General features: G+C 36.0%; 4 protein-coding genes across 4 annotated transcripts; all 4 read right to left on the minus strand.

The window, feature by feature from the left end:
* Nucleotides 1-1,142: 1,142 nt before the first annotated feature.
* LOC100617233 (olfactory receptor 1038-like) lies at nt 1,143-2,102 on the minus strand. The gene has a single exon (XM_016422865.2). The coding sequence runs from the start codon at nt 2,100-2,102 to the stop codon at nt 1,143-1,145; it is 960 nt and encodes a 319-aa protein (XP_016278351.2).
* A 20,551-nt stretch (nt 2,103-22,653) lies between these two features.
* Nucleotides 22,654-23,613, minus strand: LOC100617117 (olfactory receptor 1038). The gene has a single exon (XM_003341524.3). The coding sequence runs from the start codon at nt 23,611-23,613 to the stop codon at nt 22,654-22,656; it is 960 nt and encodes a 319-aa protein (XP_003341572.3).
* Nucleotides 23,614-27,954: 4,341 nt separating this feature from the next.
* On the minus strand, nt 27,955-31,457 carry LOC100023908 (olfactory receptor 1038-like). The gene is made up of 2 exons (XM_001375286.3): nt 30,532-31,457; nt 27,955-28,003 (listed from the first exon to the last, which is right to left on the minus strand). Exons 1-2 carry the CDS (start codon nt 31,455-31,457, stop codon nt 27,955-27,957), a joined length of 975 nt encoding a protein of 324 aa, XP_001375323.3.
* Nucleotides 31,458-48,587: 17,130 nt separating this feature from the next.
* LOC100023882 (olfactory receptor 1038-like) lies at nt 48,588-49,547 on the minus strand. Its single transcript, XM_001375269.3, has one exon. It carries the CDS (start codon nt 49,545-49,547, stop codon nt 48,588-48,590), a length of 960 nt encoding a protein of 319 aa, XP_001375306.3.
* Nucleotides 49,548-56,283: the final 6,736 nt, after the last annotated feature.

Genomic DNA, 56,283 nt, shown 5'->3' on the forward strand with positions numbered 1-56,283 from the left:
GCAAAGCTGAATTGCACTGGATTTTACAAGTGTCATTAATCAAGGTTTATTTCCATATTATTGATATTTTCCCTAAGGTGATCATTTAGAGTCTACATTCCCAATCATATCCCCATTGAACCATGTGATCAAGCAGTTGATTTTATTCTGTGTTTCTACTTCCACAGTTCTTCCTCAGAATGTGGATAGTGTTCTTTCTCATAAGTCATAGCAATATACATAGTTTAACTGGTAAGACTTTTCAGAATGTTCTATAGCTTAGTGATGATCTTAAACTATGGCATCTGAAACCACACACACAGAAACATGCATAGAAATGCATTCATTCCTAGTAGCTAATTAGATATCTATATACATGCCTATTGATTGATCTAGATCTTTATATCTAAATTTACTTATCCATTTTTATGTGCACATTTTATAAGTGAAACTTTATCTCAGATGAACCAACAAAATCTTATCTCATGATAAAAGTATTCACATCTTTAAAGGTGTCCTAGGAAAGGTTAAGCTTTTGACACATTTTCCAGTGCCAGAATTATTTCAAGAATTAATTCTATTACTACACTTGGTATTTTCTCTATCTGAAAATCATTCTAGCTCAATCCAATCCTAAAGACTTTAGATTTAAAGCAGAGCCAGAGGGGTCTCCAGAGGCCAATTGTATAATTTCCTTATTTTACAAATGGGGAAGCAAAGGTCTAGCAAGCTCCAGGGGCTTTCGCAGGTCAGTCAAACAAAAATACCATAAGAAATGGGATTGTAGCTTGGTCATTTGATTCTAGAGTCTCCTCTTTTGATTGTAACACCAAGTGGCTTACAGAGTGGCGGCTTTTCTTTAGCCATAGTATCTCTAAGTTAACATTTCCTTTAAGTTTTAAAGGATTGAATGTTCACCACAATATCATGGCTCCTTATTCATTGAATTGGCTGATAATGAGGTCAAGAGTGACCTGATTGGCACCTCTGAACTATCACAACATCCTCTCGAGTACATTATTAATTTCTATGAATATGAAGGCTTGAGATGACTTAATGAACTTAATGAATAAATGAATGAATGAGACACAGAACTCAACTTAATGAAGGCAACTGAAATGAATGGAAAATGTATCTTTCTCTCAACTGCTTTTTAAACACCTTCACATTCTAGATTGAAACATTTTTAGTGTTTTGCATCCTTTAATTAGAACCTTCTTTAGGGCCTCTTTCACATCTTTGTTCCTTAAACTGTATATTAAAGGATTCAACATGGGAATGACCACTGTGTAAATCACAGCTGATATTTTGTCTGTTTCTAGGGAGTCTTTTGATTTTGGTTGTAGGTACATAAAGATCAATGTACCGTATAATACGGTGATAGTCACCATATGAGAGCCACAGGTAGAGAAAGCTTTGAACCTGCCCTCTGCAGAACGAATCCTCAAGATGGCAGCAATGATAAAACTATAGGAGATGAGGATAATCGATAAAGAACTAATAGTGTTAAACCCAGCAAAAACAAAAATAAGCATATGTTTTGTGTGAGTATTTGAGCATGACAGAGGCAAGAGAGCAACATCATCACAATAAAAATGATTGATGACATTGCTGCCACAGTAAGATAAATGGAAAGTGAGAATAGTGTTAGGCAGTGCAACCAAAAAACTGTATACATAAGGTATAACAACTAAGAGCAAACAGAGTTTTGGAGACATAATGACTGAGTAAAGCAGTGGATTACAAATAGCTACATAACGATCATAAGCCATGGAAGCTAAAATATAAAACTCTGTTATTACAAACGTAACAAAACATCCTACTTGGGCTGCACATGCATTGAATGAAATGGTATTTTTCTTCACTACAAAATGTACTACCATCTTTGGTGTGATTGCTGAGGAATAGCAGAAGTCAACAAAAGCTAAATGACTAAGGAAGAAGTACATAGGTGTATGAAGTCGAGAGTCCATCCTGATTAATATAATTAGTCCAAGATTCCCTACTACTGTGACTGTGTAGATGGCTAAGAAAATTATGAAGAGTGGTGCCTGGAGCTCTGGACGGTCTGTAATCCCTTTGAGAATAAATTCTGTTGCTTGAGTAAAGTTGAAATTTGCCATGTATTCCATGGGTATGATCTGTGTGGAAAGAAGAATTGCAATGCCACATAAATGATGAGGGACTTTTGTAGATGCACAAGTCCTTTTAATGGCCATTTCACATTTAATAGATATGATTATGGGGATTTTTCTTTTGTTTTTGCTTTTTTCATTCATTTAAGCATTAAGATCATCCATTCTGTGCATACAACAGGAGTGATAACATGATAAAAAATGAGAGTATTATCTCTACTTTAGTAATTGAGACATTTAAAGCACTTCAGAAAGCCTAAAGGGCTACAAAACCAATTCATCATCATATTGTTTCTAAACAACTAATTCTAACTTGAAGTGGAGGGATGAGAAAAGACAGGTATAAAGTAAATATCTACTGTTTGCCAGGCACTGTGCCTTAAGTACTTTACAAATACCATTTAATACTCAAAACAAATCCAAAGAATGGATACTGTTATTTTCCCCATATTATTCCCAACCTGTGGCAGAAAGGGGTTAAGTAACTTGTTCTGGGTTAAATAGCCGATACATGCCTGAGGCTTGATTTTAACTCAGTTCTCACTGTCTTCAGATCCAGTACTCAACCAACTGTATTCCATATTTGCCTCTCAGGTGGGCTACATAATTATTAAAAACCAGTCTATTAAAAAATCACAAACATTTAGAGCCTGTTATATTTAAATAGCTCTGTTAAGTGTTGAAGATAAATTGAAAAACATAAAATTGCCTCTTATGTCAGGCAGCTTAGATTCCCTCATGAAAAATCAGCATGAATACACAAAAGTAAATGCAAAATACAAATCAAACAAGGTAAGTCCTTAGACTGAATGATGATATAATCAGGGAGTCTCCCTTAAGAATTTGCAATGGAATCAAGGTCTTCAAGGAATATGGAAATTCTAAGGGCAGATGAGGAGATCCATGTGGAAGGAGCATAATGAGAATTTTATACTGGCCCTACCAGAAGGGGTGGAAGGGAAAAATTTGTTCTAATGGCCACAAAGACAGCATACACACATTATGTGTAGTGCTTAGTGCTTGGTTAGGCATGGAAGAAGCCATAGTCATCCATCTTCTGCTTCCCAAGCAATGACCAGTTTTCTTGACTTTCATGTTCCCACGGGATTTTAATGACTTTGGAAGAGATGGTGAATCCTATAATTTTGTGACTCTGTCTCACTTAAATCCTATTTATGGAGAAGCCAAAAAGTACCAGAAATGATATCATTTTGGTCTTTTTCAAGCATTAAGGATAACAACCAGCCAAATAACCCACCCATTAATCAACCCAACCACCATTTTACTCTCTACATATTAAGACAACAAAGTATAACCAAACACTAAAATAAAGGAACATATTAATAAGTGTAAGAGATGTGCTTATATGCAAGTATATGTTTAATATGTATATATATATTTATGTGAATATATATGTTCATATACATAAAAAGAAGCATCTGAAATGGGATTTTAAGGAAGTTAATTCTTTAGATAGGAAAGAATGAAGAGAGATTACATTCCAGTTATATGGGACAGATTCTGCAAGGTCATAATTTGGGTAAAAAAGAAGTGGAATGTCAATGTCAGGGAATAGATTATAGATCAATTTGCCTAGAACACAGAGTATATGCAGTAAAATGGTATTTATTAACTCTCAGTGAGTTGCAAATGTTGTCTGGACTGTGAAGTCTAATTGCCTTTTACTAATTCAGATTCTTCCTTTCCTTTTCTGTCATATCTGATCTCATATGTAGGGAGATACTTATCTGAGAAATTTAGAACTTTATAGAAATGTGGTGTTAATATTATCTATTCCATTATTGTTGAACAAACTTTCTTGCTGGATACTATTTTCTTCCTGGTTTTTCACAAAATTTCTTTCTTGACATGTAGATGATAATGCTTACACTATACTATACTATACTATACTATACTATACTATACTATACTATACTATACTATACTATACTATACTTTTTAATGTGATTCCATCACATTTCAGAAGGCATAATGAACATTTGATAAAGATTTTTCTTACAATTTATATATCGTGCCTTAATTGCTACACCGAGTTGTAGTATCATATCAGAAATCAAATAGTGGACATTTTAAACTAAATATCCTAAAGGCATAATTTCAAATTCATGTGAAAAATAGAAGTCAATGTCTTCCTCCTAGTATCACATATTTTTCAAATAGCCCCATCATGAGGCAAAAGCCATACTCTCATTCACCCAAGAACAGAATCTTAACATTAACCTTGACCCTTCAATTTCTTTTATCTCATTGTATCCAATGATTTGCTACATCTTGGCATTTTTTCTGCCCCCAATATCTTTGGATATGTGCCCTTTTCTCTACTGACACAGCCTCCCCCTACTTTCATTAACTTATCACTGTTTATCTGAATTATTGCAATAGACTTCTAATTTAGCTGTCTCCAATCTAAACTATTATCTATACTCTGACTTATCTTTTAGCAAGCAGAGAGGGAGAGAGAGAGATAAATTTAGGATCTAGCATTATGAAGATAATTTTGGAAATGTCAAATTTCATATTCCTACAAATCATTTGGCATGCTTCATTGTAACTAAGATAATATAAAGAGATCTAGACACAGATCTCTAGCATCCTAATAGAGCTTCTTGGGTAGGAAGATTAGGGAGAGGACAGGAAAATTATTGTGAAATGGAACATAGGAAAAATTGACAAGCCAGGGCAACATATTTACTGAATGTGACAGGGAAGATGGGTGCAGGAGAGCAGAGATTCAGCAATGATTCCTTGATTGTGAATATGGGTGGCAGAAAAGATTGCGTTTTTCTAAGCAGAAAGAAGACCATCTGGTATAGGGATGAGTTTGGTGGTTATAAAAAGGAATTATATTTTTAACATGTTGAATTTGAGATATTTAGACCCTCATTGTTGAGGGAATGAGATCACATGCCATCATATTACTTACGATTGATAGGATCATAAGATGTAAGTGACTTGCTATCTGAACCACTCAAGATTATTCCCACATGACTTAGATCACAGATCAAATGAAGTCTTTAATAAATCTTCTTACTGAATATGTCTTTATACTCACAGGTAGATGAGTTATATGTGGTGAAGGTATCGTGTATTTTAGTTGCAAGTTTGAAAACGATGAATTATTTCTTGAAGGAAAGATTGGTAGAGAGAATGCCGATCTAAAATAATGTTACAAAAAGCAGAAAGAGAAAAAGAAAAAGAAAATAAATGGTTTTAGGAGAGATGGTATTGTTAACTATGCATTTCTACAGTGTTCTATAGTTGCCAGAGAACTTCCCTTCTATTAATGAGATCAAATAAAATAATACATGTAAAAAACACTCACACAAACACTACATTTCAAATAGGTACTTTGTAAATGTTTATGCCCTCTGTCCCCTCTTTACAAAGTATAGTATAGTATAGTATAGTATAGTATAGTATAGTATAGGATAGTATAGTATAGGATAGGATAGGATAGGATAGGATAGGATAGGATAGGATAGGATAGGATAGGATAGGATAGGATAGGATAGGATAGGATAGTGTAAGCATTATCATCTATATGTGATAGATGAAACTAAGGCTAAAAAGTGACATAACTTGGGTAGGGCAATACAAAGTTAGAAGTCAAATCCTGGACTTTGGAATATAAGTTTAATTCTTCTTCCACTCATCTGTGCCCCTGGCCAATATCCTTTTTTCCCCCTCAAGTTTGAGGATTCCATGACTGATCACTGCTCTTTCCTCAGGGCATTCTTAATCAGATACCCTGAATATATCCTTCAATTGTTATTATTTTTTCTATCATGTAGGTTATTGAAAATATTCTCTCTACTCACACCTTTCCCAAGGAAATGTAGAACAATCTAGAAGGGAGATAAAGAGGCTGGATTTACCCAGTTTACCTGTCATCTCTGTTAGAAATAAAATTATTCTACCTCTGCACAAAATTATTCTGAAAACTGAGTGATATATTTTTTTCTTTTTTCCTTTTGGGGACAAGCATAAAACCCTATGTGGATTTAAAAATAAATCACAGTTCTCAAGGGAATAAAGAACAAATCTTCCTTAATTGTATTTACATGCTTCAGAATCATTAAGGAATGGATGCCTCCAACCCATATTTGTGGGACCTAATTCCATTTGACCTTAAATTAGTCCATTTGGGATATTGTGTTTTGGCAAGAATATTGGACAGAAGGCAAGAGGCCTTGGTTGTACCTCACACTTCTATTTGTAATCATATGCATGAATTTAGTTAGACTTCCATTTTGGGAAGGGTTTACCTCACAAGATCCTTTTGAGAATTAATTGAGATCACAAAAAAATTTGATATAATTAACATATCTGTCACTGGGTGATTCATTTGTGTTTTTATTAGTGAAGTAGAGGAATTGATTAGTATCCATTCTCATGTTAAGGGTTTATTTATGTTCTAGTCACATGGCACTGGAACAAATAAAAAAGTGATCTGGAGGCTCAGCACCAGATTTTTAGGAATTTATTAATTTAGAAAGAGAGAGACAGAGACAGAGACAGAGAGAGAGAGAGAGAGAGAAAGAGAGAGAGAGAGAGAGAGACAGAGAGACAAAGAGACAGACAGAGAGAGAGAGACAGAGAGAGAGGGACAGAGAGACAGAGAGACAGAGAGAGAGAGAGATTTCAATTTAACTAAGTTAAGGGAAGATCAGATCCCAGATTTCAGCCCAACTTACTCACCTCCCACCTGTGCTACTACTTGCCAAGTGCCAGCCCAGGGAGTCAGTCTGTTAAAGGGTGGAAGTTAAAATGACCCTCTCCTTCCTGGGTCAGCCTTTGAATCACCTCTTTCTCCTCCTCTCAGGTGCTATTGCATGTTGATATTTATGTTGATGATCATAGTCAAGGCTCACAGTGACCCTGATGGTTATGCCAGGGCTAGATTTGGTAATCAGGACCAATGTCCCCTAAATAATTTACTTCACACAGAACCTAGAAAACAAAAGCTTTCCCTCCAGGAACATAAATTTTATAGGGGAAACTGATAATAAAGTTGTCCTATCTAGGGACTGAATATTGACATCATAAGGGATATATATGTGTGTACACACACACACACACACACACACACACACACACACACACACACACACACACACACATATATGTATATGATTGTGAGAAAGGACATTATTTTTGGTTTTTGTTTTTAAGCTGCTCAGCTCCCCTAGCTCAGACTAGGCCATGGGTTTGCTTACACTTAAGCATCTGGTCCAAGTCTCCTCACTAGATGTTGATATTACTCATGCTTAGGCCTTTGCTCTCTTGTTCTTTCTGGCCCAGTTTGGCTGCTTGACTCGAGTTCTGTGGCATCTATTTGCACTGTGAAGTATTACATTGGCTTGTTAAATTTTATTTTGTAGTAGATTAGTACATTGATATTTTAAAACTAAAAATACAACCGTCAGAAAATTGCATTCATTACACAAGAAAATATGGTACACCCTATACCAGTGAAGCCTTTGTACCTGTGAGGAGCCAGCACTGAAGGAGGTGCTCCATTCCCTCTCTCACTGGTGCCTGAGGACATTTTTCGCATTTCCTGCCTTGCCTCCATCCAGCAGCTCAAAGTAAGCACTTCCTCCCTCTTTTCTCCCTAGGGTAATACAGGGGGCCCATATGCACCTTGAAGTTGCCTTCTGGGCATGCAAAGTTGAAAAATCTTCCCCAATTCTGCTCTATACAATGGAATGGAGAGAAAAAATGATTTTTTTTTCTCAAAAGGAACATTGAAAATATCAATTTGGTTGAACCATCCAGTACATGAAAGAGGAAAGCATCAAGAATCTATAGTGGCAGTTTGTAATTGTTAGGATATTTTAATGCGAGTTGGTGGAAGAGTGGATAGAGTAGAGCACTTGAGATCACTATGACTAGTACTGAAATCCTCCCTTGGGAAGTTATGTAGCAGTTAGGAACACTGGGAGAAACAGAAAGCATCTTGTAGCTTTCTTGTAGCCATCAACATCACTTCCCCTACCACCTCCATCAGGAGCTTCATGACAGTCTAGGACTTAGTAACCAATGCGCAGACAGACTACTACATTTGTAGTCATTTCAGTTATAAGCATTAAAGAACCAGAAAATAATGTCCTTGCCACCAAAATCCTTGTATTGTCAAATGACTGAAATTTTGCCCCTCTTTTCACACTTCACTTAATGTGAAACAAAGGCATATAAAATTATACCTTTATGCAATTCTCTAAACATACTAAAATGTAGACACTAAATGCTACCCCAAGATAAATAGGTTCATGAAATGAAAGGTCAAGTTAATAACAAAGTGTGCATAGTATTGTAAAGTTTGCATAGGTATGCAGATTCTGTTCACTTCTCTTTTCCTTTTGATAACTTTGAGATTCAGACTTAGTACTGGTATTGTTTGATCAAAGAGAATTTACAATTTGATAGCCTTTTGGTTATAGTTCCAAATTGTTCTCCTGAATGATTGGACAATTTCACAATCCAACCAATGGTGATTTAGTATCCCAATTTTTCCACGTCATTTGTAACACTGATTATTTACCTTTTATATAATATTAGCTAATCTGATAGGTGCAAGTTAATAGCTGAGTTGCTTTACTTTGCATTCCTCTAATTTATAGTGCTTTAGACCACTTATTTTCTGAGACTATTCATAACTTTCATTATTTTTTTCTAAAAACTATTCATATTCTTTGACTATATATAAGCAGTTGGATAGTATTAAATTTTATAAACTCAAATCCATTATCTCTGTGTTGGAAAGATAAGGTATTTTTAATGGCTACAATTACATTTATTTTTAATAATATTTTATTTTTCCATTAACATGTAATACATTAAAAATAGTCATTATTTTACAGTTTTGAATTCTAAATTGTCTTCCTATCATCCTTCTTTACCTCTGTCACTCTCTCTCAATTTTTCCCTCTCCTCAATATAAGCAAGCTATTAGAAATTTTTCATGTGTAATTATATAAAACATTTTGACATATTAATCATTTTGTGTTAGAGATCTTAAAAAGAAAAACAGAAAAAAAGTGTAATATAGAATGTTTCAGTCTGTAGTCAGAGTCCATTAATTCTTTCTCAGAGGGGAGATTGCATTTTACATCATGAGTCTCTGACACTGCCTCAGTTCACTTTATTAATCAGAATTACTAAGGAATTCACAGTTGTTCCTCAAAAAATATTTCTGTCACTTTGTACAATGTTCTTCAGGTTCTCCTAATTTCACTTTTCATCAATTCACATCTTTTTTTTCAATTTTTTCTGATATCCTCCTGTTTGTCCATTCTTATAGCACAATAGTATTCCATCTTAATCATATACCACAACTGGTGAAATCATTCCCCAATTCATAGGAAACTCCCCAATTTCTAATTTTTTGCCACCACAAAAAGAGCTACAATAAATCTCTTTGTACAAATAGGTCCTTTTCTCCTTTTTTGATGTCTTTGTGATATAGAACTAGTAATGGTTTTTATGAATCAAAGGCTACAGACAGTTTTAGAGTCTTTTGAGCATAGTTCCAAACTGATTTCCATAATGTTTCCATAGACTTACAATTCTATCAACAGTGTGTTAGTGTCCCAATTTTCATGCATTTCATCCACTATTAATCATTTTCCTTTTCTGTCATATTAGCCCATCTAATAGGTGTGAGATAGTACCTCATAGTTGTCTTAATTTGCATTTTTCTAATCAAGAATGATTTAGATCATTTTTATGACTATAGATGACTTTGATTTCTTCATCTGAAAACTGTTGATATCCTTTGAAAATTTATCAACTGAATAATGGCTTATATTAAAAAAATAAATTTGACTTAGTTTTCTATCTATTTGAGGAATTATATTTGTCAGAGATTCTTGCTGTATTTTTTTTATTCAGTTTTGTTTTCCTTCGTAAATTTTTATTGTAATAAAAATATTCCAAATTACTTTTTCAAAATTACAGGATTTACATTGTCTCCCTCACTTCTTCACTCACTACTTCTGGAGGTGACAAAATTCAATTGGGGTTATACATATATTATTATTAAGGGTATTATTATTAAGGTGTGAGAAGCCAGCACTGAAGGAGTTGCTCCATTCCCTCTCTTCCTGGTGCCTAAGGACATTTTTTTTTTGCATTTCCTGCCTTGCCTCCATCCAGCAGCTCAAAGTAAGCACTTCCTCCCTCTTCCTCCCTCTGGGGTAATACAGAGGTCCCACAGGCAGCTTGAAGTGGCAGTTTGGACATGTAAAGTTGAAAATCTTCCCCAATTCTTTCTTATACAATTGAATGGTGAGAAAAAAGGAACAACAAGAACATCAATTTGGTTGAACCATCCAGTACATTAAAGAGAAAAGCTTCAAGAATCAAGAGTGACAGTATGCGATTATTAGGAAATTTTGATGCCAGTTGATGGAAGAGTTGATAGAGTAGAGCACTTGAGATCACTATGACTAGTACTGAAATCCTCCCATGGGAAGTTATATAGCAGTTAGGAACACTGGGAGAAACAGAAAGCATCCTGTACCAGGTAACCAACAACATCACTTCCACTACCGCCTCCATCAAGAGCTGCATGACAGTCTAGGACTTAGTAACCAATGCACAGACAGACTACTACATTTGTAGTCATTTCAGTTATAAGCACTAAAGAACCAGAAAATAATGTCCTTGCCACCAAAATCCTTTTATTTTAAAATGACTAAAATTTTGCCCCTCTATTTCCACTTCACTTAATGTGTAACAAAGGCATATAAAATCATATCTATATGCAATTCTCAAAATATACTAAAATGGATATATTAAATACCATCCTAAGATAGATGAATGAAATGAAAGATCAAGTTAATAACAAAGTATGCACAGTATTGCACAGTAAAGTTTACATAGGTATGCAGATTCATTGCACTTCCCTTTTCCTTTTCATAACTTTGAGATACAGACCTTGTACTGGTATTGTTGGATCAAAAGGAATTTACAATTTGATAGCTTTTTGAGTATAGTTCCAAATTGTTCTCCACAATGTTTGGACAATTTCATAATCCAACCAGTGGTGTTTTAGTATCCCAATTTTTCCACATCAGTTGTAGGCCTGGTCATTTCCCTTTTCCATAATGTTAACTAATCTGATATGTACAAGGTAAGAGCTGAGTTGCTTTACTTTGTATTTCTCTAATTTGTAGTGATTTAGACCACTTATTCCCTGTGCCTATGCATAACTGACTATTTTTTCTAAAAATTATTTATATCCTTTGACTATTTATATAAGCAAGTGAATAGCATTAAATTTTATAAATTCAACTCCTCCATTATCTCTATGTTGGAAAGATGAGTTATTTTTAATGGCTATAGTTTTTTAAAATAATATTTTATTTTTCTGATTAAGATGTAAAACATTTAAAATACTAATTATTTTAAAGTTTTGAGTTTTAAATTGTGTTCCTATTATCTTTCTCTACCTCTGTCTCTCTCACTTCTGCCCTCTCCTCAAGATGATAAACAAGCTATTAGAGATTTTTCATGTTTAATCACATAAAACATTTTGACATATTAGTCATTTTGTGTTAGAGATCTTAAAAAGAAAAAAGAAAAATAGAAAAAATTTAATATAGACTGTTTCAGTCGACATATTTGTCATTTTGTGTTAGAAATCTTAAATTAAAAAGAAAAATGAAAAATTGAAAAAAAGTGTAATATACAATGTTTCAGTCTGTAGTGTGACAAGGAAATCACTTTAAAAGACTGATATATATATATATATATATATATATATATTAATTTAAGGTTGCCAAGGAATTCAGCTATGTAATTCCTAAATGAAAACTCAAATCAGCCATCAGCCTTTTATAGAGTTTAATTACAAACAGGAGGAAGAAAGGAATTAGAGATAGAGAGAGAGAGAGAGAGAGAGAGAGCGATAGGGAAGAGAAGGGAATAGGGCTTAAATACCCCTTCTGTTTAGGCTGGGCCAAAAGGCCCAAGCCCTTAGATAGCTGGGGCAAAGAAAAGAGATCAGTCCCTATTACTCACGTGACCAAAATGGAGAAACAGTCTCAAAGGCCCCCACCTTCAGCTTCCTTCAGAGCAAGCTTCTCAGAGCACACTCCAACTACTCAGACAAACTCCTCAACCACCACCCTGAGTCTTCAGACCCCTCTATCTTTAAGGAAACCATCCAAGTTCCCTCCCCTCAGTTCTCACATCTACCAATCACTGTCCATCAATTTCCCTGTGCCAATGGAGGCTCTAGCTTAACCCTGGACTGCCCAGAGGTCTCTGGCTTTGCACATGTCTGTTGAAGGTCATATTCTCAAATAATTAAATCTTTGATCCTTTGCTACAGCCCTTCCTAAATCCTGCTAACCTGAGTAGGGTAGAGATTGGAATAATTAAATTTTGATCTATGCTGCAGCCCTTCCTCAATCCTGTTAGGACTGAGTAGGGTGGAGATTGATTCCAAGTATCTCCATTTTATCAATTCTAAAATCAATCATGACTCAAAGAAATTCCTGTTCTATGCTTAAGCATAGGTCAAAGTCCTTTCCATTGTTCAGCAAAAGGTTTCTGTCCTAAAGTAATCTTAAGAAGGGAGGAGGAGGAACCTCCCATGCCAATGGGGTTCACATTCCAATAGACTATCAGTAAGAAATTTTTCAAGTATGAAATTTCCCAATGGTGAAATTTCCAACATTTATAAGTCTAAGTAATTTTAAGGTTTACAGTAGTCAGACTCCATTAATTCTTTCTCAGAGGGTAGATGGCATTTTACATCATGAGTCCCTGGGACTGTCTCAGTTCACTGTATTAATCATAATAACTAAATCATTGACAATTGTTCCTCAAAAAATATTGCTGTCACTTTGTACAATGTTCTTCATTGTCCCCTAATTTCACTTCCTCAAAAAATATTGCTGTCACTTTGTACAATGTTCTTCACGTTCCCCTAATTTCACTTTGCATCAATTCATATCTTTGTTTTTCAATTTTTTTTTCTGATATCATCCTGTTTTTCCATTCTTATAGCACAATAGTATTCCATCCTAATCATATACCACAACAGGTGAAATCATTCCCCAATTCATAGGAAACTCCCCAATTTCTAATTTTTTGCCACCACAAAAAGAACTACAATAAATCTCTTTGTACAAATAGGTCCATTTCTCCTTTTTTTGATGTCTTTGTGATATAGAACTAGTAATGTTATTTATGAATCAAAGGCTATGGAGAGTTTTAGAGTCTTTTGAGCATAGTTCCAAACTGATTTCCAAAATGCTTGGACATACTTACAACTCTATCAACAGTGTCCCAATTTTCATGCATTTCATCCAATATTAATCATTTTCCTTTTCTGTCATATTAGCCTCTCTGATAGGTGTGAGAAAGTACATCATAGCTGTCTTAATTTTCATTTTTTCTAATCAAGAGTGATTTAGAGCATTCTTATGACTATAGATGACTGATTTCTTCATCTGAAAACTGTTGATATCCTTTGAGAATTTATCAACTGAATAATGGCTTATATTTAAAAATATATTTGACTTACTTTTCTATTTTTTGAGAAATTAGAGCTGTATAAGAGATTCTTGCTTTATTGTTTCCATTCAGCTTTGTTTTCCTTCTTATTTTTTTATTTTAATACAACACTCAAAATCCATTTTTCAAAGCTATATGATTTACATTGTCTCCCTCCCTTCTTCACTCACCACTCGTGGAGATGACAAAATTCAATTGAGGTGATACTTATATTATTATTAGCCCTAAAATAGACTTGGATTTGATGTTAGTGACAGGAGTGAATCCTACCAGACTGCCAGACTTCCTTAGTTTGAGCCTTGAGCCAAGGTCCAGTTGCAATTCTGTGGTGCTGATAAGATCTGGAGTTGTCCAACTGTCACTCTGTGTCTGGGGCTAAGCAAGGTCCTGGAGGCTGCTTTTCCTTAGTCTCTCTGGCTATTCCCTTTGAAAATCTTGGGAATACCACATTTACGGTTTGGGAAGAGAGAAGTGGCAGATTGGCAGGGGTTGGAGAAAACAAGGCTGACAGAAAAGAAGCAAGAATATCTTTTGTCTTTACCTATTTACCACAGCAGAGTGCAGACAAGTCTTTGACCCTGCAGGCTGGGAAGCCATTTCTGGTTGACCTGGCTCAAGTTTGACCAGGCTGACAGTACAGCAGTGACTGAAGAACTTGTGGAGACAGTGTTTTTAAGAAATATATATGTTTATAAGGATATTAGAAGTAGGTTATTTAGTTAGTGTTTTGGGAAATAGAGTAAGGAGATAGGAGATCTGATTTTTACTAGATAGAAGTGGTTCTTGTAAGAGATCTTGAGATGGGAGTGTTTGAGTTAGACTCCTTCTTAGACTTAGGGAACCCCTTATCTTTGAGTCCTATCAAATATCCTTTAATTCCTTTACCTTTAAAATACTAAATAGAGGTTTTGAATTTGTACAGTTGTCTCCCAGACTCTTGCTGCTAGCTAGTTTTTATTAGGCGGAGCCAGAGATGCAAAATTTTAGGGTTAGGTTTAGGGTTAAAGTTTGGTTTAGGGTTAGGGTTAGGATTAGCGATTGGGTTAGTGTTAGGGTTAGGGTCTATCAGCTGCTCATCTCATCTCACAAGACCCAATTTCAACAGACAACCAGCTGGCATTTTTACCAACAATAACTAAGAAGAAGCTTTTAGATACAGTTTCCAAAATTATCTTAACATTATCACAGAAAAATATTTTCATATTATTTATGTTTGTAACTGAATATTCTCATAGAAACAAAACCCCAAATATATAACCAAATAAATAACTGATACATCACATGTTTCTATATGCATTTCTACTGAAAAAGTTTTTTTTTTCTTGAAATATATAGCATTCTTTTTTGCAAGTCCCTAAGAATTGTCCTGGATCATTGTATGGCTGTTAATAACAAAGCTGATCATTTTTAACCCTTCAACAATATTTCAATTATGGTGTATAATGTCCTCCTAGTTCTGCTTGTTTCACTCTGCATCCATTCATGTAAGTCTTTCTAGCTCTTTCTGAAGTCATTCTGCTTATCATTCCTTATAGCACAATAGTATTCCATCAACATCATATACTATAATTTGTTCAGCCATTCCCCAATTGAAACACATCCCTTTAGTTTCCAAATTTTTGCCACCATAAAAAAGAACAGCTATAAATATTGTTGTACAAATAAGTCCTGCAAGCAGTTCAGGCTTGAACAAAGTTATATGAACTTCTGGGCTTTACTTCAGACTGGTGACATGGCCTGAGACTTCAAGGTGTTGGTCTGGTTTCTGGGGTGCCCTGTTGTTGGTGCAGTCATGGTCCTGGTCTCAAAGTCAGCCTTTGTCCTGTCTCTGAACCAGGTGCAGTAGGTGTATGTGTGGGGGAGAGTGTTTGGCCAGCACTCCTCTGTGTACAGTTTTGCTTCTGATTCCCATTTAACACATGAAAATTGACTCTGTCTACTTTCAAGTTGGATTCAGTGGGAGAATTCCCTCACACTGTCTTGGTGTTAGTTGTTAACTCTGGTATTTTGATGCACTTTTAAAAGATTAGTTTGGTAGGATTGTCAGAGTGGTTTCAGTTTTCACCGCTTTTAAGCGAACATTTTGGCTCCATCCCATTTCCTTATGTTTTAATCTCTTAATTTCTATCTTGGAATCAATACTCTATATTGGTTCCAAAGCAGAAGAATGGTAAGAGATAGGCAATGGGGGTATCAGTGAATTTCATAGGGTTACACAAGAAGTGTCTGGATGAGATTTGAACACAGGACCTCCAATCTCTGTCTCTCAATGCACTGAGTCACTTAGCTACTACTTTTACTTTTTTTCTAATCTTAGTTGCATTTATTTTGTTTATACAAATATTTTTAATTTAATATAATCATTACTATCCATATTATGTTTTATAATTCTCTCAATCTCTTCTTGGACCTTTATCCATATATATTACGGATAAACTATTCCATATCATCCTACTTTGCTTTTGGTATCATCCATTAATTTAGATAATTTACCAAAGTTGATCTTTTCTTGATATAGAATGAGAGATGTTGGTCTATTCCCAATCTCTGCCATACCATTTTTGTCCATTTCCCCAACAGTTTTTTTTTTTAATCAAATAGTGAGTACTTTTTCCAACAACTTGGATCCTTTGATTTATCAAATCCTATATTACTAACTTTTGGGTCCCTAAACTATTCTACCTATACACCATTCTATTCTGAACCAAAACCAAATTGTTTTGGTGATTACTACTTTGTAATACAGTTTGAGATATGGTTCTCCTAAGGCACATTCCTTCAGTTTTCTTCACTGATTCCCTTGATATGCTTGAGTTTTTGTTCTTCCAGACAAATTTGGTTATTATTTTTTACTAGTTCTGTATAAATTGGGGGATGTATGCTTGGTATGGCACTGATTTAGTAGATATGTCTAGGTAAATTTTTAATTTTTCTTTGGTGTACCTATAAATAATTCACATTGTTCTAATTACTTGGATCTGAATTTGTTTGAAAAGTGTTTTGTAACTAAGTTCAGAACATTGCTATGTTTCTTTTGGCAGGTAGACTCCAAAGTCTTTAATTTATATAGAATTTCTTTTTCTATCCTTTGCTGCTGAACTTTATTAGTAATATTTAAAAATGCTTGTGACTTGTGTGGTTTTATTTTATGTACTACATCTTTGTTAAAGTTGTAAATAATTTAACTAATTTTCTGTTGATTCTCTAAGATTCCCTAAGTACACCATCATATCATTTGTGGAAAGTGGTACAAAATTATATTTTATCATACTCTTTTTTGAAAAACACAAACCTTCTGGGCAGTTGCCCTATTGCTGGTAGTGGTAGTGGGGATAATAAGGGTTAGCAGTAAGAAATGGTGCTTTAAAATCTTGGAAATTATTTGAAACATTTTTTTTTGTTCTTTTAGATCTTATACTTTGCTATGTGATGAGTAAAATTTCCATATCCCATGTATTTCCCATTGAAAATTTGACAACCTTTTCTACAGAGGATGTGAGCTGAATCCATTGTACTCCTGCTTCTGATTTGATATTCTGTGATTATAGGAACTATAGGGTAAGATATAAAGTGGTTATCAAGAATTAATCTGCCTTCTTTGTTAGTGTGTGTTAGAAACAGCTTTAGCCCCTTGTAGGAGTTGATTATTAAATTTTCATTGTACGTTTTTACACCTCAGTTATTGAGAATCTTAATTTATTGTTTGGTTGATTGTCTAGACTTAAGAATTTTTAATAAGGCAGATGAAATTTAAAAATGACTGCATAGTTTTTTCAGGAGAACTAGTTACATATATATATATATATATACACATATATATTTAGTAGCACATTTCTTTATGATTGATTTATCTCACTAGAAGAATGGATACTATTCACTATTAAAAATAACAATTGTCATTTATATAGCATTTTTAAATTTGCATAGTGCTTTGGTGCATTATCACATTTAAACATAACAGCGTAACCTGATTCTTAGTCACAGAAACACAAAATCTGGAGTTGATGATGAGAAAAAAAGAAAACAAATTAACCATATTAACCATGAAATATTCAAAAAGTTCAGTTACAAGTATATAAGTTATTTATAACCTGTATTTAAAATTTCATTTAGATATTTAGGAAGAAAAATAATTTTAGAAGTTTTCTTTAATCAAAATTCAGGTATTTTAATTCTTAATGCCATTTTAAGCTATATTTTAATGCTATCAGTAAAGTTGCCAGAAGATTAGAAAAAAAATCACTTGTAAAACTGTAAGTGCTTAAGTGTCCTGAACCCCAGTTGAATTCCAGGAAGATTTTTGGTCTATTATTTTAAAAATATACATATATTTTTTAAATTTTACTTATACCTGACAATAAAATTAGCAATAGCTTAATAATAGGAAATAATAAAAATAAAAATTTATTATATTTTGAGTTTTATATTTCTTAAAATTTTAAAGTAATCTGGCATAGTTTTAAAATAAATGTCATTAATAATTCAAATTATTCATGTGTAGTTTTAAAAATTGAAAGAGGGAGTATTGGATAATAAAAGTGTTAATAATAAAGGATTTAAGAAATCTATTTCTTTCTTGAAATTGTACTACTTACTGACTGGTGATTTTTTTCAAGACTTAACCTATTGGCCTCAATTTCCTTATTTGTAAAAGAGTAATGTTAGATCGAGTGAATTTTACAGATGCAAAATTCTATGATTATACCTGAATATATCATTAAAAACAATTGACTGGATCAATATGTTATTTAATTTCCCAGATAACAATGCCTATCAGAAGACCAGTTATTTAGATCAGAATCATAACTAAGCACCATTATTCACCTAGTATTAGTACAGTGTAGTTACCAGTGAAGTACATAGGTAGTAACTGAAAGTAACTTTGGGATCTCAACTTTATATGATGATACAATTCTATAAAACGATGCAACACAATTGACTAGATTGCAAAAGAAGCACAAAAATATAGTGACTTAAACTTCTTAAAAAAGCAGAATTGGCTAAATGGAAAAAGAGTTCAAAAACTCACCAAAAAATAAATACTTAAATAATATAATATTACACTATTCAATTTCATTACAACTCACTAGCTACTTAGTCCAACTTATACATGAAAGGGAATCCTCAGTAAGCAATTTCCACAATATAATCAATATTTTGGCATATTCAGCTCCTCTTGAAAACCTTCAATGCAGAGGAACTCACTTCTTACTGAAAGCAGACTATTGCAATTTTGAACATGTTAGGAAATTGTTGTTAATTGAAAAGTAAATTCTCATTAAATATCAGTGATTATAAAGTAAGGAATCACATATCCTTTAGATAGGTAACTTCAATTAGAACTTTAGAGAATTAGACCCAGTAGTTTATGTATAATATAGCAATTATAACAATATTAATCATTGTAGTAAAAAAGACAGCTATAGTGAGAGGGATTTGATTATTCTGAAATATTTGAACATAGCTGGCAATAAAATTAAGAGCTTCTGTAACAATTTGGAATGTTAAGTGCACAGCTTGTCTTAATCCTGATTCCTGATGATAATAACAGAAAGAATCATTGAGTCAGTAGTAGAAATTAGAAATGTATTATGAGTTCCTCAGCATTAATGGCTTGGTCAGGCTTTGATTTATTTTTACGAATGAGTTAAGTCTGATTGTGTCAGGCTATTATTTCTAGCAACAATTAGAGATGCCTGAAAATTGTATCCTGATCAATTGATTCAGAAGTTTTTTGTTATTGTTAATTTCAAAATGACAGTAATGGATGGTGCTTGTGACACCACAAAGCAGACATTCTAGATGTTGAAACATTTCATAGAGGCCCTGATCTTTGTAAATCCTTCTGATGTCCAGACAAGGAGGCTTATTTGTTGCTAAATTAACAGAAGGACAAGGGAAATGGGAGCTGACTATCTTAAAACAATATTTGGAATTCATTAACTTTCTTAGCAAATGGTTCCTAAACATTAGTAACGTATTCAGTATATCTAGTTTTATTAACCGCATATGTTAACTGACTACCAAAAGCCTGTAAAACATACTGTTGTGTTTCTAGATGAGGTCTGTCATCACTGACTGGGTATGATGAGATTGCTACCTATATTTACTCATACATAAAGTCAGTTCAAGCTCATAATAATGGTGAAGATTTTCCCCCTTAATTGTAAACATTGTTCTTATTTTCCCTGATGTCAAGCCTAAACTTACTTTCTTGTAAATTCTGCCTATCAGACCTGATTCTCCCTTAGTTATCTTTTCTCTCTATTAAGCATTCTCAGTTCCTTAAATTCCTCCTAAAATGATATGGACTCACAGTCTTTATTACACACTAATAGTCCTTTTCTGAGTGCTCCAAAGTTTACTGATGACCTTAAATTATGGTCCTTGAAATTGAACATACATATACATGTGTACATACCTACTAGAATGTGTGACCATTTATTTTACATATACTATATTAATTCTTATATCAGGGCCCCGGCATAGAAATGTTCCAAATACTGTATAATAGACAGAATTACCATGTTTTCTGTGTTGTGTGACAGAAATTTACCCTCCTGCCCTTTCTGGAGTCATGCAGGTGACCTCAACCTGCCCATCATCTAAGTAGACCTGTCTACATGAGCATAAACTTGAACTTGACTCACAGGTGAAAGACAGGAGAAAGGGGAGCCAGGAGGTTAAAAGGGGTTAAGCAAGAAGTTTTCATTCTCTCTACCTCTGACATTCTGCCAAGGAACTTCCATGCTGGGATCTGATGGAGAAGTCATGTGGATAGCTAGATTAGGCCCCCTTTTTCTATCTTTCTATCTCTTTCTCTCCTATTACCTATCCCACTAATTCTAAGAAACTTCATTAAAATCTAAGAACCAGAGAAATAATTTAATTAAAACAGTGTCTTGGTCCTTAGTCAGAGATTATATCCCATCTGCTTAATTTTTGCATTTTATTTGTCCTCATGAATTCCAAATAAAGCCTTCCATCTTAATTAATTCTGTTAATAAATGAAGGAAACAGAGGTTCTTTTTCTGTGTACATATTCCTCATGACATGGGAATGGGGGTGTGGATAGTTTTGTGAACCATGTCTTAAATAGCTATTAACCAATTAGAAAAGTCTCAGGATGTTCAAAGGAGGAGCTGAACATTGAGCTCCTAAAATTTTATTTATTGATCTGTGTGACCGACCTTGAGGGTCTCTAGTCACCAAGAGGGCCAATGGCCTTTGGTTTGATTCTGGTCTAATCAATAAATGGATATATTCAATTATTCAATAAACTGATATCCTACCCTAAAAGCAATCAGTACCTCAAGATTTTAATAAGAATTGGCAAATACATAAGTTTGTATGCCTTTCTATTGATTTATGTATACATTTATATCTATATCTACCTATAATATTAGTACACATGTATACATATGTTCTCTATATATGTACATATGTATGTGCACATACTCTGTATGTGGGAGGTAAACTCAGAAGGAGTTTGGTTTAGAAAAATGTCATCTCTAAAGAAAAGTATTTACACTAAACTCTTCCCTAGCTGTCATGATAAAAATATTCCTCTGCAAAATTACAATAGATAGTATGACTCAAAATCTTACAAAAATAATATAGATATAAAATCAATCTCAAGGTACACATGATATCCAATATTTGCTTGAAAATGCTCATCTTGTGGCTGAATAGGTTCTTATGGACAGTTGATTTCATGAAAATGTCTTCTAAAACAGAAAGTATTTAATGTTTTGTAATATTTTCACTAATGTAAAAATTAGCTCCATAATATACGATATTTTATCTGTTGGGTGGAATTAATCACTTCTTTATTTATTACATGTAAGGTTTGGTGTGATATACTTCAAAAGTACTTTTATATTATTTTTTTCTCAAAAGTAAAAACATGAGTTTAGTAGAACAATTACCATTTTTCTCCTCTATTCACAGAAAGAAATAAGAATAACTTTTCACTGAAGTGTCAGATAGTTAATACCAAAGGTATGAATATTTTCATAGTAAATACTTGCTCAGTAAAAATGAGTCATTCTTTGATGGAGGAATTCTTAATACAGTGTTAGTGTTCCAACATTGTTGCCTTTTCGGGGCACTGAAGTAACCTAAAGTTTTAAAAAAATATATAATGGTGGTGGGGGTGGGGGCAGTTGGTTAGATCAGTGGATTGAGAGACAGGCCTAGAGATGGGAGGTTCTAGTATCAAATCTGACATCAGACACTTCCCAGCTATGTGACCCTGGGCAGGTCACTTGACCCCCATTGCCTAGCCCTTACCACTCTTCTGCCTTGGAGCCAATATACAGTATTGACTGCAAGACAGAAGGTAAGGGTTAAAATATGTATCCTAGGGGATGGTTAAGCTTTTAAAAATCCTCAAGTGTTAAAAATGGGATCAAGAATTAATAATGTGACTCTACTTGGCATTATCTGTACCTGAAAACTGGCCTAGCTAAGTTCTATCAAGTCAAAAATGATCATTAACCTATCATATAGCCAGAAGGGTCTCTAAATGCCATTTCTTTTAACCTCAACAGGTGAGGAATTGGAATTCCACGCAATCTGAGGGATTTGTGCAAATCAGGCAAATAAAAACAATGAGAAGTAGGATTGCAATGCAGTCTTCTGAAACAGAAGTCTATTATTTTGGCCGTGTCCCCAAGAATATTAAATAGTGATAACTTTTATTTAGCCATAGCACCTTTTCCAGATTACCTGTTAAGTGATAAATGAAGGATTATGCAAAACAATATCATGGCTTCTTGTAGCACTGACATGTCAGGTAATAAGGGTAGCATTTTGGTGCCTGAGGGGCACCTCTGAAATCTCACAACCCCCTACAGACTTCAAGCTTACCCTTTATCAAGAAAGTCTTGAATTGATAAAGATTCAATGAATGAGTGACAGAACTCAACTTACAAAATGTAATAAGGAAAAGGAAACTGTCCTCTCAATTGCTTTTCAAACATTGTCTTCATTTTCTGGACTGAAGTATTTTTAGTATTTCAGATCCTTTACCACGAGTCTTCTTCAGGGCTTCTTTTACTTCTTTGTTCCTTAAGCTGTAAATTAGAGGGTTCAACATGGGAATCACCACTGTGTAAAACACAGATGCCATTTTGTCTGTGTCCAGGGAGTGGTTGGACTTGGGCTGCAGGTACATAAAGATTAATGTACCATAGAAAATGGTGACAGCCACCATATGAGAGCCACAAGTAGAGAAAGCTTTGAGCCTGCCTTCTGCAGAACGGATGCGTAAGATGGCAGCAATGATGAAAATATAGGAGATAAGGACAATTGATGAAGAACAAATCATGTCAAACCCAGCAAATGCAAATATCAACAACTCTTTGGTGTGTGTGTCTGAGCATGACAGGGCCAAAAGAGGAATATCATCACAGTAAAAATGATTGATGACATTGGGGCCACAGTAAGATAAGCGGAATGTGACAATGGTATGGAATAACGCAACTAAAAAACTATATATATAGGGAACAGCAACTAACTGAATACAAACTTTCTGAGACATAATGACTGAGTAAAGCAAAGGATTACAAATAGCTGCATAACGATCATAAGCCATAGAAGCTAAAAGGAAACATTCCGTGATCATAAATGTCAGAAAACATCCTAGTTGGGTTGCACAAGCATTGAATGAAATTGTATTTTTCTCCACTACAAAATTTGCCACCATCTTGGGTGTGATTGCTGAGGAATAGCAGAAGTCAACAAAGGCTAAATGACTGAGGAAGAAGTACATAGGTGTATGAAGTCGAGAGTCAATCCTGATTAATATAATGAGCCCAAGATTCCCTACCACTGTTACTATGTAGATGGCTGAGAAAATGATAAAGAGAGGTGCCTGGAGTTCGGGACGGTCTGTAATCCCTTTGAGAATAAATTCAGTCACTTGAGTGAAGTTGAACTTTGCCATTTATTCCATGGGTGTAATCTGTGGGGAAAGAAGAATGGCAATGCCACATAAATGTTGAGGGAATGATCTTTGGATGAATCTAATATTTACAGCAAGAAAGGTTAGTAGTGGTCTGGTTGAAAGAGTTCTAGACTTTAGAGTTAGATTTGGATTTGCTTTCTGCATCTGCTGTCAATTAACTGTATGCCTACAAGCATGTTTCCTTATTTGTATGCAATTTAAATGAGCTGGCTGAGTCAGGTGATCTCAACATTTTTTGATTCCAAAATTCTTTAATTCTGTGACAAAGACTGCAGTTATATCCTTTGAAGAGTTAGAGTTCTGAGGAAATTTTATACTGAAGCACAGCTTTTTCTTACTGGCTACCTCAGGAAAGGAGTTGTCAAGGAGTAAATTGTATTAAAAAATGGTTTTGAAGCATAGAAAATCCTGTCCTTGATGCATATTGCATGGTTGACCCTGAACAAGTTATTTAAACTCTCACTGATCCAGGCAACCATCCAAGATGTTAAGTTTCAGAGAAGAGAACAACCATTTTTGGATGGAGTTTCCTTATCAAGGAAGTTCTTATAGAAATAAAATTATGGTTTCAATCTCTAATTTTTGGAAATATTTATGTAACTCAGTGCTTTGTAAAAAATAATAGATGTTAAAGTAGTTATATTTTTGCCTCCATTTAGTCATTTAAGCATCAATTATCACCCATTTGGTACTAAGCACTAAATTTATTAAAAGCATTAAGAGAGAATAATCTCTGTTTTGAAGAAATGAAATACGTATACTAAACACAGTGAAAAGTGGTTTAAAAAGATCTCATTTGATGTTCACAAAAATTTTTCAAGTGGATATTATCATTCCCACTTTAATCCTAAGCTACTACAGAAAGAGATTCAGTGCAACTGTGAATGACCAAAGAATTCTGTATTTCATTTTCTTCCTTTTTTCATTTGAGATCTCTTCCACAAAATTACTAAAGTGGAAAAATGCATTACATAATTGCACAGGTAAAATATATATCAGATTGCTTACCATCTTGGGCAGGGAGTAAAGAAGGAAGGGTGGGAAGGAGAGAAATAATTTGAATTCAAAATTTAAAAACTAACATGAATTAAAAAAATGTTTCGTGCGTACTTGAGGAGAAATAAAATATCATTATTTAAAAGAATAAATTCACTGACCTTTCACAGTCACCCAACTAGCAAATGTCTTGGACTCAGTTTGAACTTAGGAAGTAGTTATATATTGAGGATGTGGGTTAGCAAATAGACAGGTGATATACTGCTCTGTAACTAAGGTAATATCAAGAAAGCTAAAGGACAGCCTCTGACACCTTCATGCGGCTTCAAGGGTGGGAAAAATCTGTGAAAGGGCAAGACAATGATTGTGAATGTAATGTAGGAAATAGAACGACAACTCATGATAGTCAATTAACTGAATATGGCAGTGGAGTTGGGTGAGGGAAAATAGAAAGTGAGTGGTGATTCTTAGGTTGTGAATCTGGTTTACAAAACAGATATTGGTCTGCTGAATAGAAAGAAGAACATCCACAAGAAAGATGAGTTTGTTGGTCGAGAAAATGATTTCCATTTAAAACATATTGAATTTTAGATCCTTACAAACTCATAATGGGGGAGAAATGATCCTACAATCTCCTTGGGATGTGAGTCCATTGCTATTTAAACCACTGGAGGAAATAACAACATAACTAAGATCAGAGATACATTCGAGTATTTAGAAAGTCTTTGCTTACTAAATTTATTTTCATTAGATTAGGTTGGTGAACTTTATGCAATGAAGTTCGATATATTTTGGTTGCAAAGTACTATAAGAGTGAATTATTTATTCAGGGAGGGAGTAGGGAGAAAGAAGCCAATGATACAACTGTTAACATAATCTAGGGGAAACTATAAAAATGTGAAAAAACCTAAAGAAAATGGGAGAAGATAATATTGATTACATAGTTCCATAGAATTTTAAACTTTCCAGCTAAATTCCCCACTATTAAAAAGATCAAATGAACTAATAATGGTAAAAAAAATACTTCGTACATTATAATCAGACACTCTGTAAAAGTATGTTCCCTCTCTCCTATCCCATTTTATTGATAAGGAAACTGAGACTGAGAGAGGTGACATAACTTGGGCAGGGCAAGAAAGATTATGAGTCTCAGAGCCAGAGCTCAAATTCTGGTCTTTGGACTCCAAGTTGAGAGCTTCTTCCCAAAAATGATGCTATAGATCAATAATTTTTCTTTTCTCAAACTCCAAAGCTCAATAACTCCTTCTTAATGACTGCTTTGTGCACAAACAACCCTTAATCACAGAAACTGAAATACTCTCTTTGCTTTTTTTTTAGAGTATTGATGATTTTATCTTGACCAGAATATTTACTGTGATCTGAGGAAAAAAATCTAAAGGAGAGGAAATGGAGGAATCACCCATTCCATCTTACTTACCTGTTAGAAGACAGATTGCTATGGCTCAGCACAAGAATATTCAGAAAAAAATAATCTGTTATTTATTATTGCTTCTCATATCCCATTGGGCCCAAACATGAAACCCTGCTAGGTTAAAAATAAATCGTAATAGTCCTCGAGGGAGGAAAGAACACATCTTCTTTTAATTGTATCTGCACTCCTTAAAATTGTTAAGAAACAAAAGTCCCCAAATCATGCTGTTTGAGAACTAATTCCATTTGTCCCTAAATTAATCAGTCATAATAGAATAGTTATGGAAAGAGTATTGGTCATGAACTCTAGGGATCTCAGTTGTACTTTCCCTTTCTGTCTTTAATCATATGCATGGGCTTAGCCAAACTTCTATATCTTTGGGTGTCCCCTGAAAGATAAGGATAATTGTTCCTGCTTGTTTATCTCATAGGATATTTTGACAATTAATTTGGATTACTATCAAAGAGTGATGCTTAATATATCTGAAATTGACACTCATTTAGGGTTGTTTTATTACTGAATTAGAGAAGTCAAGAAATTCACATTAAAGGTTTATTTATGCTCCAGTCACTTGACTAGAACCCTGCGATACAAAGATCAAATTCCTCCTGGAACATACATTCTCTGGGGAAGAAAGGATGTACTAATATTTAATTATGTATGATGAAAGTTGTGGGAAACTGTCCTTGTATCTGAGGTCAGGGTGGGGCAGAATTATGATCAGTCTGCTGCAAGAGATGGTAGTTAAAATAAGCTTTGAGTTCAAAGTGAAGAAGGCATGTGTTGTGAGTAAACATGTTCAACTCTATTTATGATAACATGGAGAGAACAAAGAAAATATTTTCCTTAAAGAACAACAAAGAAGCCAATTTGACAAGTCTACATAGTTTATTGAAAAGGGAGATCTCAAGTATCAGGGATGAGATCCTTTCGAGCTGTTAGGATATTTGAATGCAGCTAGTTAGCATAGTGGTTAGAATAGGGCAGTTGAAGTCACCAAGACTAGCACTCAAATTCTTCCATTGGAAGTCATACAGCAACAAGGAACCTTGAGAGAGAGACAGGAAGCAGTTTGTGTCAGATGACTGAGATAATCAACACTACTGACACCATCACTTCCCCTGGCAGCAGTATGATGACAACCCAGGACCTTGAAGTCCTGGTTACCTCTTTGGAGAACCAAACTTGGAATGGATATAGTTAGAGGTACTAAAGACCCAGAAAATAAAGTCTTCACCACCCAAACCCCTTGACATTGCAAATGGTTAAACACGAGAAAAACATATTTTTATTTGTATAAATTGTAACAGTTTATGAATTACCATCTGCTCTGCCATTGGATTCCGAAGGATATAAGACCACAAGTTCCTGGTGATAGTCTCTTCTAATTGGGAAATTTTCCAAGGATCTTACATCTGGAGGTCATGTATTTACTCAGACTCCCATCCTTAGTGTCATCCTTGACTCTTCTAAGTCATTCTTTATATGTAGTCTTGAAGTTCCCTTCACTATTATGACACCTCACAGAATGATGATTTCTCCCATTTTGAAGAAATATTCTTTCCAGTCATGCTCACTCTTTTATTCCTATCATACCTCTACTCCTGGCTTTTTGGCCCTGCTTTAAAAACTGAAACATTTCTTTTTTTTTTCCTTCTCTGTATTTCTAGCTTCCATTTAATACATTTTCTTTTCCCAATAGAATATACATTTCTTAAAGGTAGAAAAGTCTTTCTTTTTTTTTCTTTTATAGGTGTTTCTGGAATTTAGCATGCTGAGTGGCACATAATAAGCTCTTAATAGTTGTTGATTTAACCAAAAATGAAATGGACTGTAATAGGTAGTAGCAGATTTCCCAGAACATGGAGTGTTTAGAAAGGTTCTGTTGGGCCTTAGTTTTCATAGAAAACTTTCTTCATATATATGAGATTGATTAACTGGCTTCTGAATTTCCAACTTGAAAATTCTGTGAAATAATGGATAGTAAAGAGTTTGGGAAAAAATCTATGAGTGGAATAAAAATCAATAACCATTAATTGATTACTATGTGCCCACCATTGGCCTAAATAAATTTGCAAATCCTGCAAGGTAGATGATAATATAATACACATTCCATAGTTGAGGAAAATGAGTCAAACAGATGTTAGGTAATTTTCTCAGGATCCCACAAACAATACATCTTGGAGGTCAAATTTGAACTCATATCATCACTCCAGAACTAGTAATGTCTTCATTTTCCTATTGGCTGCCTTATACAGGTCAATAAAAATGCCTTTATAGAATAGTCAACTGTTCTAATGTCCATTTTATTGCTTCATAAGTGATCTTGCAATATTAGATGCTATAGACGTGCTGCCCACAATCTGGCAGCTTCTGCCTGGATGGAAATCATTAAAGTGTAGGACTCATGAATGACTATATGTCTTTTGGCATTCATCAAACTAAATTTAGGATGGCTTCTTTTTTTAGCTTGAGGTTGAGGTCACCTCAGGTTGATGAAGTTGTAAGCTATACTATATCAAGAAAACTGACATGTGCAGTAGATGATAGATCCCTAGTCCTAGAAATCAGGAGGGCATTAGTTCAATTCTAGCCAGAGACACTTACTAGTTGTATGATCCTGGGTGATTCATTTAATCTCTATTGCTTCAATTTGTTTGATTGTAAAATGGAGACTATTGTATTTACCAAATGAGATGATATTTGTGGAGAATTTAGCATGGCATCTGGAACATAGCAGGTGCTCAATAAATGTTTCCTTCTATCCTCCCTTCCTTCCTCACTTCCTTCTTTTCTTCCTTTCTTCCTTCCCTACTTTCTTCTTTCACTTTCTTCCTCCTTTCAAAAACTTACCTCCTCTGAAAGGTCAGCATCCACAGACAAGCCCAATCTCACTACTAATCAACAAGAATACTTTTATTACCTGAAACAGTTAGCCCTGCCTTTGGCCTTTGGACCTGATGTCTTCTTCCAGTTCTATAACTATGATATAATAATCCATGATTAATGTAGCCTCTCACCAGCAAGAAGCCACAAGATAAGAAAGAGAGAGAAAGGATAGTAGTTTAGAATTCCGCAAGGGGCGTGACAGAGCCAGGTTCAAGATGGCAGAAATGAGTCAGAAACCAGACCGTATTGATTCCCATGAGGCCACCCACAGCCATACTCCAACCACTGAACTTCTAAAAAGTCTAAAACTGTCCAGTGATCCAGATTTAACACTACACCGGTCAGAGGATGATATAGCTTAGCTGAGAGAATAAACAGAGTATAATAGGATGAATTAGAGAGTGCTAGGTACTAGCATTTGAAAAGAGAGAAACCTGGCCAAAGGCCAGGTTTCAGGTGAGAGATAGAGAGGAGAGAAAAAGAGAAGAGATAGGGTTAGGTAATCCTGTAAGGTCTCAAAGAGAGAGATGGCTGCAAGCTCTCCTTTTAATCTCTTTGATATGCAAATGTACCCAATACATATTGATGAGTTACATAATGTATTGCCATTGGTCAATTGTAACTTATGACAAGGTGAAGGTGGGGTTTTATCCCAGGTGGGTAAGACAAAGGGAAGTAAGTTTTCATGCCCTAACCCTAGCAATGCTGGGAACAGAGTTCATTGCCATGTGCCGGAATGGCCATGTGCCCACACACAATCCTTGTATCTTAACTATACATGTGGGCTGGACTGCTACAATTAATATAAATCCTAAGATTCCAGTGAGTTCAAATAACTCATTAGTGGCAAAGCCAAGAACTTACTGTATACCATCACCTGAGGATTATTTTCCCAGAATTACCTGCTTCCATTTTAAATTTTCCATGATGGATTACCGTAGATCAGTATGAGTCCAAACACATCTGTTTCATAGATTGAGCCAGGCTTAAATAATTATAGAAGCTAACATATAGTAGTTAAGTTTCAAAATAACTTCACTCTTTCTATCTCATTTTCTCAATACTCCTATGATATATATATATATATATATATATATACATACACTATTATTATATTTATTTTATAGGTAAAGACACTTTATCTTATAGAAATAAAGTAAATTTTGAAATGTTACAAAAGAAGGATGGACTTAAGAAAGAATTTAAAATTGTCTTCCTAAGCTAGAAAAGCTAGAATATATTATTCTACTCACTGCACCACTTCCTTCCATCCTAAATGCATTCAATTCACAAATATTTTCAATTCATATTGAGAAAAATAGCAAAATTAAGAAATAATGATGGTCTACATTTTATTGAGGACTTCAAATGTCATTTCAAGACATAGAAACAGTTGTGACATCTTTTCATTGAGAGATTACTATAACTTTGTCTTTTTTACAGCATTTAAATAAATATTGTTCTAATAAATGAAAAAAAATGAATGGTAAACCAAGTCATTACAAGGGAGAATATTGAAGCATATTCTGCTACCAGTTGCATTTATTCATTTGTGTAAGAGTTTGAAATGAACAACTGACCAGGTATTTCCCAGGATTTTCCTGACAGCCTCTTTTACCTCCTTGTTCCTCAAGCTGTAAATTAGTGGGTTCAACATGGGAATCAGAGTGGTATAAAATAGTGATGTCATTTTATTTGTGTCCATTGATTGGTTGGATTGTGGCTGCAAATACATAAAGATGAGAGTGCCGTAGAAAATGGTGACAGCCACCATGTGAGAGCCACAGGTGGAGAAAGCCTTCAGTCTGCCCTCTGTTGAGCGAATACGCAAGATGGCAGCAATGATGAAGACATAGGAGATGATGACAATCAACAAGGAGCAGATCATATCCAATCCGGCAAAGACAAATACCAACATTTCTTTTACATGAGTATCTGAGCAAGAGAGGAGTAAAAGAGGAATATCATCACAGTAGAAGTGATTAATGACATTAGAGGCACAGTAAGAAAATTGGAATGTATAGATAGTGTGGAATAGTGCTCCAGAGAAACAGTATACATAAGGAACAGTTACAAGTTGCCAACAGAGTTTGCCTGACATTGCAACAGTGTAGAGCAAGGGATTACCTATGGCTACATAGCGATCATAGGCCATCACAGCCAAGAGAAACATCTCCATATTTACAAATGTAATGAAGCAATACACCTGGATGGCACATGCGTGGAAAGAAATAACATTGATTTCTTGCACAAAGTTAACCAACATATTGGGGGTAATGGCAGAAGTAAGGCAAAAATCCACAAATGCCAAGTGGCTAAGGAAGAAGTACATGGGTGTGTGAAGGTGGGAACTGACCTGGATAAGTAGGATCAGGCCAAGATTTCCCACAGCACTGACAGAATATATGACAAGAAATATAATAAATAGGACAACCTTCAGCTCTGGATGAGTGGTGAGTCCCAAGAGAATAAATTCAGTGACTTCAGAATGGTTGCCTCTAGCCATTTCTTGGAATTGAAACTTAATATAGGATCCAGCTCTGAAGACATATGATGATCATGAAATGAAATTTTGTCTTTTTGTTGTGATGACTTCGACATGACATATCTTCAGGCCACAATACAGTTTCAGGGGAAAAAAAGTTGCAGACTTTTCTCTAGAATTCTGCTAGAGAACAGCTGTGATAGAGGTTGAGGAGATGATTACTCAGCATTGTCTGGATGTCTTCTCTTATTCTGAAAAACAAGATACTTGGAATTAATCATGAATAAAAATATCACAACTGGAAATTATTCATCAAAAGTACATAAAATCTTTGATTTTAGAACAAAACTCTCTATTGGTGTAATTAAAACTCAAGCAACAAATATTGTTAAGGAACTCATTGATGTGAGCTGGCAGTGGACTGTAAGGGACAGTTGCAGGAAGGGAACCCTCATACTTTGATATCTTACATTTTTCACTAGTTGGCACTAGTCAAACATCAATTGCAACAAGTATAAATTAGTTAAGAATTAATTTTTAGATTGTTCAATTATCCACTGTGTATTAGATCTGTAATATGCTATATTAGGCATCAACTTTGTACCTCTTATAATGTTCTTAGTAATATTTAATTACCTATAGTCTTCCTCCAATGCACCTCATCCCCTTCCCATGATCCTATCTGAAAAAGCAGCAAGACCTTTCCCTGACAATGATGACAAGGTAGAGAAATATTGAACCTGTGCAATGGGGACTGTGGCATTCCAGAAGAATGCCCCTATCTTGCATATGCTCCTTATTCACTATGATAATAAACCTGAAATCATACCTCCACCTGATTTTGGAATGGGAGATGCCAAGCTACTAGACCCCAATAAATATACCAACCCTGATCCACAGGGTATAGAAGCTCAGCTCCTCTAATGAAGCTATCACCCTATAGCAGAGCATCTAGTCCATCAAGCTCCAAAGAGGCTACTTTAATAGCTTGTCCATTGATCCTAGGGTTACCTGATTACCCCTATACTGTTCTACCAGCTATTAGGCTATTATACCACCAAAACTACCTCTTCTTCAAATAAAATGTTTTTCTTACCTCTGAACTGAATGGAATTTGAGTCTGCAATTCTCAGGGTGAGAACCTGCTATAAACATGGGTGTGTTTCTCCCACATCATTTGGTGTGTTGACCAGGAAATATAGTACTTGAGATCCCTTTGGTGGAAATAGCATTGTCCTTTTACCTCTACTCCCTGAGGCCCTCTATACTTTTGAGGTGTCTCTGTGTGAGGTGTGGTCAGATCTTTGCTGCTTTCCCTGAGCATGTGCAGTCAGACTTTTGCTGCACTCTTCAGGGGGCTACAGTCAGTGGAACAAGTATGGGACAAGGAGACCTATTCCCAAAGTTTTAGAATTGGAAATTCTTTGAAAGCATTGCGACAAGTTATATCTGTCCATTGTGTAATTAGAATCTGTTACCCTAAAAACTAAGAACCCCAGCAAAACTACTCCACTCCCTTCCCGTCCTTACGTGATGACATAGACAGGATATAAATTTGGTGGAGTTCTGTGTTCTCTTTTTCTGTCCTGTGGCAGCTTTGGTGGAATGGGGATTTTTGAGCAGGTAGAAAAACTTAGTCACATGGTTCTATTTTATCAGGTAATAAACTTTATAAAGAAAATACTTGAAGTATTGCACATTAATTTCAATCTTATACCATCTTGAAGAAGAAGTTGATTTCTTATTGTACCGTCTCCTGGACACAATATCCTAAAAGACCAAGAAGTGTGGTCTGTTAACGATACTATCAGTTATAACAGTCTCTTTCAAGATATTCAAAGATATGTTCTGTTGCTTAGAAAGTGGAGAGAAATACCTTATGTCCTGGTCTTCATGGCTCTAGTGCAGAACCCAGAACTTTGTGGGAAATGGAGGGATTGCGTGGCTAAGAAGGGTAAAGAAACTCCAGAACCCAATGTTATCCTGGCTCCAGTACTACCTTCTTTTCCAAACTGCTCATGAAAACACCTCCACAAACACCACGACACCTAGGAGGCCGCTGCTCTGTGCCTGGTTCATCTGTCTTTTCTGCTCCCTCTACTTCCTCTCTTTCCACCCTGGCAGAAAACTCTCTTCAGTAGGAGACCCCTCTACCAGTCTCTGTGGCATCTGTTCCCTCCATTTCACCTATCTCACACCCTTATTTGCCAGCTACTCCCCCTCTTCCTCTGCCTCCTCCCAGGCCACTCCACACCAGGAGTTCCCTGTCTTAAGCACCATATCATCTGACCTGCCCCTGAGGGAAGTGGGTATAAGGGAACAGGGAGGGGTGTGTGAGTTCATGTCGCTTTTTTCCATAGATCAAGGAGAAATTATGCAGGTATCACAAAGATCTCACCTATTTCATTGACAGGTTTAAAACAATTACCTTGCAGTTTGATCTTACCTGGGAGGACATTCACATCGTCCTGTCTAATTGTTGTACAGCAGCTGAAAAGTGAAGAATTTGGGATCTGGCTCAGCAAAAGGGAAGTGAGTGAGCAACCAGTGACTCCAATCTCCCTCCCTCTCAGTGCTACAGCAGTTCACACATCTGATCAGGTGGTGGGACAATCAGAATATTGGAGAGAGAGGAAGAAGAAGCCATATGCTGAAGTGTTTGATTGAGGGAATATCAAAAGGAGTAGAAAAACAACTGAATTATGAGAAAGTAATAGAGGTCACCCAAAAGATGGAGGAAAACCCTGCCATGTTTCATAGAAGATTGGTATAAGGAATGAAGAAATTTGCCAACTTAGATTCTGAGTCTTAGGAGGGAATCACCCCTCAGGATACATTTCATTAGTCAAACAACTCCCCATATTAGAAGGAAGCAGCAGAAATTGGAATTTGGCCACCAAATACTCACCTCCAAGCTACTTGATAATACCTTTAAGGTATTTAATAACAGGAACCTACAAAAGGATTATAATGTATGTGCCTGTGGCAAGGAATATGCAAAGTTTATTGAAGCTGCATTGTTTATTGAAGCTGCCATGTCCCACTGGAAACCAACTCCAGACAAAACAGAGTTGCCCTGGAGTTTGGAATCAGCACCCTTCTCCTTGAGTCAAGGATCAGCAAACTGCTTTCAGTGGAAAAGAGGGCCATTGGTCTCATGTGTGCCCTGAGAACTGTGACAAATGGGGTTTGCCACCAGCCCTTGTCTTTCCTGTGGGGAGAAGGGGCATTAGAAGAGTGAATGGCCTAAGAATTCTCTGAGGTCTCAGCTTCCAGCACTTGAGCCCTATGACTCATAGTGATGGGGCCAGGACCTGGCCAGGCCACCACTCTTTCCATCACAGTGGCCAAGGATAGGGTAACATTGGATGTGGCAGGCAAAAGCATAAGTCTCTTTGTTGATATGGGGGCCACTTCTCTGTCTTTCCCCAATTCTCTTATCCCAAATCCTCAGAATCAAGTGGGTCATCAGCAGGGCTTCTTAGAGACTGTCTCCACTCTGGAGATTTGGGAATCACAGGCTTAATATTTCAATTGTAGTTTCTAAATTATATCTATCTCAATATTAGAAAGTGTATATGTGCTTTTTCAGAAGTAATATCTTCATTCTTCATTGTGCTAAACTTGGAAATGTTCTGAATATGACACCAGAATTCAGTATATATGCTGTGTGTGTTGTTGTTATCCTGTTTACAAATGTTTGTGACATTGTGAGGTCTGCAGTTTGAAAAACTCAAGCTTCCCTCAGAAAATAATCAACCTGCTGATTAAAGCCATGAATCTAGCACCAAGCATGCTCTGTGATCAATAGAGAGTGAAAAGATTGTGCTGAGAATCATCAAGCAACCAAGTGAGTAAGAAGAAATCAAGTACTAAGATTTTTCACAGTCAAAGAGAAATACTTGCAAGCTCCTTTACATATCTAAGACACTAGCACTAAAAAGAAGGAACTTTTAGAACTAAATTTAGGAAGAACCATCTATCAGAGTGAAGTCTATTTGGATTGCAAAGCAAGAAGGAACATTGAGTTAAGAATGAAAGTTATACTCAACTTTCAGAGAAGGATTTTAAGGTAAGAGATGGGAATGTTTTGCAACTAAAAGAAACCAAATAAGCATTTTCCTCTTCTCTCTGTATAGAAACAATTTCAAGTGAAGCCATTATTAAAGGTTATATTAGAGGAAATTTAACTCCCTGCAAAATTATTAACCCTTTTTCTCATTCAATGAAAAGGGGAGAAGATATATGACTTGGGAAGAATTCCAGATACTTTAAGCATTGTAGTGGTATGGGAAAAAACCCTATCAGTTAGGTCCATTTTTAAGTGGTGAGATTCAGAAAGGATGGAACAATATTGGAATGGAAAATTCATAATCATTAGTTGGGGAAAAAAAAACTCATACATTTTCCTTTAGTTGTAACTTTTTGGTCTGTGTGACACTCACCAACTCTGCAAAATAAAAAGCTTGTTTGGATTATGGAGTTTCTAAACAATGGAATTGTATCACTGAGAATATACAAGTCTGTTTATAATAGAAGATAATTTTCAGTAATTGATCTTTATACCAGGATGAGTTATAAATTAGTAAGAAGAGAAGATAATCAAATAACAGTTATAGAATAAAATCTCTTCATTGTGTATGAATTCTGGAAATTCTTCACCTTGAAGCTGAAATTGGTAAGATTTTCTATTTGAGATAAAAGCTTTTGGAATTGATACTAATCTTATTTTGGGTTTTGAATTAAGATATATTTGTCTGATGGATCTTTGATGAGTATATGTTGTAATCCATCATTCTAAAGAAAATGCAAAAGGTAGTCAGATGGAGTGTGATCCTGTACTATCATGGATGGAGGTCTGGAAGAGTTGAAAAGATAATTTCATCATAGCTGAGATGGGATCACTCCAAATAATGTGAATCCACCTGGTTATTCCTGAATCTGACATGAGTCACCAGATATTGAAGTCAAACTGTGTTCTAATCCTTTCCCTGTATCATCATTTCGTAACAAATTTCTATGATCAAAACAAGTGGCCAATGGAAAATATGAGTATTAAGGCAAATGGTAAGATGTGACTGTTTTCAGTCTAATATGTCCTTCCATATTCCAAACAATCAAGTGAATTGGTAATTGAAGCTCCTGAAATTTGAAAATGCATAGTAATCAAATATGTTTTACTACATGCCTACATCTGCACCCCACCCCAAGTTTTTTCTTTCAGTTGGAGTACAATTAATATCTTATAAGTGAAATCATTTGTATAATCACTGAACATGGGATGGAGAAATCTATATGCAAGAATGTTATAACTTATGTGTGTATAAAAGCTACACTAATGTGTATGAAGATCTGCTTTGTAAAAGACTTTAACAGGAAGATCTAAAGAATCTTTATAAGCAACATAGAACCAAAGAAGCAAATCTACAAAAGAGAGATCTATCTCTATCAGAGAAAAGATTTTTTTTTTGGAACTCAGATAACTACATGGGACATGTGAAATACAAGATGAAATTTTATTGATATTGGACATAAGCTACTTAAAATCAAAGAAGCTTGATGTTAGGTAATGTTGTTAAATTGCTCCAGTATCTTCTTTGCTGTCTGTATTACTGTATCTGCATACATATTTCATCTGTATTGCTACAGGGGACTTCCGATCAGGATAGTGACAGCTTAGGCCAAAATCCACCTTAACTGGCTGGATATTTCACCTCTACATCTTTCCTCACAGAGGAGGTAAGAGGTTCACTAATTTGTCTGTTCATCAGAAAGGATGGGTCACATTTAAGCCATAATGAAAAAGTTTTCCGGTAGGCTCTCACCAGGATCCACATCATCTTGTGAGCACTCACTACAAGTCAGGACAGTGGCAAAGGAAGAGATATACGCAAACTTGGGATCCCCATGGAGATCCTGATTATTTTTCATCCTAGGGCCCCTCCTGATTATTTCATTGATAATATACCTCCTCATGATGTTTTTGGTCCCTGTCTCCTAAAAATTCTTATGAATTTTGGTTTCTTCTTAGTTACATACTATTAGATTTCAGAACTTCAGGGCTAAGATGGCCACAGAGTAGAAGGAACTTCACAAATCTCCCTACTACTATCACAACAAAGCAGCTCAAAAGGACAAAAATTAAAATCAGATGAGTGAAGGGGTCCTGCCACAGAGTTCAGCCTTGAAAGTAGTCAGGGTTTGGGCATTTCCACTCTATAAGGGGCTAAAATTATACCTACCAAAGTGAAAGCTTATCACCCCTCCCCAACATCACCTACTGCACCAGAGTCAGAGTGAGGGCCAGGGCAATTTCTAAACTTTCAAGGACGGGCTGAGGGCTCTTACTCCTGAGGTCAGTGCAAAGCCTTGGCACTTGGCACTTGGGACCTGAACCTGAGGACCATGAAGCAAGGAAGCAGTGATAGTGCAGAGACAGGCTGCCCTTAGCAGAAGCTGTGGAAACTGGAAAAAATAGCCTCAGGGGAAAAAAACTGCTCCATAGCTCTCTACATTAAGAGCTGCCTGCCCTCCTCACTCAGACTTCTGGTTAAGAAAGAAAGATAAAACTATCACAGCAATGGCTACCAATTCCCAAGAACTACAATTCACAAGTACAAAAAAATTAAAAAAAAAATAAAATAGCAAAAGCCTCTGACATTGTATAACTTCTATGGAGAAAAGAAGCAGAGCACAAAGGTGACAACAAAGAGTGACAAACAAGCAAACACATCCAGACTTCAAAAAAAAAAAGGAAATTGGTCACAAACTCTCAAGGAACTCAAAATGGAGTTCAAGAACCAAGTAAGGAAGATAGAAGAAACTTGGGAAGAAAGGTGGGAAATAGAAATGTAAGTAATTAAAAATGAAAATGACATACTATTAGATTTCAAATGGTATCATCTATTACCAATCCATTTGCATCCACTCTCCAGCCCATGGATCAAGTCCACAGATCATTTCCAAAGACTCAACTAGGGCCAGCCCAACATCCCAACTCAACTTGAAGAAGTTATTGAAGTCAAGACCTTCACTCATTCTCCCCAGTTTTCTTAATTTCTGGACTTTGAAAAGAGGGAAATGATGTGGGCTGGCACTGGGCAGTGTAAATAATAGACTTGAATACAGGACTACAATCCCCACAAGCCTTTGCTCCACTTCCCCAAAATGCTTTGTAATCTCACGGGAATTCTGAGGTGGGCCAAGATCAAGGAATCATTTAAGCTGGTGGCAAAGGTCTTGTTGGGGCTCTTGGACTTCCTTTTTGGGGCAGGCATGGCATTTTTTCATAATGTAGGTGAGGTTGTGTCTAGACCTCTCTATGGCCTGGACACGTGTCTCTTATCCTGTATTTTCTTTAATCCTTAATTTTCAATAAACCTCTAAAAAAATAATACTCCTTGCAGAGAGAAACTAATTTCTACCTGCCTCAGTCTCCCCAATATTCCCTAATTTTAATCTTTACAGCAGTAAGGGTTAATAATAGGGATAGCATCCTCATGCTATGAAATATGGTATTTTTCACTAGTTAGTATTAGTTAAATATCAAATACAACACATGGAGTTTCACCATTAGACAAGTATAAATTGAAGATTTTCCATTATCCATTCTGTATATTAGACCTGTAACATTCTATGCTAGACATCAGCTTTGTACCTTCTCCATTCTATTATTTTCTTATACTGTTCTTAGAAATAATTAATTACCTATATTTTAGATCCCCTCTCCATGTTCCCACTCTGGAATGATATCAAGACCCCTTCCTGACAAATGATGACAAGGTGGACAAAGGAGGAATGTGGAACCTTCACATAGGGGATGCTGGCATTCCAGAAGAATCCCCCAATCTTGTGCATGCTCCTTATTCCCTATGACAACAAATCCCAAAACATACCTCTATATGAGTTTGGGAAGGGATATGCTAAGCTACCAGACACCAATAATCATGCCAACCCTGATACACAGAGTATGGAAGCTGCAATCCCAGAGTGGAAGCTTCCTCTCCACAATAGAAGCTGCCACTCATCAGTGCTATTTCCATGATTCAGAGGAAGCTGTCACCCAGAGCAGAGTTGCTATTTCATGCTATCAAAGTCCAAAGAAGCAATATATAAACCCTCAGGCTTATCCATCAGCTCTAAGGCTACCTGATTAGCCATCTCCCTGCCCCACCCTTCTATTCCACCAGCTATTATGTGATTATACCACAAACAACACCACTTCTTCAAATGAAATTATTTCTTACTTTTGGATTGAATGGAGTCCAAATCTCCCATTCTTGGGGAGAGACCTTGCTATAGACTTAGATCTGTTTCTCCCACATCTGAACCATTAGGAGTACCCATATAACTGAGGTCAGAGATCCATTGGAATATTTAGAAAGTTCTTGCTTGCTAAATTTATTTTCACAAGCACAGGGATGTGAGCTATAAACAACGAAGTTCCTTTATACTATGATTTCAAAGTGCATAATGGTGAATCATTTCTTAAGGGAGAAATTAGGAGAAAGGAAATCATTCATAAAGCTGCTAACAACATAATCCAGGAGAGAATATAAGAATGGGGCAGTAGGGTATGGAACCATGCTTAAAGAGATTTGTAGTAGATAACATTGATGACCTATTTCTATAGAGTTTTATACTTTCCAGATAATTTCCCCACTACTAATGAGATCACATGAGATAATACTATAAAAAATTCTAATTCCATTACAAGTTGTCACTTGATAAATATTTATTCTCTCTCTCCTTTCCTTATAAACTTGTAAGTAAGATAAGAAAAACATTATCACCTCAATTTGATAGATAAGAAAACTGAGGCTGAGAGAGGTTACTTATCTAGGACAGAGCAAGAAAGAAAGTCGCAGAGACAGAGTTCAATCCTGGTCTTTGGACTCCATGTTGAGAGTTCCTTCCATTCAACCACACTACAAATCAATATTTTTCTTCCTTCCAGGATTCCATAACTTCTTCTTAATGGCTACTTTGTGTCCAGACCATCCTTACATCTAGAAACTGAAGAACTTTTGTTGTTGTTGTTGTTTTTCTTAGAGTATTGATGATTTTATCTTCCCTGAAATATTCACTGTGTATTGTAAGAAAAATCTAAAGGAGAGGAAACGGAAGCTTGCAAGAATCACCGAGTCTATTTGACCTACCTGTAAGAAGACAGATTGTTCTGACTCAGTACAGAAATAATCAGAAAAAAATTTGAGTGATTTATTAATGCTTCTCATTCCCCTTTGGGTCCAAAAAGGAAACTCTGTGTAGTTTAAAAATAAGTCATTATTGTCCTCAAGGGAAGAAAAAACACATCTTCTTTTAATTGTATCTGCATTCTAAAATCATTAAGAAATAAAAGCCCCAGCCGCATTCTCTTTGAGACCTAATTCTATTTGTGTCCAGATTGATCAGTTTTAGCAGAAGTGTTATAGAAATAATTTTGTCATAGAAATCAAGAGGCCTCCGTTGTACTTTCCCTCTCAGTCTTTAATCATAGACATGAATTTAGGCAAACATATCTCTTTGGGTTTCACCTATCAGATGATGATAATTATTGCTTCTTATTTATTTCATAGGACTATTGTAAGGATTAAGTTAGATGACTACTAATTAAAGGAGAAATACAGGGAACCTTGAAAATTTCAAAGTGCATGGTCTTTAACCACTATTAAAAAATATGACCAGGGAAAACCATCACTGAAAATTTAATGCTTTATTTAAAAACAGAGAGAGAGAGAGAGAGAGAGATCTGATCATGTCTACCTCTGCCTGGCACAAATGTTCTCTAGTTTCAAAAGATACTCCCAACTTATAGGAATTAACATTTCAAAAGTTTGGATACAGAGCTTTGAATAGGATTACAATGGATATATTCAAGCAAATTAACACCTTCAAGAAATTGGAGAATAGCTTTGTAGGGGGTCCATTAAAGGGAAATCCTATGTTAAAGAAATGGTCAAGGGTTGGAGACTAAAGGTTTTAATCCAGAAACAAAAGGGCAGGAATATTATACAAAGAGAGGAGAATTAACTTGGAAGGGATGAAAAGAGAATCATTCTAGTTATTTGACTTGACCTCCTGTAAGAAGATACAATAGGCAAGACTTACCCAAAGTTGTCCTGCTTGAAAGAGAGGATAGGTAACCTTGTAAGGGACATGGATGGGATAGGGAACCTGCTTTTAGATATGAATAACTCTTAATAACTTGAGAAAAACACACTATTTTTTCACTCCACAAAAACCCTCTTATTTTAACTTTCAAAGTTGTGTTATTCTCACTTGTCTTACCTTTATACTATATCAGATATCATTGCTAACTAGACTGGCCCCATTTTCAGAAGTCGTCTTCATACAAGACTGTCAACTAGAAAAAACGCAGAACTATTAAATAGTCAAAATCACTCTTTAATCAAGGGAAAAGGGGTTAGCGCTACTGACATGGGCACTGTACCCCCAGAAACCCAGGAACTGTTATCAGGGAAACTCCCTTGCCCTTGCATCCTTGTGAAACTTAACCTATAAACACCCAATGATCCCACCCAGGGTCCTGAGATGTTTACCCTCTTTTGTCCTCTAGATTTAAGGCGGACAAAGAAATGAATCTTTATGCCTCCAGGCAGGCCTCAGTCAGATGACCATCCCACTCCACCAAATGCCTGAGGGACTAACATTCTGGTCATGTCCACACCATGACATAGCATCTAAAGAGTATATAAACCCCAGAACTGATGTTCTCCATCCATGCTGTCCCCATGGAGGAACAGCCTTTCCTTTCATGCTGTCCTCCCAAGGAACTGCTCCCCATCTTGCTGTTCCACTTTGCTATCCTCCTGGCCACTCTCAACATTACTTTCTAAATTAATAAATTTATTTTTTGTTTTTAAACTTAGTTTTGGAGTCTTGAATGCTTGCAAAAGGTATCCTTCCCGAACCCCCAAGGGTATCCTTCCTGCCCATAACATTTTGATGCCCAACATGGTTTTTGGCTCTCCTGAAAGCTACTCCTGTGCCCCAGATTGCCCATGAGGACACAGCTTCTCAGGTAGGAAGGAGCCTTTTCTTTGACTCCTGAAATCCCCATCTTTTGGGTGATATCTTTGTGGGAACTCTTTCGTGCTCTCTCTCCCATAGGCCTCAGATCAGTCTTGGCTGCTGGAGTTTGGGGTCTATCTGTTGGCTCCTGTTATACTGGAAGACAGTTAGTTGTGTGGGAAGTCTTGCCACCTCAGTGCTAGAACTGAGTGTTCGCCTCAGTGCTAGAACAACTGAGTGCTCGCCTCACTGCGAGAACAACTAAGTGCTCTGGGTCGGGCAACTTCTGTGGAGGCACAGTTGTTGACCCTCAGTGTGGAATTGGCCAATTCTGCATCTAAATGGGACAGAGAGAGAGAGAACCCTGAAATTCCCCTTTGGGGTGTAAACTTAATAATTGGAAAAAATGGCACCAAACACCTTAAAGGAAAAAGAACCAATTTCTGGGACAACAGAGCTGCTCCCCGAGACTGCACAAAGTCTGGACACCCTGGTCACTGACCCCTGGCAGTGCCATTGACTCAGGATGGACTCAAGAATTTGGGGAATTCTGAACAAAAGAATTTGGGGAGCCTGTATACCGCTCTAGATGACCTGGGGGCTTGGAGTGAGAGGAACAGTTGACTGACTTTACAATGGTAAGAAAGGAAAATGAGGAGTCCCAGACAGGAATAACAGTGATGGGCTGATGCCCTACAATGGACACAAAAGGGAAAGACTCAGCCCAGGGCTAGGTCACCCTTGGTAATGGACCTTAGCCTAGGGAGAATAACCATTGGGACAAAAGGGATTAGCAGCTCTCACCCAAACTACCAGGATGTCCATTGTCTGGTGAAGTGGGACCCTCCCTCATGGGGACCCTCCCTCTCTTGTGACAAGGTCAAAACCTGGCATTTCTACACTCAAACTAAATAAACTGGGGATTTCTATATTTCCATGTTGACAAGACAAATGTCATTTGTTTGCAGAAACTTGCTCTCTCTGATATTGTTTATAGGAACTTTGGAGATGCTCTTGAAAAAAATGAAATCTAAATACTTATGTAATAACACTTTTGCAAATAAATTTTCCACTGCTAGGTCCTGTAAGAAATGGATCTTTGGAACCTCCATCTTGCAATGTGCTCTTTGAAGTGAAAATTTGTCACAATGGAAAAAGGCAAGTAGGGAGTGTGAGTGGCTTCATGTGAAAGCTGAAATTGTTACTGGATTATATGATATAAATTCTACTCAGGGATCATTATCGTTACTTAAATCAGGAAGGTCCAGTCCAAGTTGAGTCTGGGATTGCCTTTCCAACTTTCACAGGATTTCTATTTATCCTCTGAGTCAACCAACCTTCTCTCTTTTTGGAGATAGATTAATTGCCAGACAGTCTTCGCTGTTTTTTCAAGCTTACAATAGTCTCAATTGAAGTACCAAAAAGACAAAAGTCTTTTTGCCTTAAATGACAAGTCTTATCACAGTTCAAAGAAAATTACTCTCTCAATGATCCAATTTTATTTCTAAAGTTTCTTTAATCCAGACAAATTTTCTAAATAAAATATCTACTCCTATACTTACTTTTACTCTACTGTAGATCTAACTGCTTAGTTTCCACTCTACCAGGTATCCTACTTCTACCTGCTGTTAGTGACTCAGAAAATCCAAGATCATCAATCTTATTAACACTTACATCATCCACGTACATAACATAGTATCTTTTCCACATTGTGAAAACCAATTCACTCCAAGCCTTTAGTTTACAGTACAAATCATAGATCATTTGTGAGTAAACAGAATCCGTTTCTAAGAAACCACATCTAAACACACATTCCCAAAGTACATATTTTAGTAACAATCAATATATCACAATGTAGTCCAAAATCCCAAATTCTTTTTAACAGTATCCCAAAGCCATGGTACAGGTTCCATGTCAAATTCACCAAATTTAAAACTTCTCTTTCCCAATAATCATTACATTTTCCCTTGATGCTCACTTCACTAGAGCATATACCAAAATAACATTTCCACATTTTCAATTTTAAACCTCAAAATTTATATTATACAAAATCTTCTTAATATTACATATAATACTATATTAAAACAGTATTTGCTATTAAACAACCAACAAGAATAGGCCAATCTGACTGGATACCAAATCACATTTCTATTCCCAACTTCGGTTTATTCAAATAATATTTTAGCCATGTTCAGGCATTCAAATTTCTTACCATTTTCCACTTTAAATGACAGTCAAAATAGAATGTTTTGGGATACCACAAGACTGTTACAGAATAAAACCATTCTGCAATTATTAACTGATCACACCAATTTTGCAACAGTGAATTACCTTCACATTCACTTTACTTAGTTCCCCAAATACATTCCAGAATCATTCATGATTTTCCAAAAATATAAACATCAACCTTAAAAATATTCCTAAGTAGAAGATCTAATTATGAAAGCAAAACATCTCTCTCTTCTTCTCTTCCACTTTCTCTCTCTGTTGACCATCCAAGGAAGAAAGGGGAAAGAGTGAACACATTTTTTCAACCTTCATCTTTTAGAAGGAAGAGAGAACAAAGTGCAAAAATCCTTCTCACCTAGTTAAATTATCTCAAGGTTTAAGAAACTCAAAATCCACACAGAAGTGTTCTTTTTCAATTACTTAATATCAGTTCTCTGATCTTGCCACTCCATTTTTCCAGAACAATGGAGGAAAGAGACAGAAGACCTTATCAGAGGTTTTCTCCCCAAGAATCATTCCCAGTGTGTACATATAACACATGACATGTCACAGAACACAGATTTACAAAAGATATATAACACAGTTAAAACATACTTAAATAGTATTTCTGGGAATAACAGTTTCTATAGCCTCATTCTTCAGACTTCAGCAAAACTTCACAGAAACTAATTCTTTCTCTTTTGCTAGAGTTTCAAACTGCCAGTTGGAATGAATATAATTTTATGGGTCTGAGCAGGCCAGGGTTATGGAGGGCAGCCTCTAATTCATTAGAGCCTCTTTATTTCCCTCAATTAACACATAATTCTAAAAATCTTCTCTGGCTCCCTTTTGGAAATCAATAATGTCTAAGCAATCATGTTCAATTTCTTTATGACATTCCTTTTTAGTCCCCCATAGAAACATTTCAGGGTTCAGATTTAAATCTGCTATTAGGACTAGGTCATCCTTTTCTAATAAGATGGCTTCATATCTCAGTATTCTAGAAGTAGTGAGCCAACTCCCAGTCCTTTGATGGAGAATTGTGTAGACTTGGTGAGGTGTGCTAACCATTATATTTCCTCCAAAACTTAATGCTATTTCTTACTTTCTTCTATTATGGGGGTGCAGATGTGTACTCCTGGGGTTCAGGAAGGATACCTTTTGCAAGAATGCAAGACTCCAAAACAGCTAAAAAACAAAAAGAGGAATTTATTAATTTGGGAAGTAATGTTGAGATTGGCCAGGAGGATAGCAAGGTGGGGAGCAGTTCCTTGGAAGGACAGCATGAAAGGAAAAGCTGTTCCCCCAGATGACATCAGTTCTGGGGATTTTATACTTTTTACAATGGAGTGTTGGTCACTCAGGCATGAGGTGGGGTGATCATACTGGGGTCTTCCTGGGGACATAAAGATTCCTTAGTTTTAGGGAACAAACAGATGTCTGATAGGATTGAGGTATAGCCTGGTGGTGCATCTTTCTGTCCATCTTAAATCTAGAGGACGATCAAAGGAAGATAGTCATCTCGGGACCCTAGAGGGGTCATTGGGTGTTTTTAGGCTCAGAGTCACGAGGATGTAAGGGAGCGAGGGAGTTTCCCTGATAATAGTTTGACTGAGTTTCTGGGGGTTCAGTGCCCATGTCACTTCTACTAGAACTGCAGTGTCAGCAATTACCTGAATGAAAATTGGTCTTCCTCTCACAACAGGATCAAAGATCCTAGACCACTGATTATCTTTGTCCTAATCTTAAAGTTAGGAAGACATGAGTTTGAATGTAGCCTGAGATACTTACTAGCTGTGTGATCCTGAGTGATTCTTTTAATTTCTATTGCCTCAATTTCTTTAATTGTAAAATGGGTACTGTTGCATGAAAGAAATGAGATAATATTTGTGAAGAGCTTAACATGGCATCTGGAACATAGCAAGTTCTGAATAAAGGTTATTTTCCCTTTCTTCATTCTTTATTCATTCTACATTATTTCATTCATTCATTCTTTCCTTCCATCCTTCCTTTCTTCCTTCCAATCCTCCTTTATTCTTCCACTCCCTCCTTCTTTCTTTATTTTAACACTTCTGAATTCACAGACAAGTTTAATCTCACTGCTAGTGAGGATGAATCCTTTTATTACCTGAACCAGTTAGCACTTCCTTAGACCTTTGGACCAGATGGCCTTTTCCAGGACTAGATCTCTGATTTTATAATCTAATATAATATAAATCCTAAGATTCAAATAGGTTCAAATAACTCATTAGTGGCAGAGCCAAATGGATTATATACCATGAGCTGAGGACTATTTTCCCATAATTACCAACTTGCATTTTAAAAGTGTCTTCTTCAGCTATTTATTTTTTTTTGTAATCAACAACCAGATCAGTATAAGCCTACATACCACTCTTTTATTGATTGAGCCAGACTTAAATAATAATAGAAATTAACTTATAGCATTCTTAAGTTTCAAAAGCACTTTACTTATTCTATTTCATTTTCTCAATACTCCTATGATATATATATATATACATATATATATATATGCATACATACATATATATACACTAGTATAATATTTATTTTATAGGTAAGGAAATTTTATCTTAGAGAAATCAAGAAAATTTTGCAATGTTGCCAGAGTAGAAAGGGCTTGAGAAAGAATTTAAAATCAAGTCTATCTAAAATAGAATATATTATTGTATTCACTGCATTACCTCCCTCCCTCCTAAATGCATTCATTTCACAGATAATTTAAATTCAGATTTAGAGAAATAGAAACATTAAGAAGTGAAAATGAATACTTCCATTTGTTTTGAAGTCTTAAGATTTCATTTAAGGATGTGGATGTGGCACGTGTTTGTTCAGAAATTGATATAATTAGTCTTGCTCATAGCATTTATTGAATATTGTTCTAATGAAGGAAAGCAAAAATGCATTGTGTTACAGTGAAAAGAGTGGTTGGATTATACTATGACTGCAGAAATATGGTTTCAAATCAAAAATATAGTGGTTGCCATGGGAAAATTCCCAAATATTAAACATACCCAAGTCAGGTGGGTTTTTATGGAGATTTTAATTAATACAAATAAGGAATTAATGATAGGGAGAGAGAGAGTAAGAGGAAATAATGAGAAAAGGGCTTGGCCAGCTTAGACCAGCCTAGGCCAGCCTAGGCTTAAGCTTTAAGAGAGAGATCAGTCAGTCTTTAATCCACCCACCACAAGATTTGTCCCAAGCAAGATTCTAGTGTCCAGAGAGACCCACCAGTTCAGCTCCTCAGCTCAACTAAGTTTAGCCACTGAGCCCTCCAATCCCGCTTTGGCAAGCTGACCCTTCAGAGGCCTTTCTGACCTCCTTTTAAAGAGAATTTTCTCCTATGTTACCTACCCTAAGTTTTTACATCTACCAATCACAGTAGACATATTCTAAAGAACCGGCCATTCTTAATTCACACCTTCTTTAGTTCTCAACTTCTCTGGGTAGACTAAAACTTCTGAGTAAGTTCACAGCTCTTTGTCCCTTGCAAGTTTGCAAGTTGCCTGACCTTTTAGTGATTAATTTGACCTTCATAGGTACTTAGCACCTTTCTGTATTAGATCTAAAAATAGACCCAGCTTAAGGATTTTTAGCTTTACTTTAAGTATGGGTTAAGTACCTTCATTGTTCACTAAAGAGTTTACAACTTTATCTTCCCCTAAAGTATGCTTAAGTATGGGTGGAGCAATGTTAGAGTTCTCACATTCCTGATCAAGTACCTTCCTTGTTTAAAATGGGGAATGGTCTTAACCAAATGTTCTAAGGTAGAGTCTGAGAATTTTTAACATTCACAAGTCTAAGAAATTTTAAGATTCAAAATTGTAAGCCAAGCTATTAATTACAAGGAAGAATACTGAAGTCTATTCTGCTACTCTTTGAATTTGATCATTTCTGTAAGAGCCTGAAATGAATGACTGACCAGCTATTTTCCAAGATTTTCGTGACAGCTTCTTTTACCTCCTTGTTCCTCAAACTGTAAATTAGTGGGTTCAACATGGGAATTACTATTGTATAAAACACTGATGTCATTTTATCTGTATCCAGTGATTGTTTAGAATGTGGCTGCAAATACATAAAGATAAGAGTGCCATAGAAAATGGTGACAGCCACCATGTGGGAACTACAGGTGGAGAAGGCTTTGAGTTTGCCCTCTGTTGAGCGAATCCTCAGGATGGCGGCAATGATGAAGACATAGGAGATGATGACAATCAACAAGGAGCACATCATATCAAATCCAGCAAAGATGAATATCAAAATTTCTTTAACATGAGTATCTGAACAAGAGAGGACTAAGAGAGGAATGTCATCACAGTAGAAGTGGTTAATGACATTAGAGGCACAGTAAGAAAATTGGAATGTGATGATAGTTTGGAAAAGTGCCATGGAGAAGCAGTATATATAGGGAACAGTTACAAGCTGCCAACAGAGTTTGCCTGACATTGCAACAGTGTAGAGCAAGGGGTTCCCTATGGCTACATAGCGATCATAGGCCATCACAGCCAAGAGAAACATCTCCATATTTACAAGTGAAATGAAGCAAAACACCTGGATGGCACATGCATGGAAAGAAATAACATTGATTTTTTGCACAAAGTTAACCAACATATTGGGGGTAATGGCAGAAGTAAGGCAAAAATCCACAAATGCCAAGTGGCTAAGGAAGAAGTACATGGGTGTGTGAAGGTGAGCACTGACCTGGATAAGTAGGATCAGGCTGAAATTTCCCACAACACTGACAGAATATATAATGAGAAATAGGATAAGTAAGACAACCTGTAGCTCTGGACGAGTGGTGAGCCCCAAGAGAATGAACTCAGTGACTTCAGAATGATTCCCTTTAGCCATTTCTTGGACTTGAACTAATATATCATCCATCTCTGAAGATACATAATGATTATGAACTGAAATTTCTTATTTTTGTGGGGAGGACTTAGATATGACTTATCTTCAGACCACAATAGATTTTCAGAAAACAACAACAATAAAACAAGTTGTAGATTAGGAGAATTCTGTTAGATACCAGATATGATAGAGGTTGGGGAAATGATGACACAACATTGTCTGGATCTCTTCTCTTTTTCTGAAAAACAAGATACTTGGAATTACCTATGAAAAAGGAAATATACCTGAAAATGTTTCTTCATATCTATATCATAGTTTTGAATTTTGTTTTTTAGAACAAAATTCTGTATGGTATAATGAAAACTCAAGCAATAAATATTATTGAAGAATTCAACTCCTCTGAGAAAGCTCCCACCCTATAGTGTAGCTTCTATTTTATCCAACTACAAAGAAACTACTCTATGAGTCCCTGGGTTATTCCATAGGCCCTGGTGCTACTTGATTAGTCCCCAGACTATTATACCACCAAAATTACCTCTACTTTAAATAAAATTATTTTATTACTTCTGAATTGAATGGATTTGAGATTCCAAATGAGAATGTGATTCTCACTCATCATTGGGTGTGTTGGCAGGGAGCTATGGTGCTTGAATTCTCTTAGGACCAAGGTAAAAATAACAGTCTTTTAACTACTCCCATAGCCCCTCTCATTTTGATGCATCTCTGTGTGAGGTGTGGTCAGACATTGTTTTTTGGCCTGGCTCCAGGAAAGTGCTCACATTTTTACTGCATTCCATGAAGGGATACAGCTAGACTTTTGCTTCATTCTCCAGGGGATGGAGTCAATGGAGGGGAATAAAGGCAAAGGATTGTCTATTTACAAATATTCACCTTTGGGTATTCTTTTAAAGCATTGGAATAATTTATATATGTCCATCTTGAAGAAGAAGTTGATTTCTTATTGCAATGTCTCTTGGCCACAATATAGCCTAAAAGATGAAGAAGTGTAGCACGTTAATTATCCTGTCAATGATAACTGTCTCTTTCAGTGAGAAAGGTTCTGACAATGAGAAATCAAGAGGGCAGAAATACCATATGTCCTGGTCTTCATGGCTCTGGTGTAGGACCCAGATCTTAGTGGGCAATGTAGGAGGTACCTGGCTAAGAAGGCTAAAGAAAATCCTGAGCCCAATCTGTTTCTGTAAACACATTTCTTCTGTATTACTAAGGGGACTTCAGATGAGTATAATGACGCCATAGGCCAAAATCCACACTAACTGCCTGTATATTTCACCTGTATATCTCTACTCAAAAATGTAGGTGAGAGGTTCACAAATCTGTCTGTTCATCATGAAGGGTGGAGAAAATTTAAGCCAGATTGTCCAGGTTTTCTTGTTTGCTTTCACCAGGATCCACATCATCTTGTCAGCATCCAATAGAAGTCAGGACAGAGCCAAAGGAATAAATTTCTGCAAACTTGGGGTCTCAGTGGACCTCATGCTTATTTTCCATCCTGGGCCCCCTCTTGATTCTTCCAGTGATAATATTCTTCCTCTTGATTTTTTTGGTCTCTGTCCTCCAAATATTCTCACTAATTATCTTTCTTCTTGGTTACACACTATTCAATTTCATCTATGGCTAGCTCACCTGAAACCACCATCCACCTCATAGATCCAGCCCATAGTTGACTTCAAAATACTCAACTAGGGCCAGCCCAACATCCCAATTCAGCTTGAAGAAGTTATAGAAGTTGGGATCTTTACCCATTTTCCCGAGTTTTCTTAATTTCTAGACTTTGAAAAGGGGGAAAAGATGTGGGCTAGCACTGGGAAGTAAGGGTTAGTAATACAGATGGCATCCTCATACTCTGAAATATGGCATTTTACACTATTTAGGACTAGTTAAATATCAAATACAGAACATGTAGTTTCTTTATAAGATAATCATAAATTGAAGATTGTTTCATTATTTATTCTGTGTCTTAGACCTGAAACATTCTGTGCTAGGCATCAGCTTTGTACTTTCTCCATTCCATTAAATTCTTATATTGTTCATAGAAAGAATTAATTACCTATAGTGGTCCTCCAATGTATAGTATCTCCCCACCCCATTTTCCAAATCTGGAATAGTATTAAGATATCTCATTGACAAATAATGAGAAAGTGGACAAAGGAGGAACATAGAAACTGAGCACTGGGAACTCTCACATTACAGAAGAATCCCCCAATCTTGTTCACGCTTCTTATATACCAAAACTAATATTCCTTTGAGTTAGGGAAGGGAGATGCTCAACTATTGGACACCAAATAAATATACCAACGCTGACCAACAGGTTGTGGAAACTACCACCCCATGGTGGAAACTGCCTTTCCACAATGGAAACTGTCACTTGTCAGTGTTAGCTCCACTCCTCTGAGGAAGCAGTCACACTACAGCAGAGCTGGTATTCCAAGCTACCAAGTTCCAAAGAGGCTACTCTAGTAGTCCTTGGGTTTATCCGCGATACTTAAGGTTAAGTGATTAAGTCCCAAACTATTCAAAAAACTATTTGGCTATTATAGCACCATAAATCATCCCTTCTTCAAACAATTTTTTTTTTACTTCAGGACTGAATGAAGTTTGAGTGTCCCATTGTTGAGGGGAGACCCTGCTACAGACTAGGGTGTGTTTCTCCCACAACAGAAACACTGGAAGTAGTACACATATAACTTGGAACAGAAATCCATTGGACTATTTAAAAGTTTTTGCTCTCTAAATTTATTTTCATAAGCTCAGGAAAGACATTCATATTCAATGATGTTCTCTTATATTTTGGTTGCAATATACAATCCTGGTGAATCATTTCTTTAGGGAAAGATATGGAGAAAGGAAGTTGATCAAAATATGTTAACATAATTCAGGGGAAAATATAAAAATGAGTGTGGGCAAAGGGGAGCATGTTTAAGGTGGTTAGAGTAGATAACATTGACTACATGTTCGTATAGAGTTTTGTAATTTCAAGCTAATTTCTCCACTACTAATGAGAACAAAGGAGACAATACTGGTAAAAGATACTTGGTACATTATAAGTAGTCATTCTGTAAATATTTATTCTCTCTCCCTTCCTTAGAAATTGTAAGAAAGATAGTAAAAACAATCATTTCCATTTCATAGATGAGGAATCTGAGGCTGAGAGGGGTGATATGACTTGGGCAGGGCAAGACAGATAAGTCTCTGAGACAGAGCTCAAATCCTGATATTGCATTCAACAACACTACTAATCAATAACTTTTCTTCCCTCAAACTCCATGGCTCAATGATCCCTTCTTTATGACTGCTCTGTGTTTAGATCAACCTCATTCAGAAAACCTGAAAAAGTATTGTTGATTTTTCCTAGTATATGTGTGATTTTCTCTTAACTAGAACATTGACTGAGTAGTGAGGGAAAAATCTAAAGGGGAGGAAAGAGAGCCAAGAATCACCCAATCCATCTGACTTACCTGTTAGGAGATAGATTTTTCTGGCTCAGCACAAGAATATTCAGAAGAAAAATCTCAATGATCTGTTATAGCTTCTCATTTCCCTTTGGGCCCAAACATGAAACCCTTCTTAGGTTAAAAATAGATCATAATAGTCCTCAAGGGAAGAAAGGATATATCTTCTTTTAATTGTATCTACACTCCTTAAAATCATTAAGAAACAAAATTCCAATCCATGCTCTTGGAGACCTAATTCTATTTGCCCCTAAATTCATCAGTCTTTGCACAAATGTTATATAAATAGCATAGGTATTCAAATCAAGATGCTTTGGTTGTACTTTCCCTCTCTGTCTTTAATCATATGCATGGATTTAGGCAAACTTCCATCTCTTTGGGTGTCACTTCTCAGTTGATGATAATTTTTGCTGCTTGTTTATCTCACAGGACCATTTTGAGGATTAAGTTAGGTTACTACCAAAAAAGTAATGCTTAACATATTTGAAATTGATCTCATTCGTTGTTGTTTTCTTATTAAATTAGAAGGGCTGGTCCAGTTACTAGGCTAGAACCCTGGAATACAAAGATCAAATTCCCAAAGGCCTTTCCCCCCAGGAACTTACATTCTATAAGGAAGACAGAATGAAGAGTTAAATTTGGGGGGGGGCATGAGTTTGAAAAAAAGTCAGGAGAGCAGTTTGGTAAACAGAAAACTCTTAGTTTATTATTAGTAAAGTATGGATAGGAAATAAAAAGGAGGAAAGTGAGAATAATCTTATTATAGCTTATGACTATACCTAAAAATCCCATACCTAACTAAAATTTTCTAAAAATTCCTAAATCTATCTGCCTTCGAGGGCAGGGTCTTCTGCCAGGTCAGGCCCAGTCTTCTTACCTACTCTTTCTAATAATTTACTCATTATCTATCTACCAATCTACCCAAGCTAATCAATAAGGCTGTTACAGCATTAAAACTGTTCCTCAGGCTCCAACACTCAGTGAGAAAAACTGAAAGTCCCAGGGAGAGGGAACCAGAAACTCCTCTCCCCATTAGACCCAGAGACAAAAGCTTCTTTCTAACTGCCTACAACTTACTCCTCAACTCTTAACCATACCTGTCTAACAGTCCACAACTGATGGCCTGCACAGCAGAAGGCCTCTTACTCAGAAACCTTTTTGTTCCCTTGCATATTAAAGATAAAATGTGAGAAATTAAGAAAAACTCTCTTAAACACAGCATCTATTAATATTCCAATATACAAAGAAATTTGTTAGACAATGTCCTTGCTTCGAAGTTAAGATTAGGGCAGAATTATGATCAGTCTGCTGCAAGAGGTGGTAGTTAAAATAATCTTTGAGTTCAGTGTGAAGGAGGCATATGTTGTAAGTAAGCACAATCATCTCCCTTTAAAATAACATCGAGAGAACAGGGAAATATTTTCCATAAAAAACACAAGGAAACCAATTAGACAAGTCTACACAGTTTATTAAAAAGGAAGATCTTGTGAATAAGGAATGAGATCCCTTAGGCCTTTAGAGCTCTTAAGATAATTGAATGCAGCTAGTTGGCTTTGTGGATACAATAGGGCAGTAGGGCAGTTAATGTCAACCAAGACTAGAACTCCATAGTATGTTAAATAGCAGCAAGGAACAGAGAAAGAGAGAGACAGAGACAGAGAAATAGAGAGAGAGAAAGAGAGAGAGAGAGAGAAAGAGACAGAGACAGACAGAGACAGAGAGACAGAGAGAGAGGAAGCAGTTTGCATCAGATGACTCAGACCATCACCATTACTGGCTCCACCCCTTCCCTGGAAGCTGTGTGATGACAAACCAGGAGCTTGAACCCCTGGTTACCTCCTTGGAGAACAAAATTTGAAGTGGCTATAGGTACAGGTACTGAAGACCAGCAAAATAAAGTCATCAGAACACAAACACTTTGCACTATCAAATGGTTAAACATCAGAAACAAACATTTAAATTTCTACAAATCATAATGAACTTTATATATTTCTATCAGCTCAGCCATTGGACCCTGAAGTAAATAAGACACTAACTTCCTTGTGCCTGTCACTTCTGATTGGTGAATTTCCCTGAAATCTTCCAATGTTACTCAGACTCACATCTTTTGTATTATTGGCAACTCCTTTAAATAATTCCATATATGCAGTAGGTGGTCAAATCATCCTTTGAGACCCTTTCATTATTATGACTCTCTTGTCACAATGATGATTTCTCCCATTTTGAAGAAACATTCTTTCCATCCATGCTTATTTCTTTAATCCTCATATGTCTTTTCCTGACTTTTTTGGTCCCTCTCCCATGCTTTAAAAACTGAAAACCTTTTCATTTTCTACTATCCCTTATTTACTCCAATTTAATGTATAGTTTTTTTTTTCCTAATGGAATATAAACTCTTCAAGGTTAGGGAAGTCTTCCTTTTATTTTCCATTGATGTGTTTCAGAAATTAGCTTGGCAATTGACACATAACCAGAATTTAATTCATGTTGATTTATTGAAAAATAGAACAGACTATATTATGAAGTAGGATATTTCCTAGAACATGGAGTCTTCTGAAAGATTGGTTTGGACATGAGTTATCAAAGAAAACATTATTCATATGGAATGGGATTTACTAGCTGGCCTCTGAGCCTCAAACTTGGGGTCTGTGAAATTATGTCTGGGAAAGTGTTTGGGGAAAAAATCCCAGAAAGGAAGAGAACAACCATTAATTGCTTACTATGTGCCCATCAGTAGCCTAAGTGATATTTCAAATATTATTTCATTTTCCCCCACAAGAACCCTGCAAGGTACATGATATATTACACATTTAATCATTGAGGAAAATGAGACAAAGAGATGTTAAGCAATTTTCTCAGTCCTACAACCAATACATCTTGGAGACCAAATTTGAAATAAGTTATTCCTGACTCTAGAATTAGTGCTGTCTCTGTTGTACTACCAGCTGCCTCATACTGGCAATTAAAATGTCTTCATAGAATAGTACACTGTTCTGATATGCAACTACCTCCATTTTATTGAGCCATAAGTGATCTTGCTATCTTGGATGCTATAGAAGAACTGCACAAAATTTGGCAACTTCTGTCTGGATGTAAATCATTAAAGGGGAGGCATCATGAATGGCATAATATGTCACTTGGCATTAGTCAAAATAAATTTGTAATTTTATTTCCTCATATTGGGGTCACCATTGGTTGAATGCCAGGAGCCTTAAACTCATAAAATCCACACTATTTGACATGGTCACAGGTGGAAACCAGGGATT

The sequence above is a fragment of the Monodelphis domestica genome, chromosome 6, assembly GCF_027887165.1.
Source record: "Monodelphis domestica isolate mMonDom1 chromosome 6, mMonDom1.pri, whole genome shotgun sequence".
In the NCBI taxonomy this organism is placed as follows: domain Eukaryota; kingdom Metazoa; phylum Chordata; class Mammalia; order Didelphimorphia; family Didelphidae; genus Monodelphis; species Monodelphis domestica.

Bases quoted from the DNA above. Each gene is read 5' to 3' on its own strand.
- LOC100023908 (XM_001375286.3), bottom strand. From the start codon at position 31,457: ATGGCTAGAGGCAACCATTCTGAAGTCACTGAATTTATTCTCTTGGGA. The intron at 28,004-30,531 runs GTCAGTTGTTCA...GAAATTCAGAAG, and splicing joins AAAATCCTGGGAAATACCTG to CCAGTTAATCAATCTCATAT.
- LOC100617233 (XM_016422865.2), bottom strand. From the start codon at position 2,102: ATGGCAAATTTCAACTTTACTCAAGCAACAGAATTTATTCTCAAAGGG.
- LOC100617117 (XM_003341524.3), bottom strand. From the start codon at position 23,613: ATGGCAAAGTTCAACTTCACTCAAGTGACTGAATTTATTCTCAAAGGG.
- LOC100023882 (XM_001375269.3), bottom strand. From the start codon at position 49,547: ATGGCTAAAGGGAATCATTCTGAAGTCACTGAGTTCATTCTCTTGGGG.